The following is a 72,089-nucleotide window of genomic DNA, read 5'->3' on the forward strand; positions in this document are numbered from 1 at the left end:
TCATTCTTTAATGAGTGTGAGCATGTGGATTATCAAATTTTCATCCACCTTACAAGACATGTTTTCACCTAGAAACATTTAATCTAATTTCGCAAAATTTTCCTAACGTCAGTTTTGAAAATCAGGCAGTTTTCCCTGAAAAATCCTCTTGTTGCATGTTCCATCCAATAGACATCTCATTTTCATAGATACCATCACGTAACTTCCCGTGATCCTAAAAAACGGTTCATGCACCAAGGATTCAACAAATATTCACTGCTGAGTTGTTAGCATGTGACTTACCGATCTTTAATAAACCATTGAAATCATATTGTCACCTTAAACATTTACTCTGATTTCACAGCGTTTTCATAATCCCAGTTTTGAAACTGAGGCAGATTTTTCAGTAAAACTCTGCTGGAGAGGGTTCTAACCAATATATATGTAATATAGATAGCTTCCCTCACCGAGAAAACCGTGTTAAGAACAGGCTACATACATCAAGAATTTGAGAAACATTTTAATGAGTTATGTACATGTGTATTACAGATCTTTCATCCACCATACAAGGCATATTGACACATAGAAATATTAACTCTGAGTTCGCAGATATTTCCTAATTGCAGTTTTGAAATTCAAGCAGTTATCAAAGGAAAAAATGGTTGGAGCGTGTTCTACCTAATACATACGTAAATTAAATAGATTCCCCCGCTGTGAAATTACGTGTTTCGAACACACTACATGCAGAAAAGATTCGAAAAAATAAACTATAGAATTGTTTGCATGAGGATGACAGGACTTTCATCACAATACACAGCATATTGATGCTTAGAATCATTTTCTCTGATTTCACAGAGCTTTCCAAACGCCATTTTCGAAACTGAGGCAGATTTCACGGCAAAACCTCTTGGAGTAGGTTCTAACCTATAGACATGTAATTTACATGGATTCGCTCACCGTGAAATTCCGTGCTCTGAACACGATACATGCAACTCGGATTGGCAAATATTCACTACATAGTTGTTAGCATGTGGATTACAGCACTTTCATCCACCAGAGAAGGCTTACTGACACTTTGAATAATTTTCTCAGATTTCACAGTTTAGTTTTAACTCCAGGTTATAAAATGTGGCAGATTTGGCAGAAAAATGCTGTTGGAACGATTTATACACAAAAGATATTTAATTTACCTAGTTTTACTCACCGTGACATTCCTTGTTTTGAACACGTTACATGCATCACTGATTCGACAAAAATTCACTACAGAGTTGGTAGCACAACGATTATCAAACATTCATCCACCATAAATGCTTTATTGACACTTTGAAGCACTTTCCCATTTTCAAAACAATTTCCTAATGCCAGTTTTGAAAATGAGGCAGATTCGCAAAAATTTCTCATGGAAGCAAGTACTTCACAATAGAAATGTAATTTACATAGTTTCCCTCACAGTGACATTTCAATTTCCGAAAACGCTACATAATTCATGGATTTGACAAACATTTTTAATGAGTTATGTACATGTGTATTACAGAACTTTCATCCACCACACAAGGCATATTTACACCTACAATTTATTAATTTGAGTTCGCAGCTTATTCCTAACGCCAGTTTCAAAAATCAGGCTTTTATCTCAGGAAAAATCTCTTGGAGCGATTTTTAACCTAGGGAATTGTAATTTACATAAATTTCCTCGCCGTGACATTCCTTGTTCCAAACGTCCTACATGCATAATGGATTCAACAAATATTAACTACATATTTGTTAGCATGTGGATTACCAAACTTTCATCACAAAACTTTGAATATTGATACTTAGAAGTATTTTCTCAGATTTTGCAGCATTTCCCTAGTGCCAGTTTCAAAAATGAAGCAGTTTTCAGAGAAAAATTCTCTTGAAGTGAGATCTACCGAATAGACAAGTAGTTTACATTGTTTCAATCACCATGAAATTCCACGTTCCGAACATGGTACATGCATCACGGATTAGAAAAAGATTCTTTAATATGTTGTGAAAATGTTGATTACCGAACTTTCTTCCAACAAAAGGCATCTTTACACCTACAAATATTTACTCTCATTTCGCAGTTTTATCCAAAAGTCAAATTCCAAAATCATGCAATTTGAGCCAAAAAATTCTATTCAAGCTAGTTCTACCCAATAGAATTTTAATTTACATAGTTTCATTACCGTGAATTTCCGAGTTCCAAACACGCTAAATAAGTCACGGATTCGAAAACTATTCCCTTCATAGTTGGTTACGTGTATTACCAGACTTAAATTCCCCATTCAAGTCATATTCACACTTAGAAGCATTTTCTCAGATTTATCAGGTTTTTCCTAACGTCAGATTGGAAAATGATGCTGATTTCACAGAAAATGTTCTTGGAGACATTTCTACCCAAAATATATATATTTTATATAGTTCACTCACCGTGACATTCCGTCTTCTGAACATGTTACATGCATCAAAGTTTCGACAATCATTCTTTAATGAGTGTGAGCATGTGGATTATCAAATTTTCATCCACCTTACAAGACATGTTTTCACTTAGAAACATTTACTAACATTTCGCAGAATTTTCCTAACGTCAATTTTGAAAATCAGGCAGTTTTATCAGAAAAATCCTCTTGTTGCATGTTCCATCCAATAGACATCTCATTTTCATAGATACCATCACCGTAACATTCCGTGTTCCTAAAAATCGGTTCATGCAACAAGGATTCAACAAATATTCACTGTTGAGTTTTAACATGTGAATTACCGATCTTTAATAAATCATTGAGGACATATTGTCACCTTAAAGCATTTACTCTGAAATCACAGCGTTTTCACAACACCAGTTTCGATACTGAGGCAGATTTTTCAGTAAAATTCTCCTGGAGAGGGTTCTAACCAGTAGATATGTAATATACGTAGCTTCCCTCACCGAGAAAGACCGTGTTCCGAACAGGCTGCATTCATCAAAGATTTGAGAAACATTTTTAATGAGTTATGTACATGTGTATTACACATCTTTCATCCAACATACAAAGCATATTGACACATAGAAACATTAACTCAGACATCGCAGCTTTTTCCTAATAGCAGTTTCGAAAATCAGGCAGTTTTCAAAGGAAAAAACTGTTGGAGCGTGTTCTACCCAATAGTTATGTAAATTACATAGATTCCCCCGTTGTGAATTTACGTGTTGTGAACAAAATTCATGCAGAAAAGTTTCGACAAAAATAAACTATAGAGTTGTTTGCATGAGGATGAAAGGACTTTCATCCCAATAAAAGGCATATTGATGCTTAGAAGCTTTTTCTCTGATTTCACAGAGTTTTCAAAAAGCCAGTTTCGAAAATGAGGCAGATTTCACTGCAAAAAATTCTTGGAGCAGGTTCTAACCTATAGACTTGTAATTTACCTGGATTTGCTCACCGTGAAATTCCGTGTTCTGAACATGCTACATGCATCTCAGATTCGACAAATATTCACTACATAGTTTTTAGCATGTGGATTACAGCACTTTCATCCACCATACAAGTCTTACTGGCACTTTGAAGAATTTTCTCAGATTTCACAGGTTAGTTTTAACGCCAGTTTAGAAAATGAGGCAGATTTGGCAGAAAAATGCTCTTGGAGCGAGTTATACACAAAAGATATGTAATTTACCTAGTTTTACTCACCGTGACATTCTGTGTTCTGAACACGTTACATGCATCATGGATTCGACAAACATTCACTAAAGAGTTGGTAGCATAACGATTACCGAACATTCATCCACCATAAATGCCATATTGACACTTTGAATCACTTTCCCATATTTCAAAAGATTTTCCTAATGCCAGTTTTGAAAATGAGGCAGATTCGCAAAAAATTCTCGTGGAGCAAGTACTTCCCAATAGAAATGTAATTTACATAGTTTCCCTCACAGTGACATTCCAATTTCCGAACACGCTACATACTTCACGGATTTGACAAAAATTTTTAATGAGTTATGTACATGTGTATTACAGAAATTTCACCCACCATAAAAGGCATATTAAAACCTAGAAACATTAACTCTTAATTTGCAGCCTTTTCCTAATGCCAGTTTTTCGAAAATCAGGCCTTTTTATCCGGAAAAAAATTTGGAGCTAGTTCTAACCAATAGACATGAAAATTACATAGATTCCATCTCTGGAAATTTCCGTCATACGATCACGCTACATGCATAGGCTTTCTACAATTATTCACATTAGGTTTGTTTGCATGTGGCTTTATGAGCTTCCTTCACAATAAAAGACATATTGACAGTTTCAAGCATTTTCTCTGATTTTGAAGGAATGTCCAAATGCCAGATTCGAAAATGAGGCAGATTTCACAGAGAAAAACTCTTGGAGTGAGTTCTACCCAAGAGATATTTATTTTACATAGATTCGCTCACCGTGATATTCTATGATCTGAACACTATTCATGTATCTCGGATTCGACAAATATTTTCTACAGAGTTGTTAGTATGCGGATTGCCTAACTTTCATCCACCATACAAGGCATATTTACACCTACAATTGATTAATCTGTGTTCGCACCTTATTCCTAACGCCAGTTTCAAAAATCAGGCTGTTGTCTCAGGAAAAACCTCTTTTAGAGTTTTCTAACCTAGGGAAATATAATTTACAAAAATTTGATCGCCGTGATATTCCGTGTTCTGAACATTCTACATGCAAAACTGATTCGACAAATATTCACTACAGATTTTTTAGAATGTGGATTACCGAACTTTCAACACAATACATTGAATACTGATACTTAGAAGTATTTTCTCAGATTTTGCAGCATTTTCATAATGCCAGTTTCAAAAATGAAGCAGTTTTCACAGGAAAATTCACTTGGAGTGTGTTCAACCTAATAGGCAAATAGTTTACATTGTTTCAATCACCATGAAATTCCACATTCCGAACATGGTACATGCATCATGGATTAGAAAATAGATTCTTTAATATGTTGTGAAAATTTGGATTACTGAACTTTCTTACAACATAAAGGCATCTATACACATACAAATTTTTTCTCTCATTAGGCAGATTTATCCAAACATCACATTCGAGTATCAAGCAATTTTCACCAAAAAATTCTAATCTAGCTAGTTCTACCCAATAGAATTCTAATTTACATAGTTTTATTACCGTGAAATTCTGTTTTCCGAACGCGCTACTTGAATCACAGTTTGAAAAATATTACTACACTCTTGTTAACATGTGGATTACCGGACTTTCATCCACCAATCAAGTCATATTGACACTTAGAAGCATTTTCTCATATTTCGAAGATTTTTCCTAAGGCCAGATTTGAAAATGAGGCAGATTTTGCAGAAAAATGCTCTTGGAGCGAGTTCTACCCAATAGACAGGTAATTTACATAGATGTGCTCATCATGACATTTTGTGTTCCAAACACATTTCATGTATCTCGAATTCGACAAATATTCACCTCAGAGATGTTAGCATTTGGATTACCAATCTTACATCCACCATACAAGGCATATTTACACCTACAATTATTTACTGTTATTTCACAGTTTTATCCAAACTTCAAATTCGAAAATCATGCAATTTGCGCAGAAAAATTCTATTCAAGCTAGTTCTACCCAATAGAATTTTAATTTACATAGTTTCATTACCGTGAATTTCCGTGTTCCAAACACGCTAAATAAGTCACGGTTTCGAAAACTATTCCCTTCATAGTTGGTTACGTGGATTACCGGACTTAAATTCCCCATTCAAGGCATATTCACATTTAGAAGCATTTTCTCAAATTTCTCAGGTTTTTCCTAATGCCAGTTTGGAAAATGAGGCTGATTTCACAGAAAATGTTCTTGGAGCCAGATCTACACGAAAGATATTTAATTTAACTAGTTCACTCACCGTTATATTCTGTGTTCTGAACATGTTGCATGCATCATGGTTTCGACAATCATTCTTTAATGAGTGTGAGCATGTGGATTATCAAATTTTCATCCACCTTACAAGACATGTTTTCACCTAGAAACATTTACTCACATTTTGCAGAATTTTCCTAACGTCATTTTCGAAAATCAGGCAGTTTTCCCAGAAAAATCCTATCGTTGCATGTTCCATTCAATAGATATCTCATTTTCATAGATACCGTCACCGTAACATTCCGTGTTCCTAAAAAACGGTTCATGCACCAAGGATTCAACAAATATTCACTGCTGAGTTGTTAGCATGTTAATTACCGATCTTTAATAAACCACTGAAGACATATTGTCACCTTAAAGCATTTACTCTGATTTCACAGCGTTTTCATAACACCAGTTTCGAAACTGAGGGAGATTTTTCAGTAAAACTCTCCTGGAGAGGATCCTAACCAATAGATATGTAATTTACATAGCTTCCCTAACCGAGAAAGACCGTGTTACAAACAGGCTACATACATCAAGGATTTGAGAAACATTTTAATGTGTTATGTACATGTGTATTACAGATCTTTCATCCAGCATACAAGGCATATTGACACATAGAAACATTAACTCTGAGTTCCCAGCTTTTTCCTAATAGCAGTTTCGAAAATCAGGCAGTTATCAAAGGAAAATACTGTTGGAGCGTGTTAGACCAAATAGTTACGTAAATTACATAGATTCCCCCGCTGTGAAATTACGTGTTTCGAACACTGTAGATGCAGAAAATTTTCGACAAAAATAAACTATATATTTTTTTGCATGAGGATGTTAGTTCTTTCATTACAATACAAGGGATATTGATGCTTAGAAGCATTTTCTCTGATTTCACAGAGATTTCCAAACGCCAGTTTCGAAAATGAGGCAGATTTCATGGCAAAAATCTCTTGGGGCTGGTTCTAACCTATAGACATGTAATTAACATGGATTCGCTCTCCGTGATATTCCGTGTTCTGAACACGATACATGCATCTCGGATTCGACAAATATTCCCTACATAGTTGTTAGCATGTGGATAAACGCACTTTCATCCACCATACAAAGCTTACTGAAACTTTGAAGTATTTTCTCAGATTTCACAGGTTAGTTATAATGCCAGATTAGATAATGAGGCAGATTTGGCAGAAAAATTCTCTTGGAGTGAGTTATACACAAAAGATATGTAATTTACCTAGTTATACTCACGGTGATATTCCGTGTTCTGAACAGGTTACATGCATCACGGATTCGAAAAACATTCACTACAGAGTTGGTAGCATAAGGATTACCCAACATTCATCCACCATAAATGCCATATTGACACTTTGAAGCACTTTCCCATATTTCAAAATATTTTCCTAATGCCAGTTTTTAAAATGAGGCAGATTCGCAAAAATTCTCGTGGAGCATGTATTTCCCAATAGAAATGTAATTTACATAGTTTTCCTCAAAGTGACATTACAATATCCGAACACGCTACATACTTCACGGATTTGACAAAAATTTTTAATGTGTTATGTACATGTGTATTACAGAACTTTCATCCACCATACAAAGCATATTTAAAACTAGAAACATTAACTCTGAATTTGCAGCCTATTCCTAATGCCAGTTTTCCTTAAATCAGGCCGTTTTCTCCGGAAAAAATTTTTGGAGCGAGTTCTACCCAATAGAGATGAAATTTACATAGATTCCATCTCCGGAAATTTTCGTCATACGATCACGCTACATGCATAGGCTTTCTACAATTATTCACATCAGGTTTGTTTGCATGTGGCTTTATGAGCTTCCATCACAATAAAAGACATATGGACAGTTTGAAGCATTTTCTCTTATTTTGAAGAAATTTCCAAATGCCAGTTACGAAAATGAGGCAGATTTCGCAGAGAAAACTCTTGGTGTGAGTTCTACCCAAGACACATTTATTTTACATAGATTCGTTCACCGTGATATTCTATTTTCTGAACACTCTTCATGTATCTCGGATTCGACAAATATTCTCTACAGAGATGTGAGTAAACGGATTGCCGATCTTTCATCCACCGTACAAGGCATATTTACACCTACATATGATTAATCTGATTTCACAGCTTATTCCTTAAGCCAGTTTCAAAAATCATGCTGTTATCTCAGGAAAAATCTCTTGGAGCGATTTCTAACCTAGGGAAATGTAATTTACATAAATTTCTTCTCCGTGACATTCCGTGTTCCAAACATTCTACATGCATAACGGATTCGACAAATATTCACTACAGATTTGTTAGCATGTGGATTACCGAACTTTCATCACAAAACATTGAATATTGTTACTTAGAAGTATTTTCTCAGATTTTGCAGCGTTTTCCAAGCGCCAGTTTCAAAAATGAAGCAGTTTTCACAGAAAAATCCCCTTGAAGTGAGTTCTACCGAATAGACAAGTAGTTTACATTGTTTCAATCACCGTGAAATTCCACGTTCGGATCATGGTACATGCATCACTGATTAGAAAAAAGATTCTTTAATATGTTGTGAAAATATGGATTACCGAACTTTCTTAAAAAATAAAGGCATCTTTACAGCTACAAATATTTTCTCCCTTTTCGCAGCTTTATCCAAATATCACATTCGAGAATTAAGGAATTTTCGCTGAAATATCCTATTCTAGCTAGTTCTACCCAATAGAATTCTAATTTACATAGTTTCATTACTGTGAAATTCTGTTTCTCGAACGCGCTACATGAATCACGGTTTGAAAAATATTTACTACACTCTTGTTAACATGTGGATTACCGGACTTTCATCCACCAATCAAGTCATATTGACACTTAGAAGCATTTTCTCATATTTCGAAGATTTTTCCTAATGCCAGTTTGGAAAATGAGGCTGATTTCACAGAAAAATGCTCTTGGAGCGAGTTCTACCTAAAAGATATGTAATTTAAGTAGTTCACACACCGTGACATTCCGTGTTCTGAACATTTTACATGCATCAAGGTTTCGACAATCATTCTTTAATGAGTGTGAGCATGTGGATTATCAAATTTCATCCACCTTACAAGACATGGATTCACCTAGAAACATTTAATCACATTTGGCAGAATTTTCCTAACTTCAGTTTCGAAAAACAGGCAGTTTTCCCAGAAAAATCCTCTTGTTGCATGTTCCATCCAATAGACATCTCATTTTCATAGATACCATCACCGTAACATTCCATGTTCCTAAAAAACGGTTCATGCACGAAGGATTCAACAAATATTTACTGCTGAGTTGTTAGCATGTTTATTACAGATCTTTAATAAACCATTGAAGTCATATTGTCACCTTAAAGAATTTACTCTGATTTCACAGCGTTTTCATAACACCAGTATCGAATCTGAGGCAGATTTTTCAGTAAAACTCTCCTGGAGAGTGTTCTAACCAATAGATATGTAATTTACATAGCTTCCCTCACCGAGAAATACCATGTTTCAAACAGGCTACCTACATCAAGGATTGGAGAAACATTTTTAATGAGTTATGTACATGTGTATTACAGAACTTTCATCCACCATACAAGGCATATTGACCCATAGAAACATTAAATCTGAGTTCACAGCTTTTTCCTAATAGCAGTTTCAAAAATCATGCAGTTTTTAAAGGAAATAACTTTTGGAGCGTGTTCTACCCAATAGGTACGTAAATTACATAGATTCCTCCGCTGTGAAATTACGTGTTTCGAACACACTACATGCAGAAAAGTTACGAAAAATTAAACTATAGAGTTGTTTGCCTGAGGATGATAAGACTTTCATCACAATACAATTCATATTAATGCTTAGAAACATTTTCTCTGATTTCACAGAGCTTTCCAAATGCTAGTTTTGAAAATGAGGCAGATTTAACGGGAAAACCCTCTTGGAACAGGTACTAACCTATAGATATGTAATTTACATGGATTCGATCTCCGTGAATTTCCGTGTTCTGAACATGCTACATGCATCTCGGATTTGACAAATATTCACTACATAGTTGTTATCATGTGGATCACAGCACTTTCATCCACCATACAAGGCTTATTGACACTTTGAAGAATTTTCTCAGATTTCACAGTTTATTTTTAACACCTGTTTGGAAAATGAGGCAGATTTGGCTGAAAAATTCTCTGGAGCGAGTTATACACAAAAGATATGTAATTTACCTTGTTTTACTCACCGTGACATTCCGTGTTCTGAACACGTTACATGCATCATGTTTTCGACAAATATTCACTACAGAGTTGGTAGCATAACGATTACCGAACATTCATCCACCATAAATGCCATATTGACACTTTGAAGCACTTTCCCATATTTCAAAAGATTTTCCTAATGCCAGTTTTGAAAATGAGGTAAATTCGCAAAAAATTCTCGTGGAGCAAGTACTTCCCAATAGAAATGTAATTTACATAGTTTCCCTCACAGTGACATTCCAATTTCCGAACACGCTACATACTTCACGGATTTGACAAACATTTTTAATGAGTTATGTACATGTGTATTACAGAACTTTCACCCACCATAAAAGGCATATTAAAAACTAGAAACATTAACTCTTAATTTGCAGCCTTTTCCTAATGCCAGTTTTTCGAAAATCAGGACGTTTTATCCGGAAAAAAATTTGGAGCTAGTTCTACCCAATAGACATGAAAATTACATAGATTCCATCTCCGGAAATTTCCGTCATACGATCACGCTACATGCATAGGCTTTCTGCAATTATTCACATCAGGTTTGTTTGCATGTGGCTTTATGAACTTCCATCACAATAAAAGACATATTGACAGTGTGAAACATTTTCTCTGATTTTGATATAATTTCCAAATGCCAGTTTCGAAAATGAGGCAGATTTCACAGAGAAAAACTCTTGGAGTGAGTTCTACCCAAGAGACATTTAATTTACATACATTCGCTCACCGTGATATTCTATGTTCTGAACACTCTTTATGTATCTCGGATTCGACAAATATTTTCTACAGAGTTGTTAGTATGCGGATTGCCGAACTTTCATCCACAATACAAGGCATATTTACACCTACAATTAATTAATCTGTGTTCGCAGCTTATTCCTAACGCCAGTTTCAAAAATCAGGCTGTTATCTCAGGAAAAAACTCTTTTAGAGATTTCTAACCTAGGGAAATATAATTTACAAAAATTTGATCGCCGTTATATTCCGTGTTCCGAACATTCTACATGCAAAACTGATTAGACAAATATTCACTACAGATTTTTTAGAATGTGGATTACCGAACTTTCAACACAATACATTGAATACTGATACTTAGAAGTATTTTCTCAGATTATGCAGCATTTTCATAATGCCAGTTTCAAAAATGAAGCAGTTTTCACAGGAAAACTCACTTGGAGTGTGTTCAACCTAATAGGCAAGTAGTTTACATTGTTTCAATCACCATGAAATTCCACGTTCCCAACATGGTACATGCATCATGGATTAGAAAATAGATTCTTTAATATGTTGTGAAAATTTGGATTACTGAACTTTCTTACAACATAAAGGCATCTATACACATACAAATTTTTTCTCTCATTAGGCAGATTTATCCTAACATCACATTCGAGTATCAAGCAATTTTCGCCGAAAAATTCTAATCTAGCTAGTTCTACCCAATAGAATTCTAATTTACATAGTTTCATTACCGTTAAATTCTGTTTTCCGAACGCGCTACTTGAATCACAGTTTGAAAAATATTACTACACTCTTGTTAACATGTGGATTACCGGACTTTCATCCACCAATCAAGTCATATTGACACTTAGAAGCATTTTCTCATATTTTGAAGATTTTTCCTAACGCCAGATTTGAAAATGAGGCAGATTTTGCAGAAAAATGCTCTTGGAGCGAGTTCTACCCAATAGACAGGTAATTTACATAGATGTGCTCATCATGACATTTTGTGTCACCAACACATTTCATGTATCTCGAATTCGACAAATATTCACCTCAGAGATGTTAGCTTTTGGATTACCAATGTTACATCCACCATACAAGGCATATTTACACCTACAAGTATTTACTGTCATTTCACAGTTTTATCCAAACTTCAAATTCGAAAATAATGCAATTTGCGCAGAAAAATTCTATTCAAGCTAGTTCTACCCAATAGAATTTTAATTTACATAGTTTCATTACCGTGAATTTCCGTGTTCCAAACACGCTAAATAAGTCACGGATTCGAAAACTATTCCCTTCTTAGTTGGTTATGTGGATTACCAGACTTAAATTCCCCACTCAAGGCATATTCACATTTAGAAGCATTTTCTCAGATTTCTCAGGTTTTTCCTAATGCCAGTTTGGAAAATGAGGCTGATTTCACAGAAAATGTTCTTGGAGCCAGATCTACATGAAAGATATTTAATTTAACTAGTTCACTCACCGTGACATTCTGTGTTCTGAACAAGTTGCATGCATCAAGGATTCGACAATCATTCTTTAATGAGTGTGAGCATGTGGATTATCAAATTTTGATCCACCTTACAAGACATGTTTTCACCTAGAAACATTTACTCACATTTCGCAGAATTTTCCTAACGTCAGTTTCGGAAATCATGCAGTTTTCCCAGAAAAATAATCTTGTTGCATGTTCCATCCAATAGATATCTCATTTTCATAGATACCATCACCGTAACATTCCATGTTCCAAAAAAACGGTTCATGCACCAAGGATTTAACAAATATTCACTGCTGAGTTGTTAGCATGTGAATTACCGATCTTTAATAAACCATTGAAGACATATTGTCACCTTAAAGCATTTACTCTGATTTCACAGCGTTTTCATAACACCAGTTTCGATACTGAAGCAGATTTTTCAGAAAAACTCTCCTGGAGAGGGTTCTAACCAATAGATATGTAATTTACATAGCTTCCCACACTGAGAAAGACCGTGTTCCGAACAGGCTACATACATCAAGGATTTGAGAAACATTTTTAATGACTTTTGTACATGTGTATTACAGGCCTTTCATCCACCATACAAGGCATATTGACACATAGAAACATTAACTCTGAGTTCCCAGCTTTTTCCTAAAAGCAGTTTCGAAAATCAGGCAGTTTTCTAAGGGAAAAACATTTGGAGTGTGTTCTACCCAATAGGTACGTAAATTACATAGATTGCCCCACTGTGAAATTACGTGTTTCGAACACACCACATGCAGAAAAAATTCGACAAAAGTAAATTATATAGTTGTTTGCATGAGGATGACAGGACTTTCATCACAATACAAGGCATATTGATGCTTAGAAGCATTTTCTCTGATTTCACAGAGCTTTCAAAATGCCAGTTTCGAAAAAGAGGCAGAATCCACGGCAAAAACTCTTGGAGCAGGTTCTAACCTATAGACATGAAATTTACCTGGATTTGGTCACCGTGAAATTCCGTGTTCTGAACACGCTACATGCATCTCAGATTCGACAAATATTCACTATATAGTTGTTAGCATGTGGATTACAGCACTTTCATCCACCAAACAAGGCTTACTGACAATTTGAAGAATTTTCTCAGATTTCACAGTTTAGTTTTAACGGCAGTTTCGAAAATGAGGCAGATTTGGCAGAAAAATGCTCTTGGAGCGAGTTATACACAAAAGATATGTAATTAACCTAGTTTTACACACCGTGACATTCCGTGTTCTGAACACGTTACATGCATCACGGATTTGACAAACATACTTTAATGAGTTGTGAACATTTGTATTATCGAACTTTCATTTCCTTACAATGTATATTTATACATAGAAAGTTTTATTCTGATTTAGTAGATTTCTCCTAATTTTAGTTTCTAAAATCATGCAGTTTTCACAGGGAAATGCTCTTGGAGCGAGTTCTATCCAATAGACATGCAATTTTCATAGAATCCATCATCGTGAAATTCCATGCTCAAAAATAGTTACACGCATCACGGATTCGACAAATATTCACTACAGAGTAGGTAGCATAAGTATTACCGAACATACATCCACCATAAATTCCATATTTACACTTTGAAGCACTTTCCCATATTTCAAAATATTTTCCTTATGCCAGTTTTGAAAATGAGGCAGATTCACAAAAAATTCTCGTGGAGCAAGCACTTCCCAATAGAAATGTAATTTACATAGTTTCCCTCACAGTGACATTCCAATTTCCAAACACGCTACATACTTCACGGATTTGACAAACATTTTTATGAGTTATGTACATGTGCATTACAGAACTTTCATGCACCATACAAGGCATATTTCAAACTAGAAATATTAAGTATGAATTTGCAGCCTTTTCCTAATGCCAGTTATTCGAAAATCAGGCCGTTACCTCCGGAAAAATATTTGGAGTGAGTTCTACCCAATAGACATGAAATTTACATAGATTCCATCTCCGGAAATTTCTGTGATACGATCACGCTACATGCATAGGCTTTCTACAATTATTATCATCATGTTTGTTTGCATGTGGCTTTATGAGCTTCCATCACAATAAAAGACATATTGACAGTTTCAAGAATTTTCTCTGATTTTGAAGGAATGTCCAAATGCCAGATTCGAAAATGAGGCAGATTTCGCAGAGAAAACCTCTTGGAGTGAGTTCTACCCAAGAGATATTTATTTTACATAGTTTCGCTCTCCGTGATATTCTATGATCTGAAAACTATTCATGTATCTCGGATTCGACAAATACTCTCTACAGAGTTGTTAGTATGCGAATTGCCGAACTTTCATCCACCATACAAGGCATATTTACACCTACAATTGATTAATCTGTGTTCGCAACTTATTCCTAACACCAGTTTCAAAAATAAGGCTGTTATCTCAGGAAAAAACTCTTGGAGCGATTTCTAACCTAGGGAAATGTAATTTACATAAATTTCCTCACCGTGACATTCCGTGTTCCGAACATTCTACATCCATAACGGATTCTACAAATATTCACTACAGATTTGTTAGCATGTGGATTACCGAACTTTCATCACAAAATATTGAATATTGATACTTAGAAGTATTTTCTCAGGTTTTGCAGCGTTTTCCAAGCGCCAGTTTCAAAAATGAAGCAGTTTTCGCAGAAAAATTCCCTTGGAGTGTGTTCTACCTGATAGGCAAGTAGTTTAAATTATTTCAAACACTGTGAAATTCCACGTTCCGAACATGGTACGTGCATCACGGATTAGAAAAAAGATTCTTTAATATGTTGTGAAAATATGGATTACTGAACTTTCTTCCAACATAGAGGCATCTTTACACCTACAAATATTATCTCTCATTTCGCAGCTTTATCCAAACATCCCATTCGAGAATCAAGCAATTTTCGCTGAAATATTCTATTCTATCTAGTTATACCCAATAGAATTCTAATTTACATAATTTCATTACCGTGAAATTCTGTTTTCAGTACGCGCTACATGAATCACGGTTTGAAAAATATTTACTACACTCTTGTTAACATTTGGATTACTGGACATTCTTCCACCAATCAAGTCATATTGACACTTAGAAGCATTTTCTAAAATTTCGAAGGTTATTCTAACGCCAGATTTGAAAATGAGGCAGATTTTGCAGAAAAATGCTCTTGGAGCGAGTTCTACCCAATAGACAGGTAATTTACATAGATGTGCTCATCATGATATTTTGTGTTCTGAACACAATTCATGTATCTCGGATTCAACAAATATTAACTACAGAGATGTTAGCAGTTGAATTACCAATCTTACATCCACCATAAAAGGCATATTTACACCTACAAATATTTACTCTCATTTCGCAGTTTTATCCAAAAGTCAAATTCCAAAATCATGCAATTTGAGCCAAAAAATTCTATTCAAGCTAGTTCTACCCAATAGAATTTTAATTTACATAGTTTCATTACCGTGAATTTCCGAGTTCCAAACACGCTAAATAAGTCACGGATTCGAAAACTATTCCCTTCATAGTTGGTTACGTGTATTACCAGACTTAAATTCCCCATTCAAGTCATATTCACACTTAGAAGCATTTTCTCAGATTTATCAGGTTTTTCCTAACGTCAGATTGGAAAATGATGCTGATTTCACAGAAAATGTTCTTGGAGACATTTCTACCCAAAATATATATATTTTATATAGTTCACTCACCGTGACATTCCGTCTTCTGAACATGTTACATGCATCAAAGTTTCGACAATCATTCTTTAATGAGTGTGAGCATGTGGATTATCAAATTTTCATCCACCTTACAAGACATGTTTTCACTTAGAAACATTTACTAACATTTCGCAGAATTTTCCTAACGTCAATTTCGAAAATCAGGCAGTTTTATCAGAAAAATCCTCTTGTTGCATGTTCCATCCAATAGACATCTCATTTTCATAGATACCATCACCGTAACATTCCGTGTTCCTAAAAATCGGTTCATGCAACAAGGATTCAACAAATATTCACTGTTGAGTTTTAACATGTGAATTACCGATCTTTAATAAATCATTGAGGACATATTGTCACCTTAAAGCATTTACTCTGAAATCACAGCGTTTTCACAACACCAGTTTCGATACTGAGGCAGATTTTTCAGTAAAATTCTCCTGGAGAGGGTTCTAACCAGTAGATATGTAATATACGTAGCTTCCCTCACCGAGAAAGACCGTGTTCCGAACAGGCTGCATTCATCAAAGATTTGAGAAACATTTTTAATGAGTTATGTACATGTGTATTACACATCTTTCATCCAACATACAAAGCATATTGACACATAGAAACATTAACTCACAGATCGCAGCTTTTTCCTAATAGCAGTTTCGAAAATCAGGCAGTTTTCAAAGGAAAATACTGTTGGAGCGTGTTCTACCCAATAGTTACGTAAATTACATAGATTCCCCCGTTGTGAATTTACGTGTTGTGAACAAAATTCATGCAGAAAAGTTTCGACAAAAATAAACTATAGAGTTGTTTGCATGAGGATGAAAGGACTTTCATCCCAATAAAAGGCATATTGATGCTTAGAAGCTTTTTCTCTGATTTCACAGAGTTTTCAAAAAGCCAGTTTCGAAAATGAGGCAGATTTCACTGCAAAAAATTCTTGGAGCAGGTTCTAACCTATAGACTTGTAATTTACCTGGATTTGCTCACCGTGAAATTCCGTGTTCTGAACATGCTACATGCATCTCAGATTCGACAAATATTCACTACATAGTTGTTAGCATGTGGATTACAGCACTTTCATCCACCATACAAGTCTTACTGGCACTTTGAAGAATTTTCTCAGATTTCACAGGTTAGTTTTAACGCCAGTTTAGAAAATGAGGCAGATTTGGCAGAAAAATGCTCTTGGAGCGAGTTATACACAAAAGATATGTAATTTACCTAGTTTTACTCACCGTGACATTCTGTGTTCTGAACACGTTACATGCATCATGGATTCGACAAACATTCACTAAAGAGTTGGTAGCATAACGATTACCGAACATTCATCCACCATAAATGCCATATTGACACTTTGAATCACTTTCCCATATTTCAAAAGATTTTCCTAATGCCAGTTTTGAAAATGAGGCAGATTCGCAAAAAATTCTCGTGGAGCAAGTACTTCCCAATAGAAATGTAATTTACATAGTTTCCCTCACAGTGACATTCCAATTTCCGAACACGCTACATACTTCACGGATTTGACAAAAATTTTTAATGAGTTATGTACATGTGTATTACAGAAATTTCACCCACCATAAAAGGCATATTAAAACCTAGAAACATTAACTCTTAATTTGCAGCCTTTTCCTAATGCCAGTTTTTCGAAAATCAGGCCTTTTTATCCGGAAAAAAATTTGGAGCTAGTTCTAACCAATAGACATGAAAATTACATAGATTCCATCTCTGGAAATTTCCGTCATACGATCACGCTACATGCATAGGCTTTCTACAATTATTCACATTAGGTTTGTTTGCATGTGGCTTTATGAGCTTCCTTCACAATAAAAGACATATTGACAGTTTCAAGCATTTTCTCTGATTTTGAAGGAATGTCCAAATGCCAGATTCGAAAATGAGGCAGATTTCACAGAGAAAAACTCTTGGAGTGAGTTCTACCCAAGAGATATTTATTTTACATAGATTCGCTCACCGTGATATTCTATGATCTGAACACTATTCATGTATCTCGGATTCGACAAATATTTTCTACAGAGTTGTTAGTATGCGGATTGCCTAACTTTCATCCACCATACAAGGCATATTTACACCTACAATTGATTAATCTGTGTTCGCACCTTATTCCTAACGCCAGTTTCAAAAATCAGGCTGTTGTCTCAGGAAAAACCTCTTTTAGAGTTTTCTAACCTAGGGAAATATAATTTACAAAAATTTGATCGCCGTGATATTCCGTGTTCTGAACATTCTACATGCAAAACTGATTCGACAAATATTCACTACAGAATTTTTAGAATGTGGATTACCGAACTTTCAACACAATACATTGAATACTGATACTTAGAAGTATTTTCTCAGATTTTGCAGCATTTTCATAATGCCAGTTTCAAAAATGAAGCAGTTTTCACAGGAAAATTCACTTGGAGTGTGTTCAACCTAATAGGCAAATAGTTTACATTGTTTCAATCACCATGAAATTCCACATTCCGAACATGGTACATGCATCATGGATTAGAAAATAGATTCTTTAATATGTTGTGAAAATTTGGATTACTGAACTTTCTTACAACATAAAGGCATCTATACACATACAAATTTTTTCTCTCATTAGGCAGATTTATCCAAACATCACATTCGAGTATCAAGCAATTTTCACCAAAAAATTCTAATCTAGCTAGTTCTACCCAATAGAATTCTAATTTACATAGTTTTATTACCGTGAAATTCTGTTTTCCGAACGCGCTACTTGAATCACAGTTTGAAAAATATTACTACACTCTTGTTAACATGTGGATTACCGGACTTTCATCCACCAATCAAGTCATATTGACACTTAAAAGCATTTTCTCATATTTCGAAGATTTTTCCTAAGGCCAGATTTGAAAATGAGGCAGATTTTGCAGAAAAATGCTCTTGGAGCGAGTTCTACCCAATAGACAGGTAATTTACATAGATGTGCTCATCATGACATTTTGTGTTCCAAACACATTTCATGTATCTCGAATTCGACAAATATTCACCTCAGAGATGTTAGCATTTGGATTACCAATCTTACATCCACCATACAAGGCATATTTACACCTACAATTATTTACTGTTATTTCACAGTTTTATCCAAACTTCAAATTCGAAAATCATGCAATTTGCGCAGAAAAATTCTATTCAAGCTACTTCTACCCAATAGAATTTTAATTTACATAGTTTCATTACCGTGAATTTCCGTGTTCCAAACACGCTAAATAAGTCACGGTTTCGAAAACTATTCCCTTCATAGTTGGTTACGTGGATTACCGGACTTAAATTCCCCATTCAAGGCATATTCACATTTAGAAGCATTTTCTCAAATTTCTCAGGTTTTTCCTAATGCCAGTTTGGAAAATGAGGCTGATTTCACAGAAAATGTTCTTGGAGCCAGATCTACACGAAAGATATTTAATTTAACTAGTTCACTCACCGTTATATTCTGTGTTCTGAACATGTTGCATGCATCATGGTTTCGACAATCATTCTTTAATGAGTGTGAGCATGTGGATTATCAAATTTTCATCCACCTTACAAGACATGTTTTCACCTAGAAACATTTACTCACATTTTGCAGAATTTTCCTAACGTCATTTTCGAAAATCAGGCAGTTTTCCCAGAAAAATCCTATCATTGCATGTTCCATTCAATAGATATCTCATTTTCATAGATACCGTCACCGTTACATTCCGTGTTCCTAAAAAACGGTTCATGCACCAAGGATTCAACAAATATTCACTGCTGAGTTGTTAGCATGTTAATTACCGATCTTTAATAAACCACTGAAGACATATTGTCACCTTAAAGCATTTACTCTGATTTCACAGCGTTTTCATAACACCAGTTTCGAAACTGAGGGAGATTTTTCAGTAAAACTCTCCTGGAGAGGATCCTAACCAATAGATATGTAATTTACATAGCTTCCCTAACCGAGAAAGACCGTGTTACAAACAGGCTACATACATCAAGGATTTGAGAAACATTTTAATGTGTTATGTACATGTGTATTACAGATCTTTCATCCAGCATACAAGGCATATTGACACATAGAAACATTAACTCTGAGTTCCCAGCTTTTTCCTAATAGCAGTTTCGAAAATCAGGCAGTTATCAAATAAAAATACTGTTGGAGCGTGTTAGACCAAATAGTTACGTAAATTACATAGATTCCCCCGCTGTGAAATTACGTGTTTCGAACACTGTACATGCAGAAAATTTTCGACAAAAATAAACTATATATTTTTTTGCATGAGGATGTTAGTTCTTTCATTACAATACAAGGGATATTGATGCTTAGAAGCATTTTCTCTGATTTCACAGAGATTTCCAAACGCCAGTTTCGAAAATGAGGCAGATTTCATGGCAAAAATCTCTTGGGGCTGGTTCTAACCTATAGACATGTAATTAACATGGATTCGCTCTCCGTGATATTCCGTGTTCTGAACACGATACATGCATCTCGGATTCGACAAATATTCCCTACATAGTTGTTAGCATGTGGATAAACGCACTTTCATCCACCATACAAAGCTTACTGAAACTTTGAAGTATTTTCTCTGATTTCACAGGTTAGTTATAATGCCAGATTAGATAATGAGGCAGATTTGGCAGAAAAATTCTCTTGGAGTGAGTTATACACAAAAGATATGTAATTTACCTAGTTATACTCACGGTGATATTCCGTGTTCTGAACAGGTTACATGCATCACGGATTCGAAAAACATTCACTACAGAGTTGGTAGCATAAGGATTACCCAACATTCATCCACCATAAATGCCATATTGACACTTTGAAGCACTTTCCCATATTTCAAAATATTTTCCTAATGCCAGTTTTTAAAATGAGGCAGATTCGCAAAAATTCTCGTGGAGCATGTATTTCCCAATAGAAATGTAATTTACATAGTTTTCCTCAAAGTGACATTACAATATCCGAACACGCTACATACTTCACGGATTTGACAAAAATTTTTAATGTGTTATGTACATGTGTATTACAGAACTTTCATCCACCATACAAAGCATATTTAAAACTAGAAACATTAACTCTGAATTTGCAGCCTATTCCTAATGCCAGTTTTCCTTAAATCAGGCCGTTTTCTCCGGAAAAAATTTTTGGAGCGAGTTCTACCCAATAGAGATGAAATTTACATAGATTCCATCTCCGGAAATTTTCGTCATACGATCACGCTACATGCATAGGCTTTCTACAATTATTCACATCAGGTTTGTTTGCATGTGGCTTTATGAGCTTCCATCACAATAAAAGACATATGGACAGTTTGAAGCATTTTCTCTTATTTTGAAGAAATTTCCAAATGCCAGTTACGAAAATGAGGCAGATTTCGCAGAGAAAACTCTTGGTGTGAGTTCTACCCAAGACACATTTATTTTACATAGATTCGTTCACCGTGATATTCTATTTTCTGAACACTCTTCATGTATCTCGGATTCGACAAATATTCTCTACAGAGATGTGAGTAAACGGATTGCCGATCTTTCATCCACCGTACAAGGCATATTTACACCTACATATGATTAATCTGATTTCACAGCTTATTCCTTAAGCCAGTTTCAAAAATCATGCTGTTATCTCAGGAAAAATCTCTTGGAGCGATTTCTAACCTAGGGAAATGTAATTTACATAAATTTCTTCTCCGTGACATTCCGTGTTCCAAACATTCTACATGCATAACGGATTCGACAAATATTCACTACAGATTTGTTAGCATGTGGATTACCGAACTTTCATCACAAAACATTGAATATTGTTACTTAGAAGTATTTTCTCAGATTTTGCAGCGTTTTCCAAGCGCCAGTTTCAAAAATGAAGCAGTTTTCACAGAAAAATCCCCTTGAAGTGAGTTCTACCGAATAGACAAGTAGTTTACATTGTTTCAATCACCGTGAAATTCCACGTTCGGATCATGGTATATGCATCACTGATTAGAAAAAAGATTCTTTAATATGTTGTGAAAATATGGATTACCGAACTTTCTTAAAAAATAAAGGCATCTTTACAGCTACAAATATTTTCTCCCTTTTCGCAGCTTTATCCAAATATCACATTCGAGAATTAAGGAATTTTCGCTGAAATATCCTATTCTAGCTAGTTCTACCCAATAGAATTCTAATTTACATAGTTTCATTACTGTGAAATTCTGTTTCTCGAACGCGCTACATGAATCACGGTTTGAAAAATATTTACTACACTCTTGTTAACATGTGGATTACCGGACTTTCATCCACCAATCAAGTCATATTGACACTTAGAAGCATTTTCTCATATTTCGAAGATTTTTCCTAATGCCAGTTTGGAAAATGAGGCTGATTTCACAGAAAAATGCTCTTGGAGCGAGTTCTACCTAAAAGATATGTAATTTAAGTAGTTCACACACCGTGACATTCCGTGTTCTGAACATTTTACATGCATCAAGGTTTCGACAATCATTCTTTAATGAGTGTGAGCATGTGGATTATCAAATTTCATCCACCTTACAAGACATGGATTCACCTAGAAACATTTAATCACATTTGGCAGAATTTTCCTAACTTCAGTTTCGAAAAACAGGCAGTTTTCCCAGAAAAATCCTCTTGTTGCATGTTCCATCCAATAGACATCTCATTTTCATAGATACCATCACCGTAACATTCCATGTTCCTAAAAAACGGTTCATGCACGAAGGATTCAACAAATATTTACTGCTGAGTTGTTAGCATGTTTATTACAGATCTTTAATAAACCATTGAAGACATATTGTCACCTTAAAGAATTTACTCTGATTTCACAGCGTTTTCATAACACCAGTATCGAATCTGAGGCAGATTTTTCAGTAAAACTCTCCTGGAGAGTGTTCTAACCAATAGATATGTAATTTACATAGCTTCCCTCACCGAGAAATACCATGTTTCAAACAGGCTACCTACATCAAGGATTGGAGAAACATTTTTAATGAGTTATGTACATGTGTATTACAGAACTTTCATCCAACATACAAGGCATATTGACACATAGAAACATTAACTGTGAGTTCGCAGCTTTTTCCTAATAGCAGTTTCAAAAATCATGCAGTTTTTAAAGGAAATAACTTTTGGAGCGTGTTCTACCCAATAGGTACGTAAATTACATAGATTCCTCCGCTGTGAAATTACGTGTTTCGAACACACTACATGCAGAAAAGTTACGAAAAATTAAACTATAGAGTTGTTTGCCTGAGGATGATAAGACTTTCATCACAATACAATTCATATTAATGCTTAGAAACATTTTCTCTGATTTCACAGAGCTTTCCAAATGCTAGTTTTGAAAATGAGGCAGATTTAACGGGAAAACCCTCTTGGAACAGGTACTAACCTATAGATATGTAATTTACATGGATTCGATCTCCGTGAATTTCCGTGTTCTGAACATGCTACATGCATCTCGGATTTGACAAATATTCACTACATAGTTGTTATCATGTGGATCACAGCACTTTCATCCACCATACAAGGCTTATTGACACTTTGAAGAATTTTCTCAGATTTCACAGTTTATTTTTAACACCTGTTTGGAAAATGAGGCAGATTTGGCTGAAAAATTCTCTGGAGCGAGTTATACACAAAAGATATGTAATTTACCTTGTTTTACTCACCGTGACATTCCGTGTTCTGAACACGTTACATGCATCATGTTTTCGACAAATATTCACTACAGAGTTGGTAGCATAACGATTACCGAACATTCATCCACCATAAATGCCATATTGACACTTTGAAACACTTTCCCATATTTCAAAAGATTTTCCTAATGCCAGTTTTGAAAATGAGGTAAATTCGCAAAAAATTCTCGTGGAGCAAGTACTTCCCAATAGAAATGTAATTTACATAGTTTCCCTCACAGTGACATTCCAATTTCCGAACACGCTACATACTTCACGGATTTGACAAACATTTTTAATGAGTTATGTACATGTGTATTACAGAACTTTCACCCACCATAAAAGGCATATTAAAAACTAGAAACATTAACTCTTAATTTGCAGCCTTTTCCTAATGCCAGTTTTTCGAAAATCAGGACGTTTTATCCGGAAAAAAATTTGGAGCTAGTTCTACCCAATAGACATGAAAATTACATAGATTCCATCTCCGGAAATTTCCGTCATACGATCACGCTACATGCATAGGCTTTCTGCAATTATTCACATCAGGTTTGTTTGCATGTGGCTTTATGAACTTCCATCACAATAAAAGACATATTGACAGTGTGAAGCATTTTCTCTGATTTTGATATAATTTCCAAATGCCAGTTTCGAAAATGAGGCAGATTTCACAGAGAAAAACTCTTGGAGTGAGTTCTACCCAAGAGACATTTAATTTACATACATTCGCTCACCGTGATATTCTATGTTCTGAACACTCTTTATGTATCTCGGATTCGACAAATATTTTCTACAGAGTTGTTAGTATGCGGATTGCCGAACTTTCATCCACAATACAAGGCATATTTACACCTACAATTAATTAATCTGTGTTCGCAGCTTATTCCTAACGCCAGTTTCAAAAATCAGGCTGTTATCTCAGGAAAAAACTCTTTTAGAGATTTCTAACCTAGGGAAATATAATTTACAAAAATTTGATCGCCGTGATATTCCGTGTTCCGAACATTCTACATGCAAAACTGATTAGACAAATATTCACTACAGATTTTTTAGAATGTGGATTACCGAACTTTCAACACAATACATTGAATACTGATACTTAGAAGTATTTTCTCAGATTATGCAGCATTTCCATAACGCCAGTTTCAAAAATGAAGCAGTTTTCACAGGAAAACTCACTTGGAGTGTGTTCAACCTAATAGGCAAGTAGTTTAAATTGTTTCAATCACCATGAAATTCCACGTTCCCAACATGGTACATGCATCATGGATTAGAAAATAGATTCTTTAATATGTTGTGAAAATTTGGATTACTGAACTTTCTTACAACATAAAGGCATCTATACACATACAAATTTTTTCTCTCATTAGGCAGATTTATCCTAACATCACATTCGAGTATCAAGCAATTTTCGCCGAAAAATTCTAATCTAGCAAGTTCTACCCAATGCAATTCTAATTTACATAGTTTCATTACCGTTAAATTCTGTTTTCCGAACGCGCTACTTGAATCACAGTTTGAAAAATATTACTACACTCTTGTTAACATGTGGATTACCGGACTTTCATCCACCAATCAAGTCATATTGACACTTAGAAGCATTTTCTCATATTTTGAAGATTTTTCCTAACGCCAGATTTGAAAATGAGGCAGATTTTGCAGAAAAATGCTCTTGGAGCGAGTTCTACCCAATAGACAGGTAATTTACATAGATGTGCTCATCATGACATTTTGTGTCACCAACACATTTCATGTATCTCGAATTCGACAAATATTCACCTCAGAGATGTTAGCTTTTGGATTACCAATGTAACATCCACCATACAAGGCATATTTACACCTACAAGTATTTACTGTCATTTCACAGTTTTATCCAAACTTCAAATTCGAAAATAATGCAATTTGCGCAGAAAAATTCTATTCAAGCTAGTTCTACCCAATAGAATTTTAATTTACATAGTTTCATTACCGTGAATTTCCGTGTTCCAAACACGCTAAATAAGTCACGGATTCGAAAACTATTCCCTTCATAGTTTGTTATGTGGATTACCGGACTTAAATTCCCCACTCAAGGCATATTCACATTTAGAAGCATTTTCTCAGATTTCTCAGGTTTTTCCTAATGCCAGTTTTTAAAATGAGGCTGATTTCACAGAAAATGTTCTTGGAGCCAGATCTACATGAAAGATATTTAATTTAACTAGTTCACTCACCGTGACATTCTGTGTTCTGAACAAGTTGCATGCATCAAGGATTCGACAATCATTCTTTAATGAGTGTGAGCATGTGGATTATCAAATTTTGATCCACCTTACAAGACATGTTTTCACCTAGAAACATTTACTCACATTTCACAGAATTTTCCTAACGTCAGTTTCGAAAATCATGCAGTTTTCCCAGAAAAATAATCTTGTTGCATGTTCCATCCAATAGATATCTCATTTTCATAGATACCGTCACCGTAACATTCCATGTTCCTAAAAAACGGTTCATGCACCAAGGATTTAACAAATATTCACTGCTGAGTTGTTAGCATGTGAATTACCGATCTTTAATAAACCATTGAAGACATATTGTCACCTTAAAGCATTTACTCTGATTTCACAGCGTTTTCATAACACCAGTTTCGATACTGAAGCAGATTTTTCAGAAAAACTCTCCTGGAGAGGGTTCTAACCAATAGATATGTAATTTACATAGCTTCCCACACTGAGAAAGACCGTGTTCCCAACAGGCTACATACATCAAGGATTTGAGAAACATTTTTAATGACTTTTGTACATGTGTATTACAGGCCTTTCATCCACCATACAAGGCATATTGACACATAGAAACATTAACTCTGAGTTCCCAGCTTTTTCCTAAAAGCAGTTTCGAAAATCAGGCAGTTTTCTAAGGGAAAAACATTTGGAGTGTGTTCTACCCAATAGGTACGTAAATTACATAGATTGCCCCACTGTGAAATTACGTGTTTCGAACACACCACATGCAGAAAAAATTCGACAAAAGTAAATTATATAGTTGTTTGCATGAGGATGACAGGACTTTCATCACAATACAAGGCATATTGATGCTTAGAAGCATTTTCTCTGATTTCACAGAGCTTTCAAAATGCCAGTTTCGAAAAAGAGGCAGAATCCACGGCAAAAACTCTTGGAGCAGGTTCTAACCTATAGACATGAAATTTACCTGGATTTGGTCACCGTGAAATTCCGTGTTCTGAACACGCTACATGCATCTCAGATTCGACAAATATTCACTATATAGTTGTTAGCATGTGGATTACAGCACTTTCATCCACCAAACAAGGCTTACTGACAATTTGAAGAATTTTCTCAGATTTCACAGTTTAGTTTTAACGGCAGTTTCGAAAATGAGGCAGATTTGGCAGAAAAATTCTCTTGGAGCGAGTTATACACAAAAGATATGTAATTAACCTAGTTTTACAGACCGTGACATTCCGTGTTCTGAACACGTTACATGCATCACGCATTTGACAAACATATTTTAATGAGTTGTGAACATTTGTATTATCGAACTTTCATTTCCTTACAATGTATATTTATACATAGAAAGTTTTATTCTGATTTAGTAGATTTCTCCTAATTTTAGTTTCTAAAATCATGCAGTTTTCACAGGGAAATGCTCTTGGAGCGAGTTCTATCCAATAGACATGCAATTTTCATAGAATCCATCATCGTGAAATTCCGTGCTCAAAAATAGTTACACGCATCACGGATTCGACAAATATTCACTACAGAGTAGGTAGCATAAGTATTACCGAACATACATCCACCATAAATTCCATATTTACACTTTGAAGCACTTTCCCATATTTCAAAATATTTTCCTTATGCCAGTTTTGAAAATGAGGCAGATTCACAAAATATTCTCGTGGAGCAAGCACTTCCCATTAGAAATGTAATTTACATAGTTTCCCTCACAGTGACATTCCAATTTCCAAACACGCTACATACTTCACGGATTTGACAAACATTTTTATGAGTTATGTACATGTGCATTACAGAACTTTCATGCACCATACAAGGCATATTTCAAACTAGAAATATTAAGTATGAATTTGCAGCCTTTTCCTAATGCCAGTTATTCGAAAATCAGGCCGTTACCTCCGGAAAAATATTTGGAGTGAGTTCTACCCAATAGACATGAAATTTACATAGATTCCATCTCCGGAAATTTCTGTGATACGATCACGCTACATGCATAGGCTTTCTACAATTATTCACATCAGGTTTGTTTGCATGTGGCTTTATGAGCTTCCATCACAATAAAAGACATATTGACAGTTTCAAGAATTTTCTCTGATTTTGAAGGAATGTCCAAATGCCAGATTCGAAAATGAGGCAGATTTCGCAGAGAAAACCTCTTGGAGTGAGTTCTACCCAAGAGATATTTATTTTACATAGTTTCGCTCTCCGTGATATTCTATGATCTGAAAACTATTCATGTATCTCGGATTCGACAAATACTCTCTACAGAGTTGTTAGTATGCGAATTGCCGAACTTTCATCCACCATACAAGGCATATTTACGCCTACAATTGATTAATCTGTGTTCGCAACTTATTCCTAACACCAGTTTCAAAAATAAGGCTGTTATCTCAGGAAAAAACTCTTGGAGCGATTTCTAACCTAGGGAAATGTAATTTACATAAATTTCCTCACCGTGACATTCCGTGTTCCGAACATTCTACATCCATAACGGATTCTACAAATATTCACTACAGATTTGTTAGCATGTGGATTACCAAACTTTCAACACAAAATATTGAATATTGATACTTAGAAGTATTTTCTCAGGTTTTGCAGCGTTTTCCAAGCGCCAGTTTCAAAAATGAAGCAGTTTTCGCAGAAAAATTCCCTTGGAGTGTGTTCTACCTGATAGGCAAGTAGTTTAAATTATTTCAAACACTGTGAAATTCCACGTTCCGAACATGGTACGTGCATCACGGATTAGAAAAAAGATTCTTTAATATGTTGTGAAAATATGGATTACTGAACTTTCTTCCAACATAGAGGCATCTTTACACCTACAAATATTATCTCTCATTTCGCAGCTTTATCCAAACATCCCATTCGAGAATCAAGCAATTTTCGCTGAAATATTCTATTCTATCTAGTTATACCCAATAGAATTCTAATTTACATAATTTCATTACCGTGAAATTCTGTTTTCAGTACGCGCTACATGAATCACGGTTTGAAAAATATTTACTACACTCTTGTTAACATTTGGATTACCGGACATTCTTCCACCAATCAAGTCATATTGACACTTAGAAGCATTTTCTAAAATTTCGAAGATTATTCTAACGCCAGATTTGAAAATGAGGCAGATTTTGCAGAAAAATGCTCTTGGAGCGAGTTCTACCCAATAGACAGGTAATTTACATAGATGTGCTCATCATGACATTTTGTGTTCTGAACACATTTCATGTATCTCGGATTCAACAAATATTAACTACAGAGATTTTAGCATTTGAATTACCAATCTTACATCCACCATAAAAGGCATATTTACACCTACAAATATTTACTCTCATTTCGCAGTTTTATCCAAAAGTCAAATTCCAAAATCATGCAATTTGAGCCAAAAAATTCTATTCAAGCTAGTTCTACCCAATAGAATTTTAATTTACATAGTTTCATTACCGTGAATTTCCGAGTTCCAAACACGCTAAATAAGTCACGGATTCGAAAACTATTCCCTTCATAGTTGGTTACGTGTATTACCAGACTTAAATTCCCCATTCAAGTCATATTCACACTTAGAAGCATTTTCTCAGATTTATCAGGATTTTCCTAACGTCACATTGGAAAATGATGCTGATTTCACAGAAAATGTTCTTGGAGACATTTCTACCCAAAATATATATATTTTATATAGTTCACTCACCGTGACATTCCGTCTTCTGAACATGTTACATGCATCAAAGTTTCGACAATCATTCTTTAATGAGTGTGAGCATGTGGATTATCAAATTTTCATCCACCTTACAAGACATGTTTTCACTTAGAAACATTTACTAACATTTCGCAGAATTTTCCTAACGTCAATTTCGAAAATCAGGCAGTTTTATCAGAAAAATCCTCTTGTTGCATGTTCCATCCAATAGACATCTCATTTTCATAGATACCATCACCGTAACATTCCGTGTTCCTAAAAATCGGTTCATGCAACAAGGATTCAACAAATATTCACTGTTGAGTTTTAGCATGTGAATTACCGATCTTTAATAAATCATTGAGGACATATTGTCACCTTTAAGCATTTACTCTGAAATCACAGCGTTTTCACAACACCAGTTTCGATACTGAGGCAGATTTTTCAGTAAAATTCTCCTGGAGAGGGTTCTAACCAGTAGATATGTAATATACGTAGCTTCCCTCACCGAGAAAGACCGTGTTCCGAACAGGCTGCATTCATCAAAGATTTGAGAAACATTTTTAATGAGTTATGTACATGTGTATTACACATCTTTCATCCAACATACAAAGCATATTGACACATAGAAACATTAACTCACAGATCGCAGCTTTTTCCTAATAGCAGTTTCGAAAATCAGGCAGTTTTCAAAGGAAAAAACTGTTGGAGCGTGTTCTACCCAATAGTTACGTAAATTACATAGATTCCCCCGTTGTGAATTTACGTGTTGCGAACAAAATTCATGCAGAAAAGTTTCGACAAAAATAAACTATAGAGTTGTTTGCATGAGGATGACAGGACTTTCATCCCAATAAAAGGCATATTGATGCTTAGAAGCTTTTTCTCTGATTTCACAGAGTTTTCAAAAAGCCAGTTTCGAAAATGAGGCAGATTTCACTGCAAAAAATTCTTGGAGCAGGTTCTAACCTATAGACTTGTAATTTACCTGGATTTGCTCACTGTGAAATTCCGTGTTCTGAACATGCTACATGCATCTCAGATTCGACAAATATTCACTACATAGTTGTTAGCATGTGGATTACAGCACTTTCATCCACCATACAAGTCTTACTGGCACTTTGAAGAATTTTCTCAGATTTCACAGGTTAGTTTTAACGCCAGTTTAGAAAATGAGGCAGATTTGGCAGAAAAATGCTCTTGGAGTGAGTTATACACAAAAGATATGTAATTTACCTAGTTTTACTCACCGTGACATTCTGTGTTCTGAACACGTTACATGCATCATGGATTCGACAAACATTCACTAAAGAGTTGGTAGCATAACGATTACCGAACATTCATCCACCATAAATGCCATATTGACACTTTGAATCACTTTCCCATATTTCAAAAAATTTTCCTAATGCCAGTTTTGAAAATGAGGCAGATTCGCAAAAAATTCTCGTGGAGCAAGTACTTCCCAATAGAAATGTAATTTACATAGTTTCCCTCACAGTGACATTCCAATTTCCGAACACGCTACATACTTCACGGATTTGACAAAAATTTTTAATGAGTTATGTACATGTGTATTACAGAAATTTCACCCACCATAAAAGGCATATTAAAACCTAGAAACATTAACTCTTAATTTGCAGCCTTTTACTAATGCCAGTTTTTCGAAAATCAGGCCTTTTTATCCGGAAAAAAATTTGGAGCTAGTTCTATCCAATAGACATGAAAATTACATAGATTCCATCTCTGGAAATTTCCGTCATACGATCACGCTACATGCATAGGCTTTCTACAATTATTCACATCAGGTTTGTTTGCATGTGGCTTTATGAGCTTCCTTCACAATAAAAGACATATTGACAGTTTCAAGCATTTTCTCTGATTTTGAAGGAATGTCCAAATGCCAGATTCGAAAATGAGGCAGATTTCACAGAGAAAAACTCTTGGAGTGAGTTCTACCCAAGAGATATTTATTTTACATAGATTCGCTCACCGTGATATTCTATGATCTGAACACTATTCATGTATCTCGGATTCGACAAATATTTTCTACAGAGTTGTTAGTATGCGGATTGCCTAACTTTCATCCACCATACAAGGCATATTTACACCTACAATTGATTAATCTGTGTTCGCACCTTATTCCTAACGCCAGTTTCAAAAATCAGGCTGTTGTCTCAGGAAAAACCTCTTTTAGAGTTTTCTAACCTAGGGAAATATAATTTACAAAAATTTGATCGCCGTGATATTCCGTGTTCTGAACATTCTACATGCAAAACTGATTCGACAAATATTCACTACAGAATTTTTAGAATGTGGATTACCGAACTTTCAACACAATACATTGAATACTGATACTTAGAAGTATTTTCTCAGATTTTGCAGCATTTTCATAACGCCAGTTTCAAAAATGAAGCAGTTTTCACAGGAAAAGTCACTTGGAGTGTGTTCAACCTAATAGGCAAATAGTTTACATTGTTTCAATCACCATGAAATTCCACGTTCCCAACATGGTACATGCATCATGGATTAGAAAATAGATTCTTTAATATGTTGTGAAAATTTGGATTACTGAACTTTCTTACAACATAAAGGCATCTATACACATACAAATTTTTTCTCTCATTAGGCAGATTTATCCAAACATCACATTCGAGTATCAAGCAATTTTCACCAAAAAATTCTAATCTAGCTAGTTCTACCCAATAGAATTCTAATTTACATAGTTTTATTACCGTGAAATTCTGTTTTCCGAACGCGCTACTTGAATCACAGTTTGAAAAATATTACTACACTCTTGTTAACATGTGGATTACCGGACTTTCATCCACCAATCAAGTCATATAGACACTTAGAAGCATTTTCTCATATTTCGAATATTTTTCCTAAGGCCAGATTTGAAAATGAGGCAGATTTTGCAGAAAAATGCTCTTGGAGCGAGTTCTACCCAATAGACAGGTAATTTACATAGATGTGCTCATCATGACATTTTCTGTTCCAAACACATTTCATGTATCTCGAATTCGACAAATATTCACCTCAGAGATGTTAGCATTTGGATTACCAATCTTACATCCACCATACAAGGCATATTTACACCTACAATTATTTACTGTTATTTCACAGTTTTATCCAAACTTCAAATTCGAAAATCATGCAATTTGCGCAGAAAAATTCTATTCAAGCTAGTTCTACCCAATAGAATTTTAATTTACATAGTTTCATTACCGTGAATTTCCGTGTTCCAAACACGCTAAATAAGTCACGGTTTCGAAAACTATTCCCTTCATAGTTGGTTACGTGGATTACCGGACTTAAATTCCCCATTCAAGGCATATTCACATTTAGAAGCATTTTCTCAAATTTCTCAGGTTTTTCCTAATGCCAGTTTGGAAAATGAGGCTGATTTCACAGAAAATGTTCTTGGAGCCAGATCTACACGAAAGATATTTAATTTAACTAGTTCACTCACCGTTATATTCTGTGTTCTGAACATGTTGCATGCATCATGGTTTCGACAATCATTCTTTAATGAGTGTGAGCATGTGGATTATCAAATTTTCATCCACCTTACAAGACATGTTTTCACCTAGAAACATTTACTCACATTTTGCAGAATTTTCCTAACGTCATTTTCGAAAATCAGGCAGTTTTCCCAGAAAAATCCTATCGTTGCATGTTCCATTCAATAGATATCTCATTTTCATAGATACCGTCACCGTAACATTCCGTGTTCCTAAAAAACGGTTCATGCACCAAGGATTCAACAAATATTCACTGCTGAGTTGTTAGCATGTTAATTACCGATCTTTAATAAACCACTGAAGACATATTGTCACCTTAAAGCATTTACTCTGATTTCACAGCGTTTTCATAACACCAGTTTCGAAACTGAAGCAGATTTTTCAGTAAAACTCTCCTGGAGAGGGTTCTAACCAATAGATATGTAATTTACATAGCTTCCCTCACCGAGAAATACCGTGTTCCGAACAGGCTACATACATCAAGGATTGGAGAAACATTTTTAATGAGTTTTGTACATGTGTATTACAGGCCTTTCATCCACCATACAAGGCATATTGACACATAGAAACATTAACTCTGAGTTCCCAGCTTTTCAAAAAGCAGTTTCGAAAATCAGGCAGTTTTCTTAGGGAAATAATTTTGGAGCTTGTTCTACCCAATAGATACGTAAATTACATAGATTCCCCCGCTGTGAAATTACGTGTTTCGAACACACCACATGCAGAAAAGATTCGACAAAAATAAATTATACAGTTGTTTGCATGAGGATGACAGGACTTTCATCACAATACAAGGCATATTGATGCTTAGAAGCATTTTCTCTGATTTCACAGAGCTTTCAAAATGCCAGTTTCGAAAATGAGGCAGATTCCACGGCAAAAACTCTTGGAGCAGGTACTAACCTATAGACATGAAATTTACAAGGATTCGGTAACCGTGAAATTCCGTATTCTGAACACGCTACATGCATCTCAGATTCGACAAACATTCACTACATAGTTGTTAGCATGAGGATTACAGCACTATCATCCACCAAACATGGCTTAATGACACTTGGAAGAATTTTCTCAGATTTCACAGGTTAGTTTTAACGCCAGTTTAGATAAAGAGGCAGATTTGGCAGAAAAATGCTCTTGGAGCGAGATATACACAAAAGATATGTAATTAACCTAGTTTTACTCACCGTGACATTCCGTGTTCTGAACATATTACATGCATCACGGATTTGACAAACATATTTTAATGAGTTGTGAACATTTGTATTATCGAACTTTCATCTTCCTTACAATGTATATTTATACATAGAAATTTTATTCTGATTTAGTAGATTTCTCCTAATCTCAGTTTCTAAAATCATTCAGTGTTCACAGAGAAATCCTCCTGGAGAGAGTTCTATCCAATAGACATGCAATTTTCATAGAATCCATCATCGCGAAATTCCGTGCTCCAAAATAGCTACACGCATCACGGATTTGGCAAATATTCACTACAGAGTTGGTAGCTTAAGGATTACCAATCATTCATCCACCATAAATGCCATATTGACACTTTGAAGCACTTTCCCATATTTCAAAATATTTTCCTAATGCCAGTTTCGAAAATGAGGCAGATTTCGCAGAAAAAACCTCTTGGAGTGAGTTCTACCCAAGAGACATATATTTTAACTAGATTCGCTCACCGTGATATTCTGTCTTACGAACACTCTTCATGGACCTCGGATTCAAAAAATATTCTCTACAGAGTTGTTAGTATGTGGATTGCCAAACTTTCATCCACCGTACAAGGCATATTTACACCTACAATTGTTTAATCTCAGTTCCTAGCATATTCCAAAAGCCAGTTTCAAAAATCGGGCTGTTATCTCAGGAAAAAACTCTTGGAGCGATTTCTAAACTTGGGAAATGTAATTTACCTAAATTTCCTCACAGTGACATTCCGTGTTCCAAACATTCTACATGCATAACGGATTCGACAAATATTCATTACAGATTTGTTACCATGGGGATTACCGAACTTTCATCACAAAACATTGAATATTAATACTTAGAAGTATTTTCTCAGATTTTGCAGTGTTTTCCAAGGGCCAGTTTCAGAAATGAAGCAGTTTTCACCGAAAAATTCTCTTGAAGTGAGTTCTACCAAATAGACAAGTAGTTTACATTGTTTCAATCACCGTGAAATTCCACGTTCCGAACATGGTACATGCATCACGGATTAGAAAAATGATTCTTTAATATGTTGTGAAAATGTTGATTAGTGAACTTTCTTCCAACATAAAGGCATCTTTACACCTACAAATATTTTCTCTCATTTCGCAGCTTTATCCAAATATCCCATTAGAGAATCAAGCAATTTTTGCCAAAATATTCTATTCTAGCTAGTTCTACCCAATAGAATTCTCATTTACATAGTTTCATTATTGTGAAATACTATTTTTCGAATGCGCTACATGAATCACGGTATGAAAATATTTACTACACACTTGTTAACTTGTCGATTGCCAGACTTTCATCCACCTATCAAGTCGTATTGACACTTAGAAGCATTTTCTCATATTTCGAAGATTTTTTTAACGCCAGATTTGAAAATGAGGCAGATTTTTCAGAAAAATGCTCTTGGAGCGAGTTCTACCCAATAAAAAGGTAATTTACATAGATGTGCTCATAATGACATTTTGTGTTCCGAACACTATTCATGTATCTCGGATTTGACAAATATTCACTACAGAGATGTTAGCATTTGAATTACCAATCTTACATCCACCATAAAAGGCATATTTACACCTACAAATATTTACTCTCATTTCGCAATTTTATCCAAACGTCAAATTCCAAAATCATGTAATTTGCGCCGAAAAATTCTATTCAAGCTAGTTCTACCCAATAGAATTTTAATTTACATAGTTTCTTTACCGTGAATTTCCATGTTCCAAACACGCTAAATAAGTCACGGATTCGAAAACTATTCCCTTCATAGTTGGTTACGTGTATTACCAGACTTAAATTACCCATTCAAGGCATATTCACACTTAGAAGCATTTTCTCAGATTTCTCAGGTTTTTCCTAAAGTCAGTTTGGAAAATGATGCTGATTTCACAAAAAATGTTCTTGGAGAAAGTTCTACCCAAAAGATATATATATTATGTAGTTCACTCACCGTGACATTCCATCTTCTGAACATGTTACATGCATCAAGGATTCGACAATCATTCTTTAATGAGTGTGAGCATGTGGATTATCAAATTTTGATCCACCTTACAAGACATGTTTTCACCTAGAAACATTTACACACATTTCGCAGAATTTTCCTAACGTCAGTTTCGAAAATCAGGGAGTTTTCGTAAAAAAATCCTATTGTTGCATGTTCCATCCAATAGACATCTCATTTTCATAGATACCATCACCGTAACATTCCGTGTTCCCAAATAACGGTTCATGCACCAAGGATTCAACAAATATTCACTGCTGAGTTGTTAGCATGTGAATTACCGATCTTTAATAAACCATTGAAGACATATTGTCACCTTAAAGCATTTACTCTGATTTCACAGTGTTTTCATAACACCAGTTTCGAAACTGAGGCAGATTTTTCAGTAAAATTCTCCTGGAGAGGGTTCTAACCAGTAGATATGTAATATACCTAGCTTCCCTCACCGAGAAAGACCGTGTTCCGAACAGGCTACATAAATCAAGGATTTGAGAAACATTTTTAATGAGTTATGTACATGTGTATTACAGAACTTTCATCCACCATACAAGGCATATTGACACATAGAAACATTAAATCTGAGTTCACAGCTTTTTCCTAAAAGCAGTTTCGAAAATCAGGCAGTTTTCAAAGGAAAAAACTGTTGGAGCGTGTTCTACCCAATAGGTACGTAAATTACATAGATTCCCCCGCTGTGAAATTACGTGTACCAAACACACCACATGCAGAAAAGTTTCGACAGAAATAAACTATAGAGTTATTTGCATGAGGATGACAGGACTTTCATCACAATAAAAGGCATATTGATGCTTAGATGCTTTTTCTCTGATTTCACAGAGCTTTCAAAATGCCAGTTTCGAAAATGAGGCAGATTTCACGGCAAAAACCTCTTGGAGCAGGTTCTAACCTATAGACATGTAATTTACCTGGATTCGCTCACCGTGAAATTCCGTGTTCTGAACACGCTACATGCATCTCAGATTCGACAAATATTCACTACATAGTTGTTAGCATGTGGATTACAGCACTTTCATCCACCATAAAAGGCTTACTGGCACTTTGAAGAGTTTTCTCAGATTTTACAGTTTAGTTTTAACGCCAGTTTAGAAAATGAGGCAGATTTGGCAGAAAAATGCTGTTGGAGCGAGTTATAAACAAATGATATGTAATTTACCTAGTTTTACTCACCGTGACATTCCGAGTTCTGAACACATTACATGCATCATGGATTCGACAAACATTCACTACAGAGTTGGTAGCATAACGATTACCGAACATTCATCCACCATAAATGCCATATTGACACTTTGAATCACTTTCCCATATTTCAAAAGATTTTCCTAATGCCAGATTTGAAAATGAGGCAGATTCGCAAAAAATTCTCGTGGAGCAAGTACTTCCCAATAGAAATGTAATTTACATAGTTTCCCTCACAGTGACATTCCAATTTCCGAACACGCTACATACTTCACGGATTTGACAAACATTTTTATGAGTTATGTACATGTGTATCACAGAAATTTCACCCACCATAAAAGGCATATTAAAACCTAGAAACATTAACTCTTAATTTGCAGCCTTTCCCTAATGCCAGTTTTTCGAAAATCAGGCCGTTTTATCCGGAAAAATTTGGAGCTAGTTCTACCCATTAGACATGATAATTACATAGATTCCATCTCTGGAAATTTCCGTCATACGATCACGCTACATGCATAGGCTTTCTACAATTATTCACATCATGTTTGTTTGCATGTGGCTTTATGAACTTCCATCACAATAAAAGACATTTTGACAGTTTGAAGCATTTTCTCTGATTTTGAAATAATTTCCAAATGTCAGTTTCGAAAATGAGGCAGATTTTGCAGAGAAAATCTCTTGGAGTGAGTTGTACCCAAGAGACATTTAATTTACTTAGATTCGCTCACCGTGATATTCTATGTTCTGAACACTGTTTATGTATCTCGGATTCGACATATATTCTCTACAGAGTTGTTAGTATGCGGATTGCCTAACTTTCATCCACCATACAAGGCATATTTACACCTACAATTAATTAATCTGTGTTCGCAGCTTATTCCTAACGCCAGTTTCAAATATCAGGCTGTTATCTCTGGAAAAACCTCTTTTAGAGATTTCTAACCTAGGGAAATATAAATTACAAAAATTTGATCGCCGTGATATTCCGTGTTCCGAACATTCTACATGCAAATCTGATTCGACAAATATTCACTACAGATTTTTTAGAATGTGGATTACCGAAGTTTCAACACAATACATTGCATACTGATACTTAGAAGTATTTTCTCAGATTTTGCAACATTTTCATAACGCCAGTTTCAAAAATGAAGCAGTTTTCACAGGAAAAGTCACTTGGAGTGTGTTCAACCTAATAGGCAAGTAGTTTACATTGTTTCAATCACCATGAAATTCCACGTTCCGAACATGGTACATGCATCATGGATTAGAAAATAGATTCTTTAATATGTTGTGAAAATTTGGATTACTGAACTTTCTTACAACATAAAGGCATCTATACACATACAAATTTTTTCTCTCATTAGGCAGATTTATCCAAACATCACATTCGAGTATCAAGCAATTTTCTCCGAAAAATTCTAATCTAGCTAGTTCTACCCAATAGAATTCTAATTTACATAGTTTCATTACCGTGAAAATCTGTTTTCCGAACGCGCTACTTGAATCACAGTTTGAAAAATATTACTACACTCTTTTTAACATGTGGAATACCGGACTTTCATCCACCAATGCAGTCATAATGACACTTAGAAGCATTTTCTCATATTTCGAAGATTTTTCCTAACGCCAGATTTGAAAATGAGGCATATTTTTCAGAAAAATGCTCTTGGAGCGAGTTCAACCCAATAGACAGGTAATTTACATACATGTGCTCATCATGACATTTTGTGTTCCAAACACAATTCATGTATCTCGAATTCGACAAATATTCACCTCAGAGGTGTTAGCATTTGGATTACCAATCTTACATCCACCATACAAGGCATATTTACACCTACAAGTATTTACTGTCATTTCACAGTTTTATCCAAGCTTCAAATTCGAAAATCATGCAATTTGCGCAGAAAAATTCTATTCAAGCTAGTTCTACCCAATAGAATTTTAATTTACATAGTTTCATTACCGTGTATTTCCGTGTTCCAAATACGCTAAATAAATCACAGATTCGAAAACTATTCCCTTCATAGTTGGTTACGTGTATTACCGGACTTAAATTCCCCATTCAAGGCATATTCACATTTAGAAGTATTTTCTCAGATTTCTCAGGTTTTTCCTAATGCCAGTTTGGAAAATGAGGCTGATTTCACAGAAAATGTTCTTGGAGCCAGATCTACACGAAAGATATTTAATTTTGCTAGTTCACTCACCGTGACATTCTGTGTTCTGAACATGTTGCATGCATCATGGTTTCGACAATCATTCTTTAATGAGTGTGAGCATGTGGATTATCAAATTTTCATCCACCTTACAAGACATGTTTTCACCTAGAAACATTTACTCACATTTCGCAGAATTTTCCTAACTTCAGTTTCGAAAATCAGGCAGTTTTCACAGAAAAATCCTCTTGTTGCATGTTCCATCCAATTGATATCTCATTTTCATAGATACCGTCACCGTAACATTCCGTGTTCCTAAAAAACTGTTCATGCAACAAGGATTCAACAAATATTCACTTCTGAGTTATTAGCATGTGAATTACCGATCTTTAATAAACCACTGAAGACATATTGTCACCTTAAAGCATTTACTCTGATTTCACAGCATTTTCATAACACCAGTTTCGAAACTGAAGCAGATTTTTCAGTAAAACTCTCCTGGAGAGGGTTCTAACCAATAGATATGTAAATTACATAGCTTCCCACACCGAGAAAGACCGTGTTCCTAACAGGCTACATACATCAAGGATTTGAGAAACATTTTTAATGAGTTTTGTACATGTGTGTTACAGGCCTTTCATCCACCATACAAGGCATATTGACACATAGAAACATTAACTCTGAGTTCCCAGCTTTTTCCTAAAAGCAGTTTCGAAAATCAGGCAGTTTTCTAAGGAAAAATCTTTTGGAGCGTGTTCTACCCAATAGATACGTAAATTACATAGATTCCCCCGCTGTGAAATTACGTGATTCGAACACACCACATGCAGAAAAGATTCGACAAAAATAAATTATATAGTTGTTTGCATGAGGATGACAGGACTTTCATCACAATACAAGGCATATTGATGCTTAGAAGCATTTTCTCTGATTTCACAGAGCTTTCAAAATGCCAGTTTCGAAAATGAGGCAGATACCTCGGCAAAAAATCTTGGAGCAGGTTCTAACCTATAGAAATGAAATTTACATGGATTCGGTCACCGTGAAATTCCGTGTTCTGAACATGCTACATGCATCTCAGATTCGACAAATATTCACTACATAGTTTTTAGCATGTGGATTACAGCACTTTCATCCACCAAATATGGCTTACTGACACTTTGAAGAATTTTCTCAGATTTCACAGTTTAGTTTTAACGCCAGTTTAGAAAATGAGGCAGATTTGGCAGAAAAATGCTCTGGGAGCGAGTTATACACAAAAGATATGTAATTAACCTAGTTTTACTCTCCGTGACATTCCGTGTTCTGAACACGTTACATGCATCTCGGATTTGACAAACATACTTTAATGAGTTGTGAACATTTGTATTATCGAACTTTCATGTTCCTTACAATGTATATTTATACATAGAAAGTTTTATTCAGTTTTAGTAGATTTCTCCTAATCTCAGTTTCTAAAATCATGCAGTTTTCAGAGGGAAATCCTCTTGGAGCGAGTTCTATCCAATAGACATGCAATTTTCATAGAATCCATCATCGTGAAAATCCGTGCTCCAAAATATCTTCACGCATCACGGATTCGACAAATATTCACTACAGATTTGGTAGCATAAGTATTACCGAACATTCATCCACCATAAATGCCATATTGACACTTTGAAGCACTTTCCCATATTTCAAAATATTTTCCTAATGCCAGTTTTGAAAATGAGGCAGATTCACAAAAAATTCTCGTGGAGCAAGTACTTCCCAATAGAAATGAAATTTACATAGTTTCCCTCACAGTGACATTCCAATTTCCGAACACGCTACATACTTCACGGATTTGACGAACATTTTTCTGAGTTATGTACATGTGTATTACACAACTTTCATCCACCATACAAGGCATATTTAAACCTAGAAATATTAACTCGGAATTTGCAGCCTTTTCCTAATGCCAGTTTCAAAAATCAGGCTGTTGTCTCAGGAAAAATCTCTTGGAGCGATTTCTAACCTAGGGAAATGTAATTTACATAAATTTCCTCGCCGTGACATTCCATGTTCTGAACATTCTACATGCATAACAGATTCGACAAATATTCACTGCAGATTTTTTAGAATGTGGATTACCGAACTTTCAACACAATACATTGAATACTGATACTTAGAAGTATTTTCTCAGATTTTGCAGCATTTTCATAACGCCAGTTTCAAAAATGAAGCAGTTTTCACAGGAAAAGTCACTTGGAGTGTGTTCAACCTAATAGGCAAGTAGTTTACATTGTTTCAATCACCATGAAATTCCACATTCCGAACATGGTACATGCATCATGGATTAGAAAATAGATTCTTTAATATGTTGTGAAAATTTGGATTACTGAACTTTCTTACAACATAAAGGCATCTATACACATACAAATTTTTTCTCTCATTAGGCAGATTTATCCAAACATCACATTCGAGTATCAAGCAATTTTCTCCGAAAAATTCTAATCTAGCTAGTTCTACCCAATAGAATTCTAATTTACATAGTTTCATTACCGTGAAATTCTGTTTTCCGAACGTGCTACTCGAATCACAGTTTGAAAAATATTACTACACTCTTGTTAACATGTGGATTACCGGACTTTCATCCACCAATAAAGTCATATTGACACTTAGAAGCATTTTCTCATATTTCGAAGATTTTTCCTAACGCCAGATTTGAAAATGAGGCATATTTTTCAGAAAAATGCTCTTGGAGCGAGTTCAACCCAATAGACAGGTAATTTACATACATGTGCTCATCATGACATTTTGTGTTCCAAACACAATTCATGTATCTCGAATTCGACAAATATTCACCTCAGAGGTGTTAGCATTTGGATTACCAATCTTACATCCACCATACAAGGCATATTTACACCTACAAGTATTTACTGTCATTTCACAGTTTTATCCAAGCTTCAAATTCGAAAATCATGCAATTTGCGCAGAAAAATTCTATTCAAGCTAGTTCTACCCAATAGAATTTTAATTTACATAGTTTCATTACCGTGTATTTCCGTGTTCCAAATACGCTAAATAAATCACAGATTCGAAAACTATTCCCTTCATAGTTGGTTACGTGTATTACCGGACTTAAATTCCCCATTCAAGGCATATTCACATTTAGAAGTATTTTCTCAGATTTCTCAGGTTTTTCCTAATGCCAGTTTGGAAAATGAGGCTGATTTCACAGAAAATGTTCTTGGAGCCAGATCTACACGAAAGATATTTAATTTTGCTAGTTCACTCACCGTGACATTCTGTGTTCTGAACATGTTGCATGCATCATGGTTTCGACAATCATTCTTTAATGAGTGTGAGCATGTGGATTATCAAATTTTCATCCACCTTACAAGACATGTTTTCACCTAGAAACATTTACTCACATTTCGCAGAATTTTCCTAACTTCAGTTTCGAAAATCAGGCAGTTTTCACAGAAAAATCCTCTTGTTGCATGTTCCATCCAATTGATATCTCATTTTCATAGATACCGTCACCGTAACATTCCGTGTTCCTAAAAAACTGTTCATGCAACAAGGATTCAACAAATATTCACTTCTGAGTTATTAGCATGTGAATTACCGATCTTTAATAAACCACTGAAGACATATTGTCACCTTAAAGCATTTACTCTGATTTCACAGCATTTTCATAACACCAGTTTCGAAACTGAAGCAGATTTTTCAGTAAAACTCTCCTGGAGAGGGTTCTAACCAATAGATATGTAAATTACATAGCTTCCCACACCGAGAAAGACCGTGTTCCTAACAGGCTACATACATCAAGGATTTGAGAAACATTTTTAATGAGTTTTGTACATGTGTATTACAGGCCTTTCATCCACCATACAAGGCATATTGACACATAGAAACATTAACTCTGAGTTCCCAGCTTTTTCCTAAAAGCAGTTTCGAAATCAGGCAGTTTTCTAAGGAAAAACCTTTTGGAGTGTGTTCTACCCAATAGGTACGTAAATTACATAGATTCCCCCGCTGTGAAATTACGTGATTCGAACACACCACATGCAGAAAAGATTCGACAAAAATAAATTATATAGTTGTTTGCATGAGGATGACAGGACTTTCATCACAATACAAGGCATATTGATGCTTAGAAGCATTTTCTCTGATTTCACAGAGCTTTCAAAATGCCAGTTTCGAAAATGAGGCAGATACCTCGGCAAAAAATCTTGGAGCAGGTTCTAACCTATAGAAATGAAATTTACATGGATTCGGTCACCGTGAAATTCCGTGTTCTGAACATGCTACATGCATCTCAGATTCGACAAATATTCACTACATAGTTTTTAGCATGTGGATTACAGCACTTTCATCCACCAAATATGGCTTACTGACACTTTGAAGAATTTTCTCAGATTTCACAGTTTAGTTTTAACGCCAGTTTAGAAAATGAGGCAGATTTGGCAGAAAAATGCTCTGGGAGCGAGTTATACACAAAAGATATGTAATTAACCTAGTTTTACTCTCCGTGACATTCCGTGTTCTGAACACGTTACATGCATCTCGGATTTGACAAACATACTTTAATGAGTTGTGAACATTTGTATTATCGAACTTTCATGTTCCTTACAATGTATATTTATACATAGAAAGTTTTATTCAGTTTTAGTAGATTTCTCCTAATCTCAGTTTCTAAAATCATGCAGTTTTCAGAGGGAAATCCTCTTGGAGCGAGTTCTATCCAATAGACATGCAATTTTCATAGAATCCATCATCGTGAAAATCCGTGCTCCAAAATATCTTCACGCATCACGGATTCGACAAATATTCACTACAGATTTGGTAGCATAAGTATTACCGAACATTCATCCACCATAAATGCCATATTGACACTTTGAAGCACTTTCCCATATTTCAAAATATTTTCCTAATGCCAGTTTTGAAAATGAGGCAGATTCACAAAAAATTCTCGTGGAGCAAGTACTTCCCAATAGAAATGAAATTTACATAGTTTCCCTCACAGTGACATTCCAATTTCCGAACACGCTACATACTTCACGGATTTGACGAACATTTTTCTGAGTTATGTACATGTGTATTACACAACTTTCATCCACCATACAAGGCATATTTAAACCTAGAAATATTAACTCGGAATTTGCAGCCTTTTCCTAATGCCAGTTTCAAAAATCAGGCTGTTGTCTCAGGAAAAATCTCTTGGAGCGATTTCTAACCTAGGGAAATGTAATTTACATAAATTTCCTCGCCGTGACATTCCATGTTCTGAACATTCTACATGCATAACAGATTCGACAAATATTCACTGCAGATTTTTTAGAATGTGGATTACCGAACTTTCAACACAATACATTGAATACTGATACTTAGAAGTATTTTCTCAGATTTTGCAGCATTTTCATAACGCCAGTTTCAAAAATGAAGCAGTTTTCACAGGAAAAGTCACTTGGAGTGTGTTCAACCTAATAGGCAAGTAGTTTACATTGTTTCAATCACCATGAAATTCCACATTCCGAACATGGTACATGCATCATGGATTAGAAAATAGATTCTTTAATATGTTGTGAAAATTTGGATTACTGAACTTTCTTACAACATAAAGGCATCTATACACATACAAATTTTTTCTCTCATTAGGCAGATTTATCCAAACATCACATTCGAGTATCAAGCAATTTTCTCCGAAAAATTCTAATCTAGCTAGTTCTACCCAATAGAATTCTAATTTACATAGTTTCATTACCGTGAAATTCTGTTTTCCGAACGTGCTACTCGAATCACAGTTTGAAAAATATTACTACACTCTTGTTAACATGTGGATTACCGGACTTTCATCCACCAATAAAGTCATATTGACACTTAGAAGCATTTTCTCATATTTCGAAGATTTTTCCTAACGCCAGATTTGAAAATGAGGCATATTTTTCAGAAAAATGCTCTTGGAGCGAGTTCAACCCAATAGACAGGTAATTTACATACATGTGCTCATCATGACATTTTGTGTTCCAAACACAATTCATGTATCTCGAATTCGACAAATATTCACCTCAGAGGTGTTAGCATTTGGATTACCAATCTTACATCCACCATACAAGGCATATTTACACCTACAAGTATTTACTGTCATTTCACAGTTTTATCCAAGCTTCAAATTCGAAAATCATGCAATTTGCGCAGAAAAATTCTATTCAAGCTAGTTCTACCCAATAGAATTTTAATTTACATAGTTTCATTACCGTGTATTTCCGTGTTCCAAATACGCTAAATAAATCACAGATTCGAAAACTATTCCCTTCATAGTTGGTTACGTGTATTACCGGACTTAAATTCCCCATTCAAGGCATATTCACATTTAGAAGTATTTTCTCAGATTTCTCAGGTTTTTCCTAATGCCAGTTTGGAAAATGAGGCTGATTTCACAGAAAATGTTCTTGGAGCCAGATCTACACGAAAGATATTTAATTTTGCTAGTTCACTCACCGTGACATTCTGTGTTCTGAACATGTTGCATGCATCATGGTTTCGACAATCATTCTTTAATGAGTGTGAGCATGTGGATTATCAAATTTTCATCCACCTTACAAGACATGTTTTCACCTAGAAACATTTACTCACATTTCGCAGAATTTTCCTAACTTCAGTTTCGAAAATCAGGCAGTTTTCACAGAAAAATCCTCTTGTTGCATGTTCCATCCAATAGATATCTCATTTCCATAGATACCGTCACCGTAACATTCCGTGTTCCTAAAAAACTGTTCATGCAACAAGGATTCAACAAATATTCACTTCTGAGTTATTAGCATGTGAATTACCGATCTTTAATAAACCACTGAAGACATATTGTCACCTTAAAGCATTTACTCTGATTTCACAGCATTTTCATAACATCAGTTTCGAAACTGAAGCAGATTTTTCAGTAAAACTCTCCTGGAGAGGGTTCTAACCAATAGATATGTAAATTACATAGCTTCCCACACCGAGAAAGACCGTGTTCCGAACAGGCTACATACATCAAGGATTTGAGAAACATTTTTAATGAGTTTTGTACATGTGTATTACAGGCCTTTCATCCACCATACAAGGCATATTGACACATAGAAACATTAACTCTGAGTTCCCAGCTTTTTCCTAAAAGCAGTTTCGAAAATCAGGCAGTTTTCTAAGGAAAAATCTTTTGGAGCGTGTTCTACCCAATAGATACGTAAATTACATAGATTCCCCCGCTGTGAAATTACGTGATTCGAACACACCACATGCAGAAAAGATTCGACAAAAATAAATTATATAGTTGTTTGCATGAGGATGACAGGACTTTCATCACAATACAAGGCATATTGATGCTTAGAAGCATTTTCTCTGATTTCACAGAGCTTTCAAAACGCCAGTTTTGAAAATGAGGCAGATTCCACGGCAAAAAACACTTGGAGCAGGTTCTAACCTATAGAAATGAAATTTACATGGATTCTGTCACCGTGAAATTCCGTGTTCTGAACACGCTACATGCATCTCAGATTCGACAAATATTCACTACATAGTTGCTAGCATGTGGATTACAGCACTTTCATCCACCAAATATGGCTTACTGACACTTTGAAGGATTTTCTCAGATTTCACAGGTTAGTTTTAACGCCAGTTTAGAAAATGAGGCAGATTTGGCAGAAAAATGCTCTGGGAGCGAGTTATACACAAAAGATATGTAATTAACCTAGTTTTACTCTCCGTGACATTCCGTGTTCTGAACACATTACATGCATCTCCGATTTGACAAACATACTTTAATGAGTTGTGAACATTTGTATTATCGAACTTTCATGTTCCTTACAATGTATATTTATACATAGAAAGTTTTATTCATATTTAGTTGATTTCTCCTAATCTCAGTTTCTAAAATCATGCAGTTTTCACAGGGAAATCCACTTGGAGCGAGTTCTATCCAATAGACATGCAATTTTCATAGAATCCATCATCGTGAAAATCCGTGCTCCAAAATAGCTACACGCATCACGGATTCGAAAATTATTCACTACAGATTTGGTAGCATAAGTATTACCGAACATTCATCCACCATAAATGCCATATTGACACTTTGAAGCACTTTCCCATATTTCAAAATATTTTCCTAATGCCAGTTTTGAAAATGAGGCAGATTCACAAAAAATTCTCATGGAGCAAGTACTTCCAAATAGAAATGTAATTTACATAGTTTCCCTCACAGTGACATTCCAATTTCCGAACACGCTACATACTTCACGGATTTGACGAACATTTTTCTGAGTTATGTACATATGTATTACAGAACTTTCATCCACCATACAAGGCATATTTAAACATAGAAACATTAACTCGGAATTTGCAGCCTTTTCCTAATGCCAGTTTCAAAAATCAGGCTGTTGTCTCAGGAAAAATCTCTTGGAGCGATTTCTAACCTAGGGAAATGTAATTTACATAAATTTCCTTGCCGTGACATTCCATGTTCTGAACATTCTACATGCATAACAGATCGACAAAAATTCACTACAGATTTGTTAGCATGTTGATTACCGAACTTTCATCACAAAACATTGAATATTGATACTTATAAGTATTTTCTCAGATTTTGCAGCGTTTTCCAAGCGCCAGTTTCAAAAATGAAGAAGTTTTCCCATAAAAATCCTCTTGAAGTTAGTTCTACCGAATAGACAAGTAGTTTACATTCTTTCAATCACCGTGAAATTCCACGATCCGTTCATGGTACATGCATCACGGATTAGAAAAAAGATTCTTTAATATGTTCTGAAAATATGGATTACCGAACTTTCTTCCAAAATAAAGGCATCTTTACAGCTACAAATATTTTCTCCTATTTCGCAGCTTTATCCAAATATCACATTCGAGAATCAAGCAATTTTCGCTCAAATATTCTATTCTAGCTAGTTCTACCCAATAGAATTCATATTTACATAGTATCATTACCGTGAAGTTCTGTTTTTCTAACGTGCTACATGAATCACGGTTTGAAAAATATTTACTACACTCTTGTTAACATGTGGATTACCGGACTTTCATACACCAATCAAGTCATATTGACACTTAGAAGCATTTTCTCATATTTCGAAGATTTTTCCTAATGCCAGATTTGAAAATGAGGCAGATTTTGCAGAAAAATGCTCTTGGAGCGAGTTCTACCCAATAGACAGGTAATTTACATAGATGTGCTCATCATGATCCTTTGTGGTCCGAACACATTTCATGTATCTCTGATTCGTTAAATATACACTACAGAGATGTTAGCATTTGGATTACCAATCCTACATCCACCATACAAGGCATATATACACCTACAAGTATTTACTCTCATTTCACAGTTTTATCCAAACGTCAAATTCGAAAATCATGCATTTTGCACAGAAAAATTCTATTCAAGCTAGTTCTACCCAATAGAATTTTAATTTACATAGTTTCATTGCCGTGAATTTCCGTGTTCCAAACACGCTAAATAAGTCACGGTTTCGAAAATTATTCCCTTCATAGTTGGTTACGTGGTTTAACACACTTAAATTCCCCTTTCAAGGCATATTCACACTTAGAAGCATTTTCTCAGATTTTTCAGGTTTTCCTAACGTCAGTTTGGAAAATGATGCTTATTTCACAGAAAAATGCTCTTGGAGCGAGTTCTACCCAAAAGATATGTAATTTAAGTAGTTCACTCACCGTGACATTCCGTGTTCTGAACATATTACATGCATCAAGGTTTCGACAATCATTCTTTAATGAGTGTGAGCATGTGGATTATCAAATTTCATCCACCTTACAAGACATGTTTTCACCTAGAAACATTTACTCACATTTCGCAGAATTTTCCTAAGGTCAGTTTCGAAAATCAGGCAGTTTTCCCAGAAAAATCCTCTTGTTGCATGTTCCATCCAATAGACATCTCATTTTCATAGATACCATCACCGTAACATTCCGTGTTCCTAAAAAACGGTTCATGCAACAAGGATTCAACAAATATTAACTGCTGAGTTGTTAGCATGTTTATTACTGATCTTTAATAAACCATTGAAGACATATTGTCACCTTAAAGAATTTACTCTGATTTCACAGCTTTTTCATAACACCAGTTTCGAATCTGAGGCAGATTTTTCAGTAAAACTCTCCTGGAGAGTGTTCTAACCAATAGATATGTAATTTACATAGCTTCCCTCACCGAGATAGACCGTGTTCAGAACAGGCTACATACATCAAGGATTGGAGAAACATTTTTAATGAGTTATGTACATGTAGTTACAGATCTTTCATCCACCATACAAGGCATATTGACACATAGAAACATTAAATCTGAGTTCTCAGCTTTTTCCTAATAGCAGTTTCAAAAATCAGGCAGTTTTTAAAGGAAAAAACTTTTGGAGCGTGTTCTACCCAATAGGTACGTAAATTACATAGATTGCCCCGCTGTGAAATTACGTGTACCGAACACACCACATGCAGAAAATATTCGACAAAAATAAACTATAGAGTAGTTTGCATGAGGATGACAGGACTTTCATCACAATAAAAGGCATATTGATGCTTAGAAGCTTTTTCTCTGATTTCACAGAGCTTTCAAAACGCCAGTTTCGAAAATGAGGCAGATTTCACGGCAAAAACCTCTTGGAGCAGGTTCTAACCTATAGACATGTAATTTACCTGGATTCGCTCACCGTGAAATTCCGTGTTCTGAACACGCTACATGCATCTCAGATTCGACAAATATTCACTACATAGTTGTTAGCTTGTGGATTACAGCACTTTCATCCACCATACAAGGCTTACTGGCACTTTGAAGAATTTTCTCAGATTTCACAGTTTAGTTTTACCGCCAGTTTAGAAAATGAGGCAGATTTGGCAGAAAAATGCTGTTGGAGCGAGTTATACACAAATGATATGTAATTTACCTAGTTTTACTCACCGTGACATTCCGTGTTCTGAACACGTTACATGCATCATGGATTCGACAAACATTCACTACAGAGTTGGTAGCATAACGATTACCGAACATTCATCCACCATAAATGCCATATTGACACTTTGAAGCACTTTCCCATATTTCAAAAGATTTTCCTAATGCCAGTTTTGAAAATGAGGCAGATTCGCAAAAAATTCTCGTGGAGCAAGTACTTCCCAATAGAAATGTAATTTACATAGTTTCCCTCACAGTGACATTCCAATTTCCGAACACGCTACATACTTCACGGATTTGACAAACATTTTTATGAGTTATGTACATGTGTATTACACAACTTTCACCCACCATAAAAGGCATATTTAAACCTAGAAACATTAACTCTTAATTTGCAGCCTTTTCCTAATGCCAGTTTTTCGAAAATCAGGCCGTTTTTTCTGGAAAAAATTTTTGGAGCGAGATCTACCCAATAGACATGAAATTTACATAGATTCCATCTCCGGAAATTTCCGTCATACGATCACGCTACATGCATAGGCTTTCTACAATTATTCACATCAGGTTTGTTTTCATGTGGCTTTATGAACTTCCATCACAATAAAAGACATTTTGACAGTTTGAAGCATTTTCTCTGATTTTGAAATAATTTCCAAATGCCAGTTTCGAAAATGAGGCAGATTTCGCAGAGAAAAACCCTTGGAGTGAGTTCTACCCAAGAGACTTTTATTTTACATAGATTCGCTCACCGTGATATTCTAAGTTCTGAACACTCTTCATGTATCTTGTATTCGACAAATATTCTCTACAGAGTTGTTAATATGAGGATTGCCGTACTTTCATCCACCATACAAGGCATATTTACACCTACAATTGATTAATCTGAGTTCGCAGCTGATTCTTAATGCCAGTTTCAAAAATCAGGCTGTTATCTCAGGAATAAACTCTTGGAGCGATTTCTAACCTAGGGAAATGTAATTTACATAAATTTCCTCGCCATGACATTCCGTGTTCCAAACATTCTACATGCATAACGGATTCGACAAATATTCACTACAGATTTGTTAGCATGTGGATTACCGAACTTTCATCACAAAAATTTGAATATTGATACTTAGAAGTCTTTTCTCAGATTTTGCAGTGTTTTCCAAGGGCCAGTTTCAAAATGAAGCAATTTTCACAGAAAAATTCTCTTGAAGTGAGTTCTACCGAATAGACAAGTAGTTTACATTGTTTCAATCTCCGTGAAATTCCACGTTCCGAACATGGTACATGCATCAGTTATTAGAAAAAAGATACTTTAATATATTGTGAAAATGTGGATTACTGAACTTTCTCCCAACATAAAGGCATCTTTACACCTACAAATATTTTCTCTCATTTCGCAGCTTTATCTAAACATCCCATTCGAGAATCAAACAATTTTCGCTCAAATATTCTATTCTAGCTATTTCTACCCAATAGAATTCATATTTACATAGTATCATTACCGTGAAATTCTGTTTTTCGAACGCACTACATGAATCACGGTTTGAAAAATATTTACTACACCCGTGTTAACATGTGGATTACCGGACTTTCATACACCAATCAAGTCATATTGACACTTAGAAGCATTTTCTCTTATTTCGAAGATTTTCCTAATGCCAGATTTGAAAATGAGGCAGATTTTGCAGAAAAATGCTCTTGGAGCGATTTCTACCCAATAGACAGGTAATTTACATAGATGTGCTCATCATGATCCTTTGTGGTCCGAATACATTTCATGTATCTCTGATTCATTAAATATACACTACAGAGATGTTAGCATTTGGATTACCAATCCTACATCCTCCATACAAGGCATATATACACCTACAAGTATTTACTCTCATTTCACAGTTTTATCCAAACGTCAAATTCGAAAATCATGCATTTTGCACAGAAAAATTCTATTCAAGCTAGTTCTACCCAATAGAATTTTAATTTACATAGTTTCATTGCCGTGAATTTCCGTGTTCCAAACACGCTAAATAAGTCACGGTTTCGAAAAGTATTCCCTTCATAGTTGGTTACGTGGTTTAACACACTTAAATTCCCCTTTCAAGGCATATTCACACTTAGAAGCATTTTCTCAGATTTCTCAGGTTTTCCTAATGCCAGTTTGGGAAATGAGGCTTATTTCACAGAAAAATGCTCTTGGAGCGAGTTCTACCCAAAAGATATGTAATTTAAGTAGTTCACTCACCGTGACATTCCGTGTTCTGAACATTTTACATGCATCAAGGTTTCGACAATCATTCTTTAATGAGTGTGAGCATGTGGATTATCAAATTTCATCCACCTTACAAGACATGTTTTCACCTAGAAACATTTACTCACATTTCGCAGAATTTTCCTAAGGTCAGTTTCGAAAATCAGGCAGTTTTCCCAGAAAAATCCTCTTGTTGCATGTTCCATCCAATAGACATCTCATTTTCATAGATACCATCACCGTAACATTCCGTGTTCCTAAAAAACGGTTCATGCAACAAGGATTCAACAAATATTAACTGCTGAGTTGTTAGCATGTTTATTACTGATCTTTAATAAACCATTGAAGACATATTGTCACCTTAAAGAATTTACTCTGATTTCACAGCTTTTTCATAACACCAGTTTCGAATCTGAGGCAGATTTTTCAGTAAAACTCTCCTGGAGAGTGTTCTAACCAATAGATATGTAATTTACATAGCTTCCCTCACCGAGATAGACCGTGTTCAGAACAGGCTACATACATCAAGGATTGGAGAAACATTTTTAATGAGTTATGTACATGTAGTTACAGATCTTTCATCCACCATACAAGGCATATTGACACATAGAAACATTAAATCTGAGTTCTCAGCTTTTTCCTAATAGCAGTTTCAAAAATCAGGCAGTTTTTAAAGGAAAAAACTTTTGGAGCGTGTTCTACCCAATAGGTACGTAAATTACATAGATTGCCCCGCTGTGAAATTACGTGTACCGAACACACCACATGCAGAAAATATTCGACAAAAATAAACTATAGAGTAGTTTGCATGAGGATGACAGGACTTTCATCACAATAAAAGGCATATTGATGCTTAGAAGCTTTTTCTCTGATTTCACAGAGCTTTCAAAACGCCAGTTTCGAAAATGAGGCAGATTTCACGGCAAAAACCTCTTGGAGCAGGTTCTAACCTATAGACATGTAATTTACCTGGATTCGCTCACCGTGAAATTCCGTGTTCTGAACACGCTACATGCATCTCAGATTCGACAAATATTCACTACATAGTTGTTAGCTTGTGGATTACAGCACTTTCATCCACCATACAAGGCTTACTGGCACTTTGAAGAATTTTCTCAGATTTCACAGTTTAGTTTTACCGCCAGTTTAGAAAATGAGGCAGATTTGGCAGAAAAATGCTGTTGGAGCGAGTTATACACAAATGATATGTAATTTACCTAGTTTTACTCACCGTGACATTCCGTGTTCTGAACACGTTACATGCATCATGGATTCGACAAACATTCACTACAGAGTTGGTAGCATAACGATTACCGAACATTCATCCACCATAAATGCCATATTGACACTTTGAAGCACTTTCCCATATTTCAAAAGATTTTCCTAATGCCAGTTTTGAAAATGAGGCAGATTCGCAAAAAATTCTCGTGGAGCAAGTACTTCCCAATAGAAATGTAATTTACATAGTTTCCCTCACAGTGACATTCCAATTTCCGAACACGCTACATACTTCACGGATTTGGCAAACATTTTTATGAGTTATGTACATGTGTATTACACAACTTTCATCCACCATACAAGGTATATATCAACCTAGAAACTTTAACTCTGAATTTGCAGCCTTTTCCTAATGCCAGTTTTTCGAAAATCAGGCCGTTACCTTCGGAAAAAATTTGGAGTGAGTTCTACCCAATAGACATGAAATTTACATAGATTCCATCTCCGGAAATTTCTGTCATACGATCACGCTACATGCATAGGCTTACTACAATTATTATCATCAGTTTTGTTTGCATGTGGCTTTATGAGCTTCCATCACAATAAAGGCATATTGACAGTTTCAAGCATTTTCTCTTATTTTGAAGGAATGCCCAAATGCCAGATTCGAAAATGAGGCAGATTTCGCAGGGAAAACCTCTTGGAGTGAGTTCTACCCAAGAGATATTTATTTTAGATAGATTCGCTCACCGTGATATTCTATTTTCTGAACACTTTTCATGTATCTCGGATTCGACAAATATTCTCTACAGAGTTGTTAGTATGCGGATTGCCGAACTTTCATCCACCATACAAGGCATATTTACACCTACAATTGATTAATCTGTGTTCGCACCTTATTCCTAAAGCCAGTTTCAAAAATCAGGCTGTTATCTCAGGAAAAAATTCTTGGAGTGATTTCTAACCTAGGGAAATGTAATTTACCTAAATTTCCTCACCGTGACATTCCGTGTTCCGAACATTCTACACGCTACATACTTCACGGATTTGACAAACATTTTTATGAGTTATGTACATGTCTATTACAGAACTTTCATCCACCATACAAGGCATATTTATACCTAGAAATATTAACTCTGAATTTACAGACTTTTCCTAATGCCAGTTTCGAAAATCAGGCCGTTTCCTCCAGAAAAAATTTTTGGAGCTTTATCTACCCAATAAAAATGAAATTTTCATAGATTCCATCTCCGGAAATTTCCGTCATACAATCACGCTACAGCATAGGCTTTCTACAATTATACACATCAGGTTTGTTTGCATGTGCCAATAAGTACTTCCATCACAATACAAGGCATATTGACACTTTGAAGCATTTTCTCAGATTTTGAAGGAATTTCCAAATGCCAGTTTCGAAAATGAGGCTGATTTCGCAGAAAAAACCTCTTGGAGTGAGTTCTACCCAAGAGACATATATTTTAACTAGATGCGCTCACCGTGATATTCTGTGTTACGAACACTATTCATGGACCTCGGATTCAAAAAATATTCTCTACAGAGTTGTTAGTATGTGGATTGCCAAACTTTCATCCACTGTACAAGACATATTTACACCTACAGTTGTTTAATATGAGTTCCTAGCATATTCCAAAACCCAGTTTCAAAAATCAGCCTGTTATCTCAGGAAAAAACTCTTGGAGAGATTTCTAACCTTGGGAAATGTAATTTACCTAAATTTCCTCTCCGTGACATTCCGTGTTCCGAACATTATACATGCATAACGGATTCGACAAATATTCATTACAGATTTGTTAGCATGTGGATTATGAACTTTCATCACAAAACATTGAATATTGATACTTAGAAGTATTTTCTCAGATTTTGCAGGGTTTGCCAAGCGCCAGTTTCAAAAATGAAGCAGTTTTCACAGAAAAATTCCCTTGGAGTGTGTTCTACCTAATAGGCAAGTAGTTTAAATTATTTAAAACACCGTGAATTTCCACGTTCCGAACATGGTACGTGCATCACGGATTAGAAAGAAGATTCTTTAACATGTTGTGAAAATATGGATTACTGAACTTTCTTCCAACATAAAGGCATCTTTACACCTACAAATATTATCTCTCATTTCGCAGCTTTATCGAAACATCCCATTCGAGAATCAAGCAATTTTCGCTGAAATATTCTATTCTAGCTAGTTCTACCCAATAGAATTCTAATAAACATAGTTTCATTACCGTGAAATTCTGTTTTCCGTACGCGCTACATGAATCACGGTTTGAAATTATATACTACACTCTTGTTGACATGTGGATTACCGGATATTCATCCAGCAATGCAGTCATATAGACACTTAGAAGCATTTTCTCATATTTCGAAGATTTTTCCTAACGCCAGATTTGAAAATGAGGCAGATTTTTCAGAAAAATGCTCTTGGAGCGAGTTCTACCCAATAGACAGGTAATTTAAATAGATGTGCTCATCATGACATTTTGTGTTCCGAACACATTTCATGTATCTCTGATTCGACAAATATTCACTATGTAGTTGTTAGCATGTGGATTACAGCACTTTCATCCACCATACAAGGCTTACTGACACTTTGAAGTATTTTCTCAGATTTCACAGGTTAATTTTAAAGCCAGTTTAGAAAATGAGGCAGTTTTGGCAGAAAAATGTTCTTGGAGCGAGTTATACACAAAGGATATGTAATTTACCTAGTTTTACACACCGTGACATTCCGTGTTCTGAACACGTTACATGCATGACGGATTTGACAAACTTTCTTTAATGAGTTGTGAACATTTGTATTATCGAACTTTCATCTTCCTTACAATGTAGATTTATACATAGAAAATTTTATTCTGATTTAGTAGATTTCTCCTAATCTCAGTTTTTAAAATCATGAAGTTTACACAGAGAAATCCTCTTGGAGCGAGTTCTATCCAATAGACATTCATTTACATAGAACCCGTCATCGTGAAATTCCGTGTTCCAAAATAGCTACATTCATCACGGAATTGATAAATATTCACTACAGATTTGGTAGCATAAGGATTACCGAACATTCATCCACCATAAATGCCATAATGACACTTTGAAGCACTTTCCCACATTTCAAAAAATTTTCCTAATTCCAGTTTTGAAAATGAGGCAGATTCGCAAAAAATTCTCGTGGAGCAAGTACTTCTCAATATAAATGTAATTTACATAGTTTCCCTCACAGTGACATTCCAATTTCCGAACACTCTACATACTTCACGGATTTGACAAACATTTTTAATGACTTATGTACATGTCTATTACAGAACTTTCATCCACCATACAAGGCATATTTAAACCTAGAAATATTAACTCTGAATTTGCAGACTTTTCCTAATGCCAGTTTCGAAAATCAGGACGTTTTCTCCAGAAAAAATTTTTGGAGCTTTATTTACCCAATAGGCATGAAATTTTCATAGATTCCATCTCTGGAATTTTCCGTCATACGATCACGCTACATGCATAGGCTTTCTACAATTATACACATCAGGTTTGTTTGCATGTGGCTATAAGTACTTCCATCACAATACTAGGCAAATTGACACTTTGAAGCATTTTCTCAGATTTTGAAGGAATTTCCAAATGCCAGTTTCGAAAATGAGGCAGATTTCGCAGAAAAAACTCTTGGAGTGAGTTCTACCCAAGAGACATATATTTTAACTAGATTCGCTCACCGTGATATTCTGTCTTACGAACACTCTTCATGGACCTCGGATTCAAAAAATATTCTCTACAGAGTTGTTAGTATGTGGATTGCCCAACTTTCATCCACCGTACAAGGCATATTTACACCTACAATTGTTTAATCTGAGTTCCTAGCATATTCCAAAAGCCAGTTTCAAAAATCAGCCTGTTATCTCAGGAAAAAACTCTTGGAGCGATTTCTAACCTTGGGAAATGTAATTTACCTAAATTTCCTCACTGTGACATTCCGTGTTCCGAACATTCTACATGCATAACGGATTCGACAAATATTCATTACAGATTTGTTACCATGCGTATTACAGAACTTTCATCACAAAACATTGAATATTAATACTTAGAAGTATTTTCTCAGATTTTGCAGTGTTTTCCAAGGGCCAGTTTCAGAAATGAAGCAGTTTTCACCGAAAAATTCTCTTGAAGTGAGTTCTACCAAATAGACAAGTAGTTTACATTGTTTCAATCACCGTGAAATTCCACGTACCGAACATGGTACATGCATCACGGATTAGAAAAAAGATTCTTTAATATGTTGTGAAAATGTAGATTAGTGAACTTTCTTCCGACATAAAGGCATCTTTACACCTACAAATATTTTCTCTCATTTCACAGCTTTATCCAAATATCCCATTAGAGAATCAAGCAATTTTTGAAAAAATATTCTATTCTAGCTAGTTCTACCCAATAGAATTCTCATTTACATAGATTCATTACCGTGAAATACTATTTTTCGAATGCGCTACATGAATCACGGTTTGAAAATATTTACTACACACTTGTTAACTTGTGGATTACCAGACTTTCATCCACCTATCAAGTCATATTGACACTTAGAAGCATTTTCTCATATTTCGAAGATTTTTCTAACGCCAGATTTGAAAATGAGGCAGATTTTTCAGAAAAATGCTCTTGGAGCGAGTTCTAACCAATAGACAGGTAATTAACATAGATGTGCTCATAATGACATTTTGTGTTCCGAACACATTTCATGTATCTCGGATTTGACAAATATTCACTACAGAGATGTTAGCATTTGAATTACCAATCTTACATCCACCATAAAAGGCATATTAACACCTACAAGTATTTACTCTCATTTCACAGTTTTATCCAAACGTCAAATTCGAAAATCATGCATTTTGCACAGAAAAATTCTATTCAAGCTAGTTCTACCCAATAGAATTTTAATTTACATAGTTTCATTGCCGTGAATTTCCGTGTTCCAAACACGCTAAATAAGTCACGGTTTCGAAAAGTATTCCCTTCATAGTTGGTTACGTGGTTTAACACACTTAAATTCCCCTTTCAAGGCATATTCACACTTAGAAGCATTTTCTCAGATTTCTCAGGTTTTCCTAATGCCAGTTTGGGAAATGAGGCTTATTTCACAGAAAAATGCTCTTGGAGCGAGTTCTACCCAAAAGATATGTAATTTAAGTAGTTCACTCACCGTGACATTCCGTGTTCTGAACATTTTACATGCATCAAGGTTTCGACAATCATTCTTTAATGAGTGTGAGCATGTGGATTATCAAATTTCATCCACCTTACAAGACATGTTTTCACCTAGAAACATTTACTCACATTTCGCAGAATTTTCCTAAGGTCAGTTTCGAAAATCAGGCAGTTTTCCCAGAAAAATCCTCTTGTTGCATGTTCCATCCAATAGACATCTCATTTTCATAGATACCATCACCGTAACATTCCGTGTTCCTAAAAAACGGTTCATGCAACAAGGATTCAACAAATATTAACTGCTGAGTTGTTAGCATGTTTATTACTGATCTTTAATAAACCATTGAAGACATATTGTCACCTTAAAGAATTTACTCTGATTTCACAGCTTTTTCATAACACCAGTTTCGAATCTGAGGCAGATTTTTCAGTAAAACTCTCCTGGAGAGTGTTCTAACCAATAGATATGTAATTTACATAGCTTCCCTCACCGAGATAGACCGTGTTCAGAACAGGCTACATACATCAAGGATTGGAGAAACATTTTTAATGAGTTATGTACATGTAGTTACAGATCTTTCATCCACCATACAAGGCATATTGACACATAGAAACATTAAATCTGAGTTCTCAGCTTTTTCCTAATAGCAGTTTCAAAAATCAGGCAGTTTTTAAAGGAAAAAACTTTTGGAGCGTGTTCTACCCAATAGGTACGTAAATTACATAGATTGCCCCGCTGTGAAATTACGTGTACCGAACACACCACATGCAGAAAATATTCGACAAAAATAAACTATAGAGTAGTTTGCATGAGGATGACAGGACTTTCATCACAATAAAAGGCATATTGATGCTTAGAAGCTTTTTCTCTGATTTCACAGAGCTTTCAAAACGCCAGTTTCGAAAATGAGGCAGATTTCACGGCAAAAACCTCTTGGAGCAGGTTCTAACCTATAGACATGTAATTTACCTGGATTCGCTCACCGTGAAATTCCGTGTTCTGAACACGCTACATGCATCTCAGATTCGACAAATATTCACTACATAGTTGTTAGCTTGTGGATTACAGCACTTTCATCCACCATACAAGGCTTACTGGCACTTTGAAGAATTTTCTCAGATTTCACAGTTTAGTTTTACCGCCAGTTTAGAAAATGAGGCAGATTTGGCAGAAAAATGCTGTTGGAGCGAGTTATACACAAATGATATGTAATTTACCTAGTTTTACTCACCGTGACATTCCGTGTTCTGAACACGTTACATGCATCATGGATTCGACAAACATTCACTACAGAGTTGGTAGCATAACGATTACCGAACATTCATCCACCATAAATGCCATATTGACACTTTGAAGCACTTTCCCATATTTCAAAAGATTTTCCTAATGCCAGTTTTGAAAATGAGGCAGATTCGCAAAAAATTCTCGTGGAGCAAGTACTTCCCAATAGAAATGTAATTTACATAGTTTCCCTCACAGTGACATTCCAATTTCCGAACACGCTACATACTTCACGGATTTGGCAAACATTTTTATGAGTTATGTACATGTGTATTACACAACTTTCATCCACCATACAAGGTATATATCAACCTAGAAACTTTAACTCTGAATTTGCAGCCTTTTCCTAATGCCAGTTTTTCGAAAATCAGGCCGTTACCTTCGGAAAAAATTTGGAGTGAGTTCTACCCAATAGACATGAAATTTACATAGATTCCATCTCCGGAAATTTCTGTCATACGATCACGCTACATGCATAGGCTTACTACAATTATTATCATCAGTTTTGTTTGCATGTGGCTTTATGAGCTTCCATCACAATAAAGGCATATTGACAGTTTCAAGCATTTTCTCTTATTTTGAAGGAATGCCCAAATGCCAGATTCGAAAATGAGGCAGATTTCGCAGGGAAAACCTCTTGGAGTGAGTTCTACCCAAGAGATATTTATTTTAGATAGATTCGCTCACCGTGATATTCTATTTTCTGAACACTTTTCATGTATCTCGGATTCGACAAATATTCTCTACAGAGTTGTTAGTATGCGGATTGCCGAACTTTCATCCACCATACAAGGCATATTTACACCTACAATTGATTAATCTGTGTTCGCACCTTATTCCTAAAGCCAGTTTCAAAAATCAGGCTGTTATCTCAGGAAAAAATTCTTGGAGTGATTTCTAACCTAGGGAAATGTAATTTACCTAAATTTCCTCACCGTGACATTCCGTGTTCCGAACATTCTACACGCTACATACTTCACGGATTTGACAAACATTTTTATGAGTTATGTACATGTCTATTACAGAACTTTCATCCACCATACAAGGCATATTTATACCTAGAAATATTAACTCTGAATTTACAGACTTTTCCTAATGCCAGTTTCGAAAATCAGGCCGTTTCCTCCAGAAAAAATTTTTGGAGCTTTATCTACCCAATAAAAATGAAATTTTCATAGATTCCATCTCCGGAAATTTCCGTCATACAATCACGCTACAGCATAGGCTTTCTACAATTATACACATCAGGTTTGTTTGCATGTGCCAATAAGTACTTCCATCACAATACAAGGCATATTGACACTTTGAAGCATTTTCTCAGATTTTGAAGGAATTTCCAAATGCCAGTTTCGAAAATGAGGCTGATTTCGCAGAAAAAACCTCTTGGAGTGAGTTCTACCCAAGAGACATATATTTTAACTAGATGCGCTCACCGTGATATTCTGTGTTACGAACACTATTCATGGACCTCGGATTCAAAAAATATTCTCTACAGAGTTGTTAGTATGTGGATTGCCAAACTTTCATCCACTGTACAAGACATATTTACACCTACAGTTGTTTAATATGAGTTCCTAGCATATTCCAAAACCCAGTTTCAAAAATCAGCCTGTTATCTCAGGAAAAAACTCTTGGAGAGATTTCTAACCTTGGGAAATGTAATTTACCTAAATTTCCTCTCCGTGACATTCCGTGTTCCGAACATTATACATGCATAACGGATTCGACAAATATTCATTACAGATTTGTTAGCATGTGGATTATGAACTTTCATCACAAAACATTGAATATTGATACTTAGAAGTATTTTCTCAGATTTTGCAGGGTTTGCCAAGCGCCAGTTTCAAAAATGAAGCAGTTTTCACAGAAAAATTCCCTTGGAGTGTGTTCTACCTAATAGGCAAGTAGTTTAAATTATTTAAAACACCGTGAATTTCCACGTTCCGAACATGGTACGTGCATCATGGATTAGAAAGAAGATTCTTTAACATGTTGTGAAAATATGGATTACTGAACTTTCTTCCAACATAAAGGCATCTTTACACCTACAAATATTATCTCTCATTTCGCAGCTTTATCGAAACATCCCATTCGAGAATCAAGCAATTTTCGCTGAAATATTCTATTCTAGCTAGTTCTACCCAATAGAATTCTAATAAACATAGTTTCATTACCGTGAAATTCTGTTTTCCGTACGCGCTACATGAATCACGGTTTGAAATTATATACTACACTCTTGTTGACATGTGGATTACCGGATATTCATCCAGCAATGCAGTCATATAGACACTTAGAAGCATTTTCTCATATTTCGAAGATTTTTCCTAACGCCAGATTTGAAAATGAGGCAGATTTTTCAGAAAAATGCTCTTGGAGCGAGTTCTACCCAATAGACAGGTAATTTAAATAGATGTGCTCATCATGACATTTTGTGTTCCGAACACATTTCATGTATCTCTGATTCGACAAATATTCACTATGTAGTTGTTAGCATGTGGATTACAGCACTTTCATCCACCATACAAGGCTTACTGACACTTTGAAGTATTTTCTCAGATTTCACAGGTTAATTTTAAAGCCAGTTTAGAAAATGAGGCAGTTTTGGCAGAAAAATGTTCTTGGAGCGAGTTATACACAAAGGATATGTAATTTACCTAGTTTTATACACCGTGACATTCCGTGTTCTGAACACGTTACATGCATGACGGATTTGACAAACTTTCTTTAATGAGTTGTGAACATTTGTATTATCGAACTTTCATCTTCCTTACAATGTATATTTATACATAGAAAATTTTATTCTGATTTAGTAGATTTCTCCTAATCTCAGTTTTTAAAATCATGAAGTTTACACAGAGAAATCCTCTTGGAGCGAGTTCTATCCAATAGACATTCATTTACATAGAACCCGTCATCGTGAAATTCCGTGTTCCAAAATAGCTACATTCATCACGGAATTGATAAATATTCACTACAGATTTGGTAGCATAAGGATTACCGAACATTCATCCACCATAAATGCCATAATGACACTTTGAAGCACTTTCCCACATTTCAAAAAATTTTCCTAATTCCAGTTTTGAAAATGAGGCAGATTCGCAAAAAATTCTCGTGGAGCAAGTACTTCTCAATATAAATGTAATTTACATAGTTTCCCTCACAGTGACATTCCAATTTCCGAACACTCTACATACTTCACGGATTTGACAAACATTTTTAATGACTTATGTACATGTCTATTACAGAACTTTCATCCACCATACAAGGCATATTTAAACCTAGAAATATTAACTCTGAATTTGCAGACTTTTCCTAATGCCAGTTTCGAAAATCAGGACGTTTTCTCCAGAAAAAATTTTTGGAGCTTTATTTACCCAATAGGCATGAAATTTTCATAGATTCCATCTCTGGAATTTTCCGTCATACGATCACGCTACATGCATAGGCTTTCTACAATTATACACATCAGGTTTGTTTGCATGTGGCTATAAGTACTTCCATCACAATACTAGGCAAATTGACACTTTGAAGCATTTTCTCAGATTTTGAAGGAATTTCCAAATGCCAGTTTCGAAAATGAGGCAGATTTCGCAGAAAAAACTCTTGGAGTGAGTTCTACCCAAGAGACATATATTTTAACTAGATTCGCTCACCGTGATATTCTGTCTTACGAACACTCTTCATGGACCTCGGATTCAAAAAATATTCTCTACAGAGTTGTTAGTATGTGGATTGCCCAACTTTCATCCACCGTACAAGGCATATTTACACCTACAATTGTTTAATCTGAGTTCCTAGCATATTCCAAAAGCCAGTTTCAAAAATCAGCCTGTTATCTCAGGAAAAAACTCTTGGAGCGATTTCTAACCTTGGGAAATGTAATTTACCTAAATTTCCTCACTGTGACATTCCGTGTTCCGAACATTCTACATGCATAACGGATTCGACAAATATTCATTACAGATTTGTTACCATGCGTATTACAGAACTTTCATCACAAAACATTGAATATTAATACTTAGAAGTATTTTCTCAGATTTTGCAGTGTTTTCCAAGGGCCAGTTTCAGAAATGAAGCAGTTTTCACCGAAAAATTCTCTTGAAGTGAGTTCTACCAAATAGACAAGTAGTTTACATTGTTTCAATCACCGTGAAATTCCACGTACCGAACATGGTACATGCATCACGGATTAGAAAAAAGATTCTTTAATATGTTGTGAAAATGTAGATTAGTGAACTTTCTTCCGACATAAAGGCATCTTTACACCTACAAATATTTTCTCTCATTTCACAGCTTTATCCAAATATCCCATTAGAGAATCAAGCAATTTTTGAAAAAATATTCTATTCTAGCTAGTTCTACCCAATAGAATTCTCATTTACATAGATTCATTACCGTGAAATACTATTTTTCGAATGCGCTACATGAATCACGGTTTGAAAATATTTACTACACACTTGTTAACTTGTGGATTACCAGACTTTCATCCACCTATCAAGTCATATTGACACTTAGAAGCATTTTCTCATATTTCGAAGATTTTTCTAACGCCAGATTTGAAAATGAGGCAGATTTTTCAGAAAAATGCTCTTGGAGCGAGTTCTAACCAATAGACAGGTAATTAACATAGATGTGCTCATAATGACATTTTGTGTTCCGAACACATTTCATGTATCTCGGATTTGACAAATATTCACTACAGAGATGTTAGCATTTGAATTACCAATCTTACATCCACCATAAAAGGCATATTAACACCTACAAATATTTACTCTCATTTCGCAATTTTATCCAAATATCAAATTCCAAAATCATGCAATTTGCGCCGAAAAATTCTACTCAAGCTAGTTCTACCCAATAGAATTTTAATTTACATAGTTTCATTGCCGTGAATTTCCGTGTTCCAAACACGCTAAATAAGTCACGGATTTGAAAACTATTCCCTTCATAGTTCGTTACGTGGATTACCGGACTTAAATTCCCCATTCAAGGCATATTCACACTTAGAAGCATTTTCTCAGATTTCTCAGGTTTTTCCTAAAGTCAGTTTGGAAAATGATGCTGATTTCACAGAAAATGTTCTTGGAGACAGTTCTACCCAAAAGATATATATATTATGTAGTTCACTCACCGTGACATTCCGTGTTCTGAACATGTTACATGCATCAAGGTTTCGACAATCATTCTTTAATGAGTGTGAGCATGTGGATTATCAAATTTTCATCCACCTTACAAGACATGTTTTCACCTAGAAACATTTACTCACATTTCGCAGAATTTTCCTAACGTCAATTTCGAAAATCAGGCAGTTTTCCCAGAAAAATCCTCTTGTTGCATTTTCCATCCAATAGACATCTCATTTTCATAGATACCATCACCGTAACATTCCGTGTTCCTAAAAAACGGTTCATGCACCAGGGATTCAACAAATATTCACTACTGAGTTGTTAGCATGTGAATTACTGATCTTTAATAAATCATTGAATACATATTGTCACCTTAAAGCATTTACTCTGAAATCACAGCGTTTTCATAACACCAGTTTCGAAACTGAGGCAGATTTTTCAGTAAAATTCTCCTGGAGAGGGTTCTAACCAGAAGATATGTAATATACGTAGCTTCCCTCACCGAGAAAGACCGTGTTCCTAACAGGCTACATACATCAAGGATTTGAGAAACATTTTAAATGAGTTATTTACATGTGTATTACAGATCTTTCATCCACCATACAAATTATATTGACACATAGAAACTTTAACTCTGAATTCGCAGCTTTTTCCTAATAGCAGTAACGAAAATCAAGGAGTTTTCAAAGGAAAAAACTGTTGTAGCGTGTTCTACCCAATAGGTACGTAAATTACATAGATTCCCCCGCTGTGAAATTACGTGTAACGAACACACCACATGCAGAAAATATTTGTCAAAAATACACTACAGAGTTATTTGAATGAGGATGACAGGACTTTCATCACAATAAAAGGCATATTGATGCTTAGAAGCTTTTTCTCTGATTTCACTAAGCTTTCCAAACGCCAGTTTCGAAAATGAGGCAGATTTCACGGCAAAAACCTCTTGGAGCAGGTTCTAACCTATAGACATTTAATTTACCTGGATTCGCTCACCGTGAAATTCCGTGTTCTGAACACGCTACATGCATCTCAGATTCGACAAATATTCACTACATAGTTGTTAGCATGTGGATTACAGCACTTTCATCCACCATACAAGGCTTACTGGCACTTTGAAGAATTTTCTCAGATTTCATAGGTTAGTTTTAACGCCAGTTTAGAAAATGAGGCAGATTTGGCAGAAAAATGCTGTTGGAGCGAGTTATACACAAATGATATGTAATTTACCTAGTTTTACTCACCGTGACATTCCGTGTTCTGAACACGTTACATGCATCCTGGATTCGACAAACATTCACTACAGAGTTGGTAGCAAAACGAATACCGAACATTCATCCACCATAAATGCCATATTGACACTTTGAAGCACTTTCCCATATTTCAAAAGATTTTCCTAATGCCAGTTTTGAAAATGAGGCAGATTCGCAAAAAATTCTCGTGGAGCAAGTACTTCCCAATAGAAATGTAATTTACATAGTTTCCCTCACAGTGACATTCCAATTTCCAAACACGCTACATATATCACGGATTTGACAAACATTTTTAATGAGTTATGTACATGTGTATTACACAACTTTCACCCACCATAAAAGGCATATTTAAACCTAGAAACATTAACTCTTAATTTGCAGCCTTTTCCTAATGCCAGTTTTTTGAAAATCAGGCCGTTTTATCTGGAAAAATTTTGGAGCGAGTTCTACCCAATAGACATGAAATTTACATAGATTCCATCTCCGGAAATTTCTGTCTTACGATCACGCTACATGCATATGCTTTCTACAATTATTCACATCAGGTTTGTTTGCATGTGACTTTATGAACTTCCATCACAATACAAGACATATTGATAGTTTGAAGCATTTTTTCTGTTTTTGAAGAAATTTCCAAATGCCAGTTTCAAAAATGATGCAGATTTCGCAGAAAATACCCTTGGATTGAGTTCTACCCAAGAGACTTTTATTTTACATAGATTCGCTCACCGTGATATTCTAAGTTCTGAACACTCTTCATGTATCTTGTATTCGACAAATATTCTCTACAGAGTTGTTAATATGAGGATTGCCGTACTTTCATCCACCATACAAGGCATATTTACACCTACAATTGATTAATCTGAGTTCGCAGCTGATTCTTAATGCCAGTTTCAAAAATCAGGCTGTTATCTCAGGAATAAACTCTTGGAGCGATTTCTAACCTAGGGAAATGTAATTTACATAAATTTCCTCGCCATGACATTCCGTGTTCCAAACATTCTACATGCATAACGGATTCGACAAATATTCACTACAGATTTGTTAGCATGTGGATTACCGAACTTTCATCACAAAAATTTGAATATTGATACTTAGAAGTATTTTCTCAGATTTTGCAGTGTTTTCCAAGGGCCAGTTTCAAAATGAAGCAATTTTCACAGAAAAATTCTCTTGAAGTGAGTTCTACCGAATAGACAAGTAGTTTACATTGTTTCAATCTCCGTGAAATTCCACGTTCCGAACATGGTACATGCATCAGTTATTAGAAAAAAGATACTTTAATATATTGTGAAAATGTGGATTACTGAACTTTCTTCCAACATAAAGGCATCTTTACACCTACAAATATTTTCTCTCATTTCGCAGCTTTATCTAAACATCCCATTCGAGAATCAAACAATTTTCGCTCAAATATTCTATTCTAGCTATTTCTACCCAATAGAATTCTCATTTACATAGTTTCATTACCGTGAAATTCTGTTTTTCGAACGCACTACATGAATCACGGTTTGAAAAATATTTACTACACCCGTGTTAACATGTGGATTACCGGACTTTCATACACCAATCAAGTCATATTGACACTTAGAAGCATTTTCTCTTATTTCGAAGATTTTCCTAATGCCAGATTTGAAAATGAGGCAGATTTTGCAGAAAAATGCTCTTGGAGCGAGTTCTACCCAATAGACAGGTAATTTACATAGATGTGCTCATCATGATCCTTTGTGGTCCGAATACATTTCATGTATCTCTGATTCATTAAATATACACTACAGAGATGTTAGCATTTGGATTACCAATCCTACATCCTCCATACAAGGCATATATACACCTACAAGTATTTACTCTCATTTCACAGTTTTATCCAAACGTCAAATTCGAAAATCATGCATTTTGCACAGAAAAATTCTATTCAAGCTAGTTCTACCCAATAGAATTTTAATTTACATAGTTTCATTGCCGTGAATTTCCGTGTTCCAAACACGCTAAATAAGTCACGGTTTCGAAAAGTATTCCCTTCATAGTTGGTTACGTGGTTTAACACACTTAAATTCCCCTTTCAAGGCATATTCACACTTAGAAGCATTTTCTCAGATTTCTCAGGTTTTCCTAATGCCAGTTTTGGAAATGAGGCTTATTTCACAGAAAAATGCTCTTGGAGCGAGTTCTACCCAAAAGATATGTAATTTAAGTAGTTCACTCACCGTGACATTCCGTGTTCTGAACATTTTACATGCATCAAGCTTTCGACAATCATTCTTTAATGAGTGTGAGCATGTGGATTATCAAATTTCATCCACCTTACAAGACATGTTTTCACCTAGAAACATTTACTCACATTTCGCAGAATTTTCCTAAGGTCAGTTTCGAAAATCAGGCAGTTTTCCCAGAAAAATCCTCTTGTAGCATGTTCCATCCAATAGACATCTCATTTTCATAGATACCATCACCGTAACATTCCGTGTTCCTAAAAAACGGTTCATGCAACAAGGATTCAACAAATATTAACTGCTGAGTTGTTAGCATGTTTATTACCGATCTTTAATAAACCATTGAAGACATATTGTCACCTTAAAGAATTTACTCTGATTTCACAGCTTTTTCATAACACCAGTTTCGAATCTGAGGCAGATTTTTCAGTAAAACTCTCCTGGAGAGTGTTCTAACCAATAGATATGTAATTTACATAGCTTCCCTCACCGAGATAGACCGTGTTCAGAACAGGCTACATACATCAAGTATTGGAGAAACATTTTTAATGAGTTATGTACATGTAGTTACAGATCTTTCATCCACCATACAAGGCATATTGACACATAGAAACATTAAATCTGAGTTCTCAGCTTTTTCCTAATAGCAGTTTCAAAAATCAGGCAGTTTTTAAAGGAAAAAACTTTTGGAGCGTGTTCTACCCAATAGGTATGTAAATTACATAGATTCACCCGCTGTGAAATTACGTGTACCGAACACACCACATGCAGAAAATATTCGACAAAGTAAACTATAGAGTAGTTTGCATGAGGATGACAGGACTTTCATCACAATAAAAGGCATATTGATGCTTAGAAGCTTTTTCTCTGATTTCACAGAGCTTTCAAAACGCCAGTTTCGAAATGAGGCAGATTTCACGGCAAAAACCTCTTGGAGCAGGTTCTAACCTATAGACATTTAATTTACCTGGATTCGCTCACCGTGAAATTCCGTGTTCTGAACACGCTACATGCATCTCAGATTCGACAAATATTCACTACATAGTTGTTAGCATGTGGATTACAGCACTTTCATCCACCATACAAGGCTTACTGGCACTTTGAAGAATTTTCTCAGATTTCACAGTTTAGTTTTAACGCCAGTTTAGAAAATGAGGCAGATTTGGCAGAAAAATGCTGTTGGAGCGAGTTATACACAAATGATATGTAATTTACCTAGTTTTACTCACCGTGACTTTCCGTGTTCTGAACACGTTACATGCATCATGGATTCGACAAACATTCACTACAGAGTTGGTAGCATAACGATTACCGAACATTCATCCACCATAAATGCCATATTGACACTTTGAAGCACTTTCCCATATTTCAAAAGATTTTCCTAATGCCAGTTTTGAAAATGAGGCAGATTCGCAAAAAATTCTCGTGGAGCAAGTACTTCCCAATAGAAATGTAATTTGCATAGTTTCCCTCACAGTGACATTCCAATTTCCGAACACGCTACATACTTCACGGATTTGACAAACATTTTTGTGAGTTATGTACATGTGTATTACAGAACTTTCACCCACCATAAAAGGCATATTTAAACCTAGAAACATTAACTCTTAATTTGCAGCCTTTTCCTAATGCCAGTTTTTCGAAAATCAGGCCGTTTTTTCTGGAAAAAATTTTTGGAGCGATATCTACCCAATAGACATGAAATTTACATAGATTCCATCTCCGGAAATTTCCGTCATACGATCACGCTACATGCATAGGCTTTCTACAATTATTCACATCAGGTTTGTTTTCATGTGGCTTTATGAACTTCCATCACAATAAAAGACATTTTGACAGTTTGAAGCATTTTCTCTGATTTTGAAATAATTTCCAAATGCCAGTTTCTAAAATGAGGCAGATTTCGCAGAGAAAATCTCTTGGAGTGAGTTCTACCCAAGAGACTTTTATTTTACATAGATTCGCTCACCGTGATATTCTATGTTCTGAACACTGTTTATGTATCTCGGATTCGACAAATATTCTCTACAGAGTTGTTAGTATGCGGATTGCCGAACTTTCATCCACAATACAAGGCATATTTACACCTACAATTAATTAATCTGTGTTCGCAGCTTATTCCTAACGCCAGTTTCAAAAATCAGGCTGTTATCTCAGGAAAAACCTCTTTTAGAGATTTCTAACATAGGGAAATATAGTTTACAAAAATTTGATGGCCGTGATATTCCGTGTTCCGAACATTCTACATGCAAAACTGATTCGACAAATATTCACTACAGATTTTTTAGAATGTGGATTACCGAACTTTCAACACAATACATTGAATACTGATACTTAGAAGTATTTTCTCAGATTTTGCAGCATTTTCATAACGCCAGTTTCAAAAATGAAGCATTTTTCACAGGAAAATTCACTTGGAGTGTGTTCAACCTAATAGGCAAATAGTTTACATTATTTCAATCACCATGAAATTCCACGTTCCGAACATGGTACATGCATCATGGATTAGAAAATAGATTCTTTAATATGTTGTGAAAATTTGGATTACTGAACTTTCTTACAACATAAAGGCATTTATACACATACAAATTTTTTCTCTCATTAGGCAGATTTATCCAAACATCACATTCGAGTATCAAGCAATTTTCGCCGAAAAATTCTAATCTAGCTAGTTCTACCCAATAGAATTCTAATTTACATAGTTTCATTACCGTGAAATTCTGTTTTCCGAACGCGCTACTTGAATCACAGTTTGAAAAATATTACTACACTCTTGTTAACATGTGGATTACCGGACTTTCATCCACCAATAAAGTCATATTGACACTTAGAAGCATTTTCTCATATTTCGAAGATTTTTCCTAACGCCAGATTTGAAAATGAGGCAGATTTTACAGAAAAATGCTCTTGGAGCGAGTTCTACCCAATAGACAGGTAATTTACATAGATGTGCTCATCATGACATTTTGTGTTCCAAACACATTTCATGTATCTCGAATTCGACAAATATTCACCTC

The sequence above is a fragment of the Camelus bactrianus genome, chromosome 3, assembly GCF_048773025.1.
Source record: "Camelus bactrianus isolate YW-2024 breed Bactrian camel chromosome 3, ASM4877302v1, whole genome shotgun sequence".
Taxonomy (NCBI): domain Eukaryota; kingdom Metazoa; phylum Chordata; class Mammalia; order Artiodactyla; family Camelidae; genus Camelus; species Camelus bactrianus.